This window comes from Oncorhynchus mykiss, chromosome 27 (assembly GCF_013265735.2).
Source record: "Oncorhynchus mykiss isolate Arlee chromosome 27, USDA_OmykA_1.1, whole genome shotgun sequence".
NCBI classification, from domain to species: domain Eukaryota; kingdom Metazoa; phylum Chordata; class Actinopteri; order Salmoniformes; family Salmonidae; genus Oncorhynchus; species Oncorhynchus mykiss.
Window position 1 is genome coordinate 40,600,902 of NC_048591.1, and position 70,799 is coordinate 40,671,700.

General features: G+C 43.2%; 4 protein-coding genes across 18 annotated transcripts; 2 read left to right on the forward strand and 2 right to left on the reverse strand.

The window, feature by feature from the left end:
- Window positions 1-571: 571 nt before the first annotated feature.
- Window positions 572-5,946, reverse strand: LOC110508039 (Fc receptor-like protein 2). Of its 9 annotated transcripts, none has more exons than XM_021588485.2 (8): window positions 5,825-5,946; window positions 4,974-5,009; window positions 3,394-3,678; window positions 2,878-3,204; window positions 2,493-2,783; window positions 2,121-2,372; window positions 1,817-1,930; window positions 572-1,416 (listed from the first exon to the last, which is right to left on the reverse strand). In XM_021588485.2, the coding sequence occupies exons 1-8, from the start codon at window positions 5,892-5,894 to the stop codon at window positions 1,349-1,351; spliced, it is 1,443 nt and encodes a 480-aa protein (XP_021444160.2). In that variant the 5' UTR covers window positions 5,895-5,946; the 3' UTR covers window positions 572-1,348. The 9 variants fall into 9 exon arrangements, with proteins under 9 accessions (XP_021444160.2, XP_021444159.2, XP_036821501.1 ...); XM_021588484.2 differs by having other exon boundaries at window positions 572-1,419; XM_036965606.1 differs by having other exon boundaries at window positions 572-1,419; window positions 4,897-5,009; window positions 5,825-5,945.
- Window positions 5,947-21,700: 15,754 nt separating this feature from the next.
- On the reverse strand, window positions 21,701-53,622 carry LOC110508038 (GMP synthase [glutamine-hydrolyzing]). 2 transcript variants are annotated; one of them, XR_005039972.1, is made up of 17 exons: window positions 52,565-53,622; window positions 50,754-50,929; window positions 49,930-50,044; window positions 49,642-49,739; window positions 44,756-44,859; window positions 44,258-44,451; window positions 43,815-43,980; window positions 43,310-43,461; window positions 42,822-42,995; window positions 34,254-34,359; window positions 31,861-31,976; window positions 31,558-31,683; window positions 24,375-24,490; window positions 24,150-24,280; window positions 23,121-23,293; window positions 22,861-23,027; window positions 21,701-22,761 (listed from the first exon to the last, which is right to left on the reverse strand). XR_005039972.1 is itself a non-coding variant. In XM_036964881.1 (16 exons), the coding sequence occupies exons 1-16, from the start codon at window positions 52,589-52,591 to the stop codon at window positions 22,926-22,928; spliced, it is 2,076 nt and encodes a 691-aa protein (XP_036820776.1). In that variant the 5' UTR covers window positions 52,592-53,621; the 3' UTR covers window positions 21,701-22,925. The 2 variants fall into 2 exon arrangements, 1 of the variants encoding a protein (XP_036820776.1); XM_036964881.1 differs by having other exon boundaries at window positions 21,701-23,027; window positions 52,565-53,621.
- A 6,722-nt stretch (window positions 53,623-60,344) lies between these two features.
- On the forward strand, window positions 60,345-69,178 carry LOC110508037 (acetyl-coenzyme A transporter 1). 5 transcript variants are annotated; one of them, XM_036965108.1, is made up of 10 exons: window positions 60,414-60,509; window positions 60,674-60,701; window positions 62,047-62,489; window positions 62,596-62,755; window positions 63,125-63,320; window positions 63,904-64,106; window positions 65,683-65,867; window positions 65,991-66,108; window positions 68,101-68,316; window positions 68,448-69,178. In XM_036965108.1, the coding sequence occupies exons 3-10, from the start codon at window positions 62,089-62,091 to the stop codon at window positions 68,613-68,615; spliced, it is 1,647 nt and encodes a 548-aa protein (XP_036821003.1). In that variant the 5' UTR covers window positions 60,414-60,509; window positions 60,674-60,701; window positions 62,047-62,088; the 3' UTR covers window positions 68,616-69,178. The 5 variants fall into 5 exon arrangements, with proteins under 5 accessions (XP_036821002.1, XP_036821005.1, XP_036821003.1 ...); XM_036965111.1 differs by having other exon boundaries at window positions 60,437-60,494; XM_036965107.1 differs by lacking the exon at window positions 60,674-60,701 and having other exon boundaries at window positions 60,345-60,494.
- Window positions 66,116-67,731, forward strand: LOC118944712. 2 transcript variants are annotated; one of them, XM_036965113.1, is made up of 3 exons: window positions 66,116-67,066; window positions 67,148-67,464; window positions 67,583-67,731. In XM_036965113.1, exons 1-3 carry the CDS (start codon window positions 66,279-66,281, stop codon window positions 67,633-67,635), a joined length of 1,158 nt encoding a protein of 385 aa, XP_036821008.1. In that variant the 5' UTR covers window positions 66,116-66,278; the 3' UTR covers window positions 67,636-67,731. The 2 variants fall into 2 exon arrangements, with proteins under 2 accessions (XP_036821008.1, XP_036821007.1); XM_036965112.1 differs by having other exon boundaries at window positions 67,148-67,387; window positions 67,469-67,731.
- Window positions 69,179-70,799: the final 1,621 nt, after the last annotated feature.

Consider the following 70,799-nt stretch of genomic DNA (forward strand, 5'->3'; position numbering starts at 1 on the left):
TTATTACACCACTGAGTATTTGGCTGTTTTGGATTCCAGAGCCAATTCACCTTGAGACAAGGTCCTCTGACTATGGAGTAACATTAGGCTCCTCTAGTCCATTATTGGGCTCGGCCAGGGGTACTCAAGTACTATTTCAGGTCCATTCAGGTCCAATCACTCCATCTCCTAGGTGGCAAAGGTCCAGATGGATATTGTAATTTATCGGCGTATTAACCAACCCCCCTCCCCGTAACCCACGCAACCCCAAACTGTTAACACAACCCTCTTTTGGTTAGTTTAGGAGTCTCATGTGAGTTAGGTTTAGTATCGGGCAATACTGACCTCTACTGCATAACTATTATAGTTGCAGAAAGATTCCAAGAAGGACTTTAACGTGTCAGTCTCTCGGTGGAACAAGGAGGAACCGTAACATAATCAATAATACTTATCAACATGAATCGTTGTTCACACACCAATGTGCAATAGACAGACTAAAACATTTCAGCCAACTGAACACTATACGATTTTACAATCTTATCAGTACCTAACAATAGCATAGTAGTTCCTCTCATGTGACAGTCAAGCAAAGTCAGACTGAAAATATATTTTATTGGCAAAAACATAAAATAAAGTATTTCTATTTAACATTAAATTCCACAGCTCCTGTCACTCTAAAACAAACGTACATTAAAACCAAGAAAAGTTGCCAATCCATTTAGACTGATATTTAAGACAAATAGATTTTACAACATTTTACAGTTTTGCAGGCCTATGTTATAGTATCATGGAAAGACCTACAGACTGAATATTTAGTAAAAGAAACCAATCAATTAAATTTAAAAATAAAAAATAAAAAAATGACTAAAAATAATAGAAAAGGTGTGGCTGAGGATGGCTTTGTGGCACATAACCAATCCAGTGTGAAAGTAACTTCCCCATAACTGTCCAATCATGTCCCATGTGTACTGAATGGGCCTCAAGCTAATCTCATCAAATTCACGAAAACGCATTTAAGATAAATGTAAAATAAATGTGGTTGTGGATGAATATACTTCTACCAGATGCATTTTATTTAGTTTTTGCCCATTAAAAAAATGACAAAAGTTGAAAAACTACAAGGGCGAGGGAGTACAGTAGTCTTCCTGGTTACCATCACAACGTATTCCCATGCTGCGTGGATACGAATGCTGGCACCTAGCCCTACTTTGTGTCTACTCTTCATCTCATATCTCTCTCGGTCATTGAAAATCAATCAAATACTGCATGTCCACATTCATTTATAAAAAATAAAATAAAATGTCTTACTCAAAGCTCGAACATACATATTGAACACTTGGGTCAGCCCCCCCCCCCCCTCCTCCATCTCTCATGGTAATTCAATACTGATGACTTGGTCAGTGGTGTTTCTGTCATTTCTCTTGTCTCTTGATCGAGCTGCTGAACACAGAAATAAAACATGAGGAATGAATGGTATGTACCCAGGTAACAGATATGAAGTAGTAGTCTAGTGGTTAAGAGCGTTGGGCCCAAAACAAATCCATGAGCCAATTTGATGAAGAATATGTCGATGTGCCTTTGAGCAAGGCACTTAACCCTAATTGCTCCTGTAAGTCTCTGGATAAGAGCGTCTGCTAAATGACTCAAATATCAATAATCCGTTCAACATAGTAACTAATACAAGTTTTAGACAATAATTAAAGCAGCCTGAGATGGAGTGTCTGTGGTCTGTACGCCGTGGGTACAGGGGTTACCTCTGTACGCCGTGGGTACAGGGGTTACCTCTGTACGCCGTGGGTACAGGGGTTACCTCTGTACGCCGTGTACTGGTTCTTACCTCGAGCCTTACAGCATTTCACCACCAGTGCAATGGTCACCAGCAGGAAGATAGAAACCACCAGTAAACTACACAGCAGAATGAGCAAAGAGATGGACCACACTGGGTCTGGAGCTAGAGAGCAAGAGAGCGATGGATGGATGGAGGAGACAGAGATGGAGCACGAGAGGATGGAGAGTGAGAGGGGTAAGAGGTGGAGAGGAATTGAGATCTACTGGTCATACAAACTGACACACTGTGTATACACACACACACACCCCTTAGAAATAACATACAAACACTAAAAGGTGCATTTATCTCTCACCTCTCACAGACACCCAGCTCCCATGTGATTCTCCCTGGTCTAGTTGTTTACACCGGTACCATCCTTCATCTGACTGTGTTGCTGCAGGGATGGTCATCTCTCCTGTTAGCTCAGTCTTAGTGAGGTAGCCATTGTCCATCCATTTATGAAACTCGGCACTGAGGTTGGATGGAGACCCCTGATATCTGCAGCGTAGAGTCACAGAATCTCCCTCAGTCACAGGAAGGGCAGGGCTTTCCAGGGCCACACCCTCTGTACAGCACCAATCACAGTACAGTACAGTTACAGTCTATCAGACTGAAGAAACAACTCGTCATCATATCATTTGTGGATGCTGGGTTATAATTCATCTTATTAAAGGGTTAGACTTACTAAGGGTCACTGTGATGTTGACGGCATTGCTGTACTCTCCCGACTCAGACTCACACCAGTACACGCCAGTGTCTGACCAGACATCTGTAGTTGTGAAGATGCACGTGGATCCTGTCACTGATCCCCAGTCAGTAGGACACTCCAATACTTTGGGTTCTTCCCATCGTAAGTACCTCTTCACTCTCCATCTATTAGAGTCCCCCTGCACAGCACAGCCCAGCGAGACAGACTCATTGTAAAAAAATTGAACTCTGTTGGGACTGACAGTCAGAGAGGCTGAAGGAGACTGACCTGAAACACACAGAAATACAGAGAGAGAGAGAGAGAGAGAGAGATGAGACTGAGGTCAGGGTGCAGACTGTGACACAGAGAAAGAGTGACTCACCTTCTACCCAGAGAAACTTGAGTTCACTGAAGTGTGTGTAATAGACTGGGTCTCCTCTCTCAGCTCTACACACATATCTCTCTCTGTGACTCAGACCAACCAGGCTGAGAGAGTAGGAGCCTCCAGCCCCACCGTCACTGTCCGGTAGCAGCTCTGGAAAGAAGTCCCTGTCTGGATAAGAGGGGAACCCTTCCCTGTAGGGTACAGCCTTGTACCAGGAGAACCTCCAGCCTGTATACGAATCTCCAACCTCACAGCTCAGCGTTACTGAGTCTCCAGCATTCGCCCACCATGAAGGAGACATGGTCAGGTGAGGAGAAACCATCCCTGAAGTGGAGGGGAGATCGTTTGTACCACAGTGATCTGTTGTTACAGTTTTAAAAAATATATTTTATACTTGAATAGTCACCAAACATTCATATTGAAGTCACTTATGAAGCCATTCTCATGTTCTAACACGACATGTAATATTACCTTACCACTTCTCTCTCTAACAACGCAGACATACACACTCACATGACACGGTGAGTGTGACGTTGTCACTGATGCTGGACTTCTGGGAGTTACTAATCCGTACTCCCATACAGCTGTAGACACCATTATGAGACGGTTCAACAGGACCGAGACTGTATTCATTCTGACTAGAGGAGTGAACGAGGCCGTTGAGACCTCTGTACCACCGGTGCTCCCAGTCAGTGACTCCGTCGTCCTGTATGTCACATCGGAGAGTGACGGTCTCTCCTTGGTATATCCCCGTCGGTGTCCGTTTAGGCTGCAGAGTTAAAACAGCTCTGGGCGGCTCTGGACAAACAGAGAAAATAAGCATCAATGTAACACATACAGTCTTACTTTACAACACACAAACCAGTTATGATCATTAATCAAACCATAAAAACTAACTGAACACATTGATGTGAGCTCACAAATAAAATGCACTTAAATGTTATAGTTAATTGTTTAATTGATCATGTTATGGTCAGAATGTATTCTGATAAAAAATACAATTCAATAGTATTTTAGATGTATTTTTAGTGACCATGTGTCTTCATGAGAGACAGAAAAAACTATGTCCAGAAGTAAATAGGAAATGCTACTGGTGTGTGTCTTCATGTTGTCTACTGGGGTGCGTCTTCATGTTGTCTACTGGGGAGTGTCTTCATGTTGTCTACTGGGGTGCGTCTTCATGTTGTCTACTGGAGAGTGTCTTCATGTTGTCTACTGGGGTGCGTCTTCATGTTGTCTACTGGGGTGCGTCTTCATGTTGTCTACTGGGGTGCGTCTTCATGTTGTCTACTGGGGTGCGTCTTCATCTTGTCTACTGGGGTGCGTCTTCATGTTGTCTACTGGGGTGCGTCTTCATGTTGTCTACTGGGGTGCGTCTTCATGTTGTCTACTGGGGTGCGTCTTCATGTTGTCTACTGGGGTGCGTCTTCATGTTGTCTACTGGGGTGCGTCTTCATGTTGTCTATTGGGGTGCGTCTTCATGTTGTCTACTGGGGTGCGTCTTCATGTTGTCTACTGGGGTGCGTCTTCATGTTGTCTACTGGGGAGCGTCTTCATGTTGTCTACTGGGATGCGTCTTCATGTTGTCTACTGGGATGCGTCTTCATGTTGTCTACTGGGATGCGTCTTCATGTTGTCTACTGGGGTGCGTCTTCATCTTGTCTACTGGGGTGCGTCTTCATCTTGTCTACTGGGGTGCGTCTTCATCTTGTCTACTGGGGTGCGTCTTCATCTTGTCTACTGGGGTGCGTCTTCATCTTGTCTACTGGGGTGCGTCTTCATCTTGTCTACTGGGGTGCGTCTTCATGTTGTCTACTGGGGTGCGTCTTCATGTTGTCTACTGGGGTGCGTCTTCATGTTGTCTACTGGGGAGCGTCTTCATGTTGTCTACTGGGGAGCGTCTTCATGTTGTCTACTGGGGTGCGTCTTCATGTTGTCTACTGGGGTGCGTCTTCATGTTGTCTACTGGGGTGTGTCTTCATGTTGTCTACTGGGGTGTGTCTTCATGTTGTCTACTGGTGTGTGTCTTCATGTTGTCTACTGGGGAGTGTCTTCATTTTGTCTACTGGTGTGGAGAGAAGAATGGGACTCACCTTGGCTTTGTTCATAGCAGGTGAGAGCACTCAGCACTAAAACACACACACAGAGAGAGAAAGAAAACCCATTACGTCACACTATCACATAACAACCTAACCGCAGCAATTAAAGGGGCAATCCGGGATTTGATAAACATCAAAAACATTTTAATTAACAACTCGGGGATGGAGAAATGTAACACCTCAAATTCCACAGACAAAGCCATGGCTGCAGGGACTGACCATCCATGAGATACAAATGATCTGCAGGTTTGATCTGACAATTAATCTTGATAGTTGTACAGTCGTCTCAAACAAAACGGAAGGACCTCGGCGTTACTCTGGACCCTGATCGCTCTTTTGACAAACATATCAAGACTGTTTCAAGGGCAGCTTGTTTTCCCATCTTCGTAACATTGACAAAATCTAACTTTTTTTCCCAATAATTTGATTGTTGACATTTACCCTGTTTACAAACAAACAATGGAGAAAAACAATATTATGGGCTCTGATTGGGTATAAAACAGTTGAACTAAGCTCATGAGGCCATTATCAGTTATAGCCTATTCTTCAAGAGTCATTGTCATTAATTTTAAATGTTCCAATCCCAGAGGACCCCTATGCACAAATGCTTGCGCCAATATTGATAATTCAACCCTAGCATCCTTTTTTTTTTGGTCCAAGGACAGAGTACAGCCATTGTAAGAGCCTGCCTGTCATGTAGGCTACATCTGAGTTAAGGATTGGTCTCTATATTACATTTAACTCACTTTTGTTAAAAAAAATAAAAACAGTTGTTGACACTGCAATTGATATTACATTGATTTAGATTTACTGGACGCACAAGCTTGCAAGCACACAGTACTCACAAAGAATTCCCCAGAGTGAGACGTGCTCCATGCTAACCTGCTTGACAGCGTAAGTGTTGTGAAAGGTCATGGCACTCTAACAGGACTCTCAATTGCTTCCAATTACACCAGACCACGCCCCTTCCCTCCACACCTGTTCCCACTCACTAATCAACTTTCCTTTCAGGTCCCTTTATAAGCAGTATGATCCTTCCTATACGTTAGTATAGTTTTGATTGGTGATGCCTTTGAGAGGCTACATCCTACCGGGAAGTAAGTGCCTACCATATGCTACCCATGTCCTCAGTTGGCCCCTCTTTATGCTTTGTTCTCCTTAATTTGTAGTTACTCACCTGGCACTACTTTCATGTCTGTAACTTTTACATGTTCCTAATGTTTCCCTTGTGTCTCCCTTCCAGACCACCACATCCTTGCGGTGTTGGCAAATAGTTCACCAAGATTACCAATTACTTCACTGGAAGAAGTTAAACTGACTTAGTTACTTTGAAAAAGTAGTTCTCTACATCCAAACTACTGTGTGTGTGTGTGTGTGTGTGGGGGGTGGGGTGGGGTGGGGGGGGGGGGTGTAAATCTGAAGTGTCATATCACAACTTGTGAGAACAGATTATTTTAGGGTGACATGTTAATGTCTACTTTAGTCTACTAAACATGTTTAATGTTTAGGTGTCCTAGTAGTTGGCTACATGGCAAAGTAATCAACTACTGGGGAAACAGTTCCTTGATTATGATTTCAGTTCAACTAAAAATCACTGACCATTTTAAGGTATTAGTTGCATTCCACTACTTCCCAACACTGTATCCTTGTTACCCTAACGTTCCTATTTGCCTTAATGTATTTTAACTTCAACTCTAACCTCCATCACGCCATTCCTACACTTCCCCATATGTCACATGTCTTAAATGCGTGCAGATTGAAAGTCTACTTACCTTTTTGATTCTAACGGTAGAACCTGGTTTGTGATAGAACAGTTTATGATGCGCACTTTTTTAAACATGGCAGATGTTTGAATTGAGACTCTTGAAATATAATTGGGTTAAAAGTTGTAATGTGGTGGTCATTGTTTGTCAGATAAATGTGTTTCTAAGATGTAACTTTTCTCCTGATTTGAAGCAAACTGTCCCTGTGTGATGATTTAGCTTAGCAAAACTGTCCCTGTGTGTTATGATTTAGCTTAGCAAAACTGTCCGTCCCTTTTAAGTTCCTATAGCTATTCAACCTGACATTTCTATGACGCAAATGTTAAATAACTTGTGTGTTTGACAGCTAGCTCTATTTTTATTAATTCTACATGTGTATGTGGGAGGTTGCTAAATTTATTGGCTCACTTTAACTTGTTTAGCATGTTTCTGCTAGCTTGCTACATTTGCTTTACTGGCTTCAAATCAGGAGACCAGTTTTATCTTAAGTGTCACATTTTGTCTCTGACTATTGTAACAACGATTGTTAAACATCTTTTTTTACAACTTGTAACTCAATGTTTATTTACAGGATTCTCAGTTTAAACTTTGCCTGTTGACCTGTTAGGAACTAATTGGGTGTTCTGCCCTACAACAAAAGCTTTACACAACCTGCATTGATGTTTGCTATTGCTGGAAATGATTACTAAAACCAATGTCTTCAGCATCTTTATTTTACTGTGCTATAACAATCATTACATTTTCTCTACATTATGACCTTTGTTTTCCCATTGGTCCTCTGGCTCTGAGTTGTAATACATTGTTCAGTGGCCATTAGTTGCAATCAGCAGCAGAAACCGTGTCCTCCACACCTGATTCGGTATAAAGCTGAGGGCGAAAGGAACCACTTATTCATACGTAGGGTGGATCATGATATATAAATTATAGTTTTAACTGTTGGTGTACGTGTTTTACTTTTGATTATATTCTGGGTTCTGCCAGGGTATGATAGTTGTACTAAGACTATAAGTCATTCTTCAAGACTCAATGGGTGTGTAAGTAAAATGAATGTTTTGACGGATGGCCCCTTTAAAATATGATTGGCTCAAATGGATGTTGTGACGGATTGCCCCTTTAAAATATGATTGGCTCAAATGGATGTTGTGACGGATTGCCCCTTTAAAATATGATTGGCTCAAATGGATGTTGTGACGGATGGCCCCTTTAAAATATGATTGGCTCAAATGGATGTTGTGACTGACGGCCCCTTTAAAATATGATTGGCTCAAAGTGTAGTCTAGATGGAAAAACTGGGACTAGTCCTGATTTATTAGGATCCTCCATTAGCCAATGACAGCTAGTCTTACTGGGGTCCGACACATGAAGAGAATTTACATTTTAAAAAAAAACATGTCTCTGTTACATGTCAGTACATACAAGTCACGGGGGGGGGAGGTTGTTTAAATAAAAAACAGCTTTGCTGTTCACTTGCACTAACCCAGGACTGAAGTCTGCTCAATTATGTTCTGGTTCCATATGTTGAAGACATGCTAGACACAAACAACCTTGAGGAGCTCCACCCTCTCTTGGCAAGTCTATGGGCAGAATGTCCCCTCAGATTTTTAGTTGTTGTTGCCCGCACAACACACTGCTATATTGGTCTGCTAATACAGGACTAGCAATACAAGTCTGTTGATACAGGACTAGTAATACAGGTCTGTTAATACAGGACTAGTAATACAGGTCTGTTAATACAGGACTAGGAATACAGGTATGTTAATACAGGACTAGGAATACAGGTATGTTAATACAGGACTAGGAATACAGGAATAGGAATACAGGTCTGTTAATACAGGACAAGGAATACAGGTCTGTTAATACAGGACAAGGAATACAGGTCTGTTAATACAGGACTAGGAATACAGGTCTTAATACAGGACTAGGAATACAGGTCTGTTAATACAGGACTAGGAATACAGGTCTAGTAATACAGGTCTGTTAATACAGGACTAGGAATACAGGTATGTTAATACAGGACTAGTAATACAGGTCTGTTAATACAGGACTAGGAATACAGGTCTGTTAATACAGGACTAGGAATACAGGTCTGTTAATACAGGACTAGGAATACAGGACTAGGAATACAGGACTAGGAATACAGGTCTGTTAATACAGGACTAGGAATACAGGTCTGTTAATACAGGACTAGGAATACAGGTCTGTTAATACAGGACTAGGAATACAGGTCTGTTAATACAGGTCTAGGAATACAGGTCTGTTAATACAGGACTAGGAATACAGGTCTGTTAATACAGGACTAGGAATACAGGTCTAGTAATACAGGACTAGGAATACAGGTCTAGTAATACAGGACTAGTAATACAGGTCTGTTAATACAGGACTAGGAATACAGGTCTGTTAATACAGGTCTGTTAATACAGGACTAGGAATACAGGTCTGTTAATACAGGACTAGGAATACAGGTCTGTTAATACAGGACTAGGAATACAGGTCTGTTAATACAGGACTAGGAATACAGGTCTGTTAATACAGGACTAGGAATACAGGTCTGTTAATACAGGACTAGGAATACAGGTCTGTTAATATAGGACTAGGAATACAGGTCTGTTAATATAGGACTAGGAATACAGGTCTGTTAATATAGGACTAGGAATACAGGTCTGTTAATATAGGACTAGGAATACAGGTCTGTTAATATAGGACTAGGAATACAGGTCTGTTAATATAGGACTAGGAATACAGGTCTGTTAATATAGGACTAGTAATACAGGTCTGTTAATATAGGACTAGGAATACAGGTCTGTTAATATAGGACTAGGAATACAGGTCTGTTAATATAGGACTAGGAATACAGGTCTGTTAATATAGGACTAGGAATACAGGTCTGTTAATATAGGACTAGGAATACAGGTCTGTTAATACAGGACTAAGAATACAGGTCTGTTAATACAGGACTAGGAATACAGGTCTGTTAATACAGGACTAAGAATACAGGTCTGTTAATACAGGACTAGGAATACAGGTCTGTTAATACAGGACTAGGAATACAGGTCTGTTAATACAGGACTAGGAATACGGGTCTGTTAATACAGGTCTGTTAATACAGGACTAGTAATACAGGTCTGTTAATACAGGTCTGTTAACACAGGACTAGTAATACAGGTCTGTTAATACAGGACTAGTAATACAGGTCTGTTAATACAGGACTAGTAATACAGGACTAGTAAAGGTCTGTTAATACAGGACTAGTAATACAGGCCTGTTAATACAGGTCTGTTAATACAGGACTAGTAATACAGGTCTGTTAATACAGGACTAGTAATACAGGACTAGTAAAGGTCTGTTAATACAGGACTAGTAAAGGTCTGTTAATACAGGACTAGGAATACAGGTCTGTTAATACAGGACTAGTAATACAGGACTAGTAATACAGGACTAGTAATACAGGACTAGTAATACAGGACTAGTAATACAGGACTAGTAAAGGTCTGTTAATACAGGACTAGTAATACAGGACTAGTAATACAGGGCTAGTAATACAGGACTAGTAATACAGGGCTAGTAATACAGGACTAGTAATACAGGACTAGTAATACAGGCCTGTTAATACAGGTCTGTTAATACAGGACTAGTAATACAGGTCTGTTAATACAGGACTAGTAATACAGGACTAGTAAAGGTCTGTTAATACAGGACTAGGAATACAGGTCTGTTAATACAGGACTAGTAATACAGGACTAGTAATACAGGACTAGTAATACAGGACTAGTAATACAGGACTAGTAAAGGTCTGTTAATACAGGACTAGTAATACAGGACTAGTAAAGGTCTGTTAATACAGGACTACTAATACAGGACTAGTAATACAGGACTAGTAATACAGGACTAGTAATACAGGACTAGTAATACAGGACTAGTAATACAGGACTAGTAAAGGTCCAGTGCACTACTTTTGCCATTTAATGAAAAATATGAACTTTCAGTAAAAAGGCAAAGAATGAATATTTATGTATATAAAGGTCTTAGTGTTTTCTTTTTAATACATTTGCAACAATGTCTAAACCTGTTTTTGCTTTGTCATTGTGTAACAAAAAAAAATCAAATGAATTTAATCTATTTTAGAATAAGGCAAACGTAACAAAATGTCAAGAGGTCTGAACTTTCAGAAGGCACAGAGAGATATATTATTTTTTCATTCCTGTGGGTATGATTTCTGATGCTATGTATTGGCCATTGAGAGACTGAAGTCATGGTTGGCCATATAGAGCCCCAGAGTATGAGTTATAATACCCATAAAACCTAGCAGCGAAATGGTTCCAATCGTTTTTTCCGCCATATATTTTTCCCATGGTGGATTTTTATAAACACTTAAAATAAGGGCTGTGTTTTGTGTAGGCTTACCCTGGCGTGACGTTTTGACGGTGTAAATCTCTCTGACCGCTAGGTTTTATGGGTATTATGACTCATACTGTGGTACTCTATTGGCTCTCCCCAGTAGGAGCAGTCCTCCATAGGAATAAATGGAATTCTACAGCGTTTCAAGGACAATTGCATGTATTTATGTATTTTTTGTTTTAATGGGGACAGTAACATTCATCTCAAAAGTATACTTCATTTTGTTTTACACATAATATACATTTACAAGTATGCCTTAAGGTGTCTGTAATAGAATAAACATGGCTAAAACTAATGTCGACATTGACATAAATGCAATATTTTGGTGGGGGAGTGACAAGATGGAGGCATGGTGGCTGCAACACAGCGTCCCATATGTCATCCTGTGTGCAGAAAATCATTGATTGCCACCTGATTGCCAACTGTAGCCTACACAGGGCTACAGACACAGGGAGGGAGGGAGACTGTCAGACAGACAGACAGACAGGAGAGGGAGGGAGACTGACAGACAGACAGACAGGAGAGGGAGGGAGACTGACAGACAGACAGACACAGACAGACAGGAGAGGGAGGGAGACTGACAGACAGACAGACACAGACAGACAGGGAGGGAGGGAGGCTGTCAGACAGACAGACAGACAGGGAGGGAGGGAGGCTGTCAGACAGACAGACAGGGAGGGAGGGAGGCTGTCAGACAGACAGACGGAGGGAGGGAGGCTGTCAGACAGACAGACAGACAGGGAGGGAGGCTGTCAGACAGACAGACAGACAGGGAGGGAGGCTGTCAGACAGACAGACAGACAGGGAGGGAGGCTGTCAGACAGACAGACAGGGAGGGAGGGAGGCTGTCAGACAGACAGACAGACAGGGAGGGAGGCTGTCAGACAGACAGACAGGGAGGGAGGCTGTCAGACAGACGCAGGGAGGGAGGGATGCTGTCAGACAGACGCAGGGAGGGAGGGAGACTGTCAGACAGACGCAGGGAGGGAGGGAGACTGTCAGACAGACAGGGAGGGAGGGAGACTGTCAGACAGACAGGGAGGGAGGGAGGGAGATTGTCAGACAGACAGGGAGGGAGGGAGGGAGATTGTCAGACAGACAGGGTACACACACATCCCTGTCTGTATCCTCAGTATCTCACACTGGATGCCTTGTTGATGGTCATCATGGCCTCTGGGGCTGCTGTGCTGTTGAACTGGCCAATTGTCAAGTAGGAGATCTTGCCGTCACCATTCACTTGCAAGTTAATGATGTCATAGTATCCGTTCTGGAAGAATAAAGATTCTTTGGTGTGGGAGATGTCAAACTACACGTTCCTCAGGTAGTACATCAACTAGAGGAGAAAGGAGAAGATGGACAATACTAAAACATACAGCAGTTACAACTGAGATGAGCACGCATACGCACACACACACACACACACACACACACACACACACACACACACACACACACACACGCACACCTGTCAGGGCTCAATGCTGGTGACATCAGCACAGCTGTTGTTGAAGGGCCCCTGGCAAGGCTCGGAGATCTCCTTGTTATGCATGGCATGGGCCACAGTAGACACAGCCTTTTACACACTGCTATGCATGATATCAGAATCACTATATCTACCTGTATGTGAGGTGTAGCTGGGTCATGTCAGAGTAGGTATCATCATATCTACCTGTATGTGAGGTGTAGCTGGGTCAGAGTAGGTATCATCATATCTACCTGTATGTGAGGTGTAGCTGGGTCACGTCAGAGTAGGTATCATCATATCTACCTGTATGTGAGGTGTAGCAGGGTGACGTCAGAGTAGGTATCATCATATCTACCTGTATGTGAGGTGTAGCAGGGTCACGTCAGATTAGGTATCATAAAGATTCTCCAGGGAAGTCTGTCCCAATACAGCCCTTCAGGTTCCCCTCTGACTGCCCTTGAAAGGGTTGTGTTGTCCCAATGCTGCCCTTGAAAGGGTTGTGTTGTCCCAATGCTACCCTGGAATTGGTTGTGTTGTCCCAATGCTACCCTGGAAAGGGTTGTGTTGTCCCAATGCTGCCCTTGAAAGGGTTGTGTTGTCCCAATGCTGCCCTTGAAAGGGTTGTGTTGTCCCAATGCTGCCCTTGAAAGGGTTGTGTTGTCCCAATGCTACCCTTGAAAGGGTTGTGTTGTCCCAATGCTGCCCTTGAAAGGGTTGTGTTGTCCCAATGCTACCCTGGAAAGGGTTGTGTTGTCCCAATGCTGCCCTTGAAAGGGTTGTGTTGTCCCAATGCTACCCTTGAAAGGGTTGTGTTGTCCCAATGCTGCCCTTGAAAGGGTTGTGTTGTCCCAATGCTGCCCTTGAAAGGGTTGTGTTGTCCCAATGCTGCCCTTGAAAGGGTTGTGTTGTCCCAATGCTGCCCTTGAAAGGGTTGTGTTGTCCCAATGCTGCCCTTGAAAGGGTTGTGTTGTCCCAATGCTACCCTTGAAAGGGTTGTGTTGTCCCAATGCTGCCCTTGAAAGGGTTGTGTTGTCCCAATGCTGCCCTTGAAAGGGTTGTGTTGTCCCAATGCTACCCTGGAAAGGGTTGTGTTGTCCCAATGCTACCCTGGAAAGGGTTGTGTTGTCCTAATATTGCCCTGGCCATTTCTTTCGCCAGCCTCAGAGCCTGGCCATAGTCCAGTGTGCAGTTGAAGGCCATTTCCCAGAATTCCTCAGTGAGCATATCATCGTAGGGTTTGTGTTTAGCAGGTGACGCTGGAGGCCGACCCAGCACTGAACTCACCTGGACACAGAAAACCCCACATCATCACACTAACAACACCCAACAAATCAGGGAACACTGCTTTGAATATAAAACGGTCACTCTGCTGACTAATTCTATGGTACCTGTGAACCCCAGGTTGAACCCTAACCCCTAGTTGACCCCTCACCCCAGGCTGGTTAAGTGCGGAGGTGACCCAGACCTCGCTGGCTATCCAGGTGCGGTTGGTGACATTGTGTTGGACCAGCTCCTGGATCACAGGGCGCAGGTCCACTTCAGAGGAGAACATCACAACGACTCCACAATACACTGGATGTCCTCTGGAGAGCTCACCTGCACAGGAGGTTCCAACATTTTATTAACCTGCTTATGGTACACGCAAACTGTTAACTTGCTTATGGTTCCCACCCAGGTCCTGCTGAAGTGCAGCACCAGGCAGGTCATTGACTGGTAGACGGCGTTAGGATTTGTCATCAAAGGGTGGGGAACTGAAACTTACTTTCCAACACAGAGCAGGACAACGAGGAACTCGCCTAGAGACAAGGACAGAGGGAAGAGAGCAAAGGAGAGGGGGAAGAGAGCAGAGGAGAGGGGGAGGAGAGAGAGCAGAGGAGAGGGGGAGGAGAGGGGGAGGAGAGAGAGCAGAGGAGAGGGGGAGGAGAGGGGGAGGAGAGAGAGCAGAGGAGAGGGGGAGGAGAGAGAGCAGAGGAGAGGGGGAGGAGAGAGAGCAAAGGAGAGGGGGAGGAGAGAGAGCAGAGGACAGAGAGAGGAAAAAGCCCACTAGATTAGGCCACACTGCACCTAGGTAGGTAGATATAGGAGCTGTAGTGGGGAGGGAGAGGAAAAAGCCCACTAGATTAGGCCACACTGCACGTAGGTAGGTAGATATAGGAGCTGTAGTGAAGAGGAGAGGAGAGGGGAGGGAAAGGAAAAAAGCCCACTAGATTAGGCCACACTGCACCTAGGTGGGTAGATATAGGAGCTGTAGTGAAGAGGATAGTACATGTATTAATGAGGATATGTAGATGATACCTGGTGGAAATAGTAGAGTCCCCATATGCGGAGTCTGGACAGGTCTAACCCCCCCAACCCCCACCAGAGCGCCCACAGCGTTAGTTGGGCACGGCCTTGTCCTCCACAGCCTTGGAGATGGTGACGCAGGAGTCATAGATGACATAGCCCAGGTCTGTATCAGGGAGGAGGTCTGTCTGCTTGTTGATCTCATCAATGGCGAAGAGCATCGTCAAACCTGGATGAGAAGTGATGATGATGTAAAATCCTGACATTACTTTTAAGTAATCTCGAGTAGTAACTGCAATGCATAACATTGCATTAAACTGCCACTTGAGGGCGACAAAGATCAAATCATCATCATCGCTTAGTTTATTGGCTAATATAAGAGGACAGGTCCAAGGCGCTGAAGGGATGGGTGATTGTTGAGTCACAGATTGGATGAGGGAGCAGGACCTTGACAGAAGGAGGCGACTCAGTAGAGAAGCAATTCTATAATGTTCTGTTTCTAAATTGTATTCAAATAATTTTTGAAAACACAATAGGGCTCATTTATTATAATAAAATTAAAGAAATCCCACATTGACAACTTCATTCTCTCCATTTCTCTAGTTTCACTGCCTTAAACTCCCGAGTAATAATTGCATCCCATGACATTAAATTTACTCACCCCTCGCATCCCAGGGATACCGGCACCAGGCAGGTGTTGGTATCTGCTGAGGCGATGCGGTGGTGAACGGGAAACATCCCTCCCACAACAACCGTTTTCTTCTCCATGTTCTTGTACCCGCTCAGGTTATACTTGGCCTTCCGTTTACAGTTGGACTCGCCGAGATGGACGCGTAAAAGTGGAGAAAAGCACAATCTACAGAGTAACCGTTTTTTTTTTCAATTGAATCCAGTAACATCATGATGTGAATGTGTGGTATAAAGTGTTCCCAGTGATAGACTCTGAAGGAACAGCATCCACAACAGGTACCGTTGCCAAATCTCAGGGGATGAAATGAGCCATGTCGCACAAAACAACCTCACAAAACAGCCTCCTCACAGAGACGTGAGATAAACAGGACCGTAAAGGTTTATAGATTATGGAAATGATTGACTATGGTAAATGAAATAAATGGACATAGTTATTATTTTTACTATACAAATTAAAACAAAATTAAGAATTGAGCAGAGTACAGGCTATATGTAGGGTTTTAATATATTTTGTGCGCATTGCATTACTTTAAAATAGCCTATAGGGTTTTGAATTTTAGAGCTTGTAATCAAAATTATAGTTTTAAATTAAGGAGACAATGGCAGTAGAATAGTAAATAACGTTGTGTGAAGTGCAATGCGCAATGAACTGGCAAATCAAAAATACATAGTAAATTAGTCAGAAGCAGTAAATTCCCTGGCATGTGAATGTCGGTGTGTATTCGTGTTAATGACATAGCACAAAGCGCCTCAAGGTTACGATTTAATTGGCAATAGCATGTGGCGACGCGGATGAGCGCTCATGGGACATTGGTCCATTGCTCAATAATCAACATCGGATACTGTAATTGTTTATTCCGAAGCATCCTCTGGGTCTTTCGCTGTTGTGAGTCTGAGCTTGTCGACACTTGTCTTTCAATCATCCGGGAGAGGAGAGAAACACCTGAACCCCCGCAGTGGAGACGCCCATGGGATAGGATCGCTGGCGGTGCTCGGTTTGCACAAACAGGTGGCTTCACGTGTTGACTCCTGACAGTAATTTAACCCAAATGTATAATTTATTGTAATGAAACGTACACCATTACAATCCATATTTCATGAAATAGGCTTACATAAACAGGGCATATTTTTTGTTCTGAAAATGTATCGTCATAACCAATAGTCTCCAACCTGGGTCCTAGAGAGCTGCATGGTGTGTCAGGCCTCTCTGTAAGTCTAGACTATCACATCTACTATCCTAACCAGCTGGCGAGTAGACTATAAGGATGTAGACTGAAGAGTCAATGGAAATTGAACTCTCATGACCTCTCCAACCCCAAGGCACTGTAAAAAGGTTCTACAGTCACTCGTGATGAGCAGTGGCATGTATGGATACCAAGGGAAGCAATGCTTCCTCCCCCCAAAAATGACCAACCCAAAAATAAACCCTGAAGAAGGTAGGTGATGCCGAAACGTTGGTGAATAGCCAGTAGATTGCTGGGAGTTTATGTTTGGAGTGTGTGACTCTTTGTTCTGGTGGTTTGCAACTCAAAAATAAAAACATAAAATAATTGATTTTGTCTCTGTGTTTCATAACTTTCCTTAAATTCACATTTATTTATTTAACTAGACAAGTCAGTTAAGAGCAAATTCTTATTTACAATGATGGCCTACACCGGCCAACGCTGGTCCAATTGTGCGCCGCTCTATGGGACTCCCAATCACAGCCGGATGTGATACAGTCTCACAGGAGAAAGCATCCGAGCGAGCGAAACAGCGCCCCTGTCTCTCTACGTCAATCAATCAAATGTATTTATAAAGCCCTTACATCAGCTGGTGTCATAAAGTGCTGTACAGAAACCCAGCCTAAAACCACAAACAGCAAGCAATGCAGGTGTAGGCCATCCATCTGATTCTGCCTGGTCCAAACGAGTATGACATTGTTGCCGCCTGTAGCATTTAATTCAAGGGAAGCCAGCGAGCATCTGGCCTCCCTTGACCAAAAAAAAAAGTAAACAACATTTGCCAAACAGAGTTGAGCTAAACTGCGCGAGCTCAACTGAACGGTCCTGGCGTACAAACAACAAAACATGTCAAGGGAAGTCCGCTTGGATTTGCCGTCACCCAATGAGTGCATACGTCATTGACAGAAAAACTTGATTTGTTGTGTTGTTGTCCTCTGGTGGCTAGCTAGCTAAAACTGTCCCTTTCCTAAATTAGCCATGGATGTAGGTAGGGATTTGGACTTGTGGTTTTACTTCATTCTCCGTACTGGCCAATGATTACAACGGCGTTTTTGATCCAATCATTAATTCATACCTTGTTGTGTCCCCGGCCTGAGAGGATGGAAGGTCAATATGTACGGTAGTTAGATATAGAAGGCTAATGTTAACTAGCTAACGTTGCCCATGAATGGAAGTTAGACTAGCGAGTAATCATTTTAGCCAAGTAGCCTGGGACAACAAAATATAAAAGCCTGTACTGTATGACAGAGTGAGAGACTATTTCATCAATATGAAAGAGAGGAGTTGTTTCTCTACAAGTAGAGTGAGTCAACATGTTTTTCTACTTGCACACACACATTTAGCTAACGTTGATTGGACTACATTTTTGGGGTATCTTTCGTCACTGTATGAGACTAATCAGAGGTTATTTGATGTTGAAATGGTGCTGAAATAGTGGAGGCAGCTCCTGTTTCCTTTCGACTTGTGGTAACTCTGTGGTTCTACATCAATAGTAGTTCAGTGGTCTGAAAATGTCGGAAACATGAACCTCCTTGACCACGCTGTAGGTCTGTTACTGTACATGCAATATGCTTTGTGGACTTCACTGGACAGAGGTTTTTCTCCAGTTTTCTACTAAAACAAAAAGGTGTTGTTTGAATTTAATCTTTCACTGTTTTATTTGAAAAAAACAAAACAGAAATAACACATTTACATAAGTATTCAGACCATTTACTCAGTACTTTGTTGAAGCACCTTTGGCAGCAATTATAGCCTGGAGCCATCTTGGTTATGATGCTACAAACTTGGCACACCTGTATTTGGGGAGTTCCTCCCATTCTTCTCTGCAGATCCTCTCAAGGTCTGTCAGGTTGGATGGGGAGCGTTGCTGCACAGCTATTTTCAGGTCTCGCCAGAGGATGTTCAAATCGGGTTCAAGTCCGGGATCTGGCTGGGCCACACCCAGTATGAGGTCCTGAGCACTCTGGAGCAGGTTTTCATCAAGGATCTCTCTGTACATTGCTCCGTCCATCTTTGCCTCGATCCCGACTAGTCTCCCAGTCCCTGCCGCTGTAAAACATCCCCACAGCATGATGCTGCCACCACCATGCTTCACCGTAGGGATGGTGCCAGGTTTCCTCCAGACGTGACGCTTTTCTTTCAGGCCAAAGAGTTCAATCTTGGTTTCATCAGACCAGATAATCTTGTTTCTCGCGGTCTGAGAGTCCTTTAGATGCCTTTTGTCAAACTCCAAGCGGGCGGTCATGTGCATTTTACCGAGGAGTGGCTTCTGTCTAGCCATTCTAGCATAAAGGCCTGATTGGTGGAGTGCTGCAAAGATGGTTGTCCTTCTGGAAGGTTCTCCCATCTTTACAGAGGAACTCTACAGCTCTGTCAGAGTGACGATTTGGGTTCCTGGTCACCTCCCTGACGAAGGCCCTTATCCCCCGATTGCTCAGTTTGGCCGTCTGGCCAGCTCTAGGAAGAGTCTTGGTGGTTCCAAACTTCTTCCATTTAAGAATGATGGAGGACAGTGTGTTCTTGGGGACCTTCAATGCTGCAGAAATGTTTTGGTACCCTTCCCCAGATCTGTACAATGACACAATCCTGTCTCAGAGCACTACGGACAATTCCTTCAACACCAAGGCTTGGTTTTTACTCTGATATGCACTGTCAACTGTGGGACATTATATAGACGGGTGTGTGCCTTTCCAAATCAATTGAATTTACCACAGGTGGACTCCAAATCAAATTGTAGAAACATCAAGGATGATCAATGGAAACAGAATGGACAGGAGCTCAATTTTGAATCTCATCGCAAAGGATCTGAATACTTATGTAAATAAGGTATCAGTTTATCTGTAATAAATTTGTACACATTTATAAAAAAATAAAAATGTTTTCACTTTGTCATTATGGGATATTGTGTGTAGACTGCTGACAATTTGTATTTATTTAAATCAATTTTAGAATAAGACTAACATAACAAAACAAGGAAAAAGTCAAGGGATCTGAATACTTTCCAAAGGCACTGTACAAAAGTATGTGGACACTCCAAATTAGTGGATTCGGCTATTTCAGCAACACCCATTGCTGACAGGTGTATAAAAATCGAGCACACAGCCATGCAATCTCCATAGCAAAATATTTGTAGTAGAATGTCCTGAGGATGAGCTCAGTGACCCAACGTAGTAACGTCATATGAAATTTATGCCCTGCAAGATCTGCCCTGGTCAACTCTTAAGTGCTGTTATTGTGATGTGGAAACCTCTAGGAGTAACAATGGCTCAGCTGTAAAGTGGTAGGCCACACAAGCTCACAGAACGGGACCACCGAGTGCTGAAGCGCGAAGCGTGTAAAAATTGTCTGACATCGGTTGCAACACCCACTACCGATTTCCAAACTGCCTCTGGAAGCAGCGTCAGCACAATAACTGTTTGTCGGAAGCTTCATGAAATGGGTTTCCATGGCCGAGCAGCCACACACAAGAGCACAATGCGCAATACCAAGAGTCAGCTGGAGTGCTGTAAAGCTCGCAGCCATTGGACTCTGGAGCAGTGGAACTGCGTTCTCTGGAGCAGTGGAAACACATTTCACCATCTGGCAGTCTGACGGACGGATCTGGTTTTGGCAGATGCCAGAAGAACGCTACCTACCTGAATGCATAGTGCCAACTGTAAAGTTTGGTGGAGGAAGAATAATGGTCAGGGCTGTTTTTCCATAGTTCAGGCTATGCCCTTTAGTTCCAGTGAAGGGAAATATTAACGCTACAGCCTACAATTACATTCTAGACGATTATGTGCTTCTAACTTTGTGGCAACAGGTTGGGGAAGGCCCTTTCCTGTTTCAGTATGAAAATGCCCCCGTGCACAAAGCGACAGTCATACAGAAATGGTTTGTTGAGATCGGCGTCGAAGAACTTGACTGGCCTGTAGAGCCCTGACCTCAACCCCATTGAAAACCTTTGGGATGAATTAGAACGCTGACTATGAGCCAGGCCTAATCGCCCAACATCAGTGCCCGACCTCACTAATGCTCTTGTGGCTGAATGGGCGCAAGTCCCCACAGCAATGTCCCAACATCTAGTGGAAAGCCTTCCCAGAAAGGGTGGGGGCTGTTATAGAAGCAAAAAGGGGGGGGGGGGGGGGCATCTCCATATTAATGCCCATGACTTTGGAATGAGATGTTCAACGAACAGGTGTCCACATACTTTTGGTCATATAGAGTAAATCTAGACATTTTGATTAGTTGGTAAAGAGTGTGAGAAGATTCAACTGAGACTTCTTTACTAAAGCTTGGTTTTCCATTATACACATTTCATAGTTGAAACTGCATGCAGGGACTTGGTTTGAGGCACGTTACCAAGGAAGAACGAGCTGTTTTAAACCAAACAAACAAAAAAAAAGAATATCAAACACAGAATTGCATAAATTAATCTTATTTCAATATTGCAGTAAAATCCAACTACAAAAATTAAACATCCATTAATTAAGCGATTTTTGTTTTCCAAGTAGACATATGCATCATAAAATAGACAATTAAAGGCAACACAAAGGGAGAGACGCTAACGACAAGTTGCAATTAAGACCGTTAAGGAACAGATTCATTTTGCATTGGGTATTCAGCTGTCATAACAAAATAATATTGAAGGTGAGGGGTACAAAGTCGAACACAGAGGCATGTAAAATCAGTATTATCACACAGTAAAACATTACCTACAGGCTGGACGTGGGGCAGACAGGGGTCCTAATTAAAAAGACATTCAGGTCCAGTAAAACAGTTAGTCCTGGTCTAACGTAGGACTCTCTCAGTAAATTAGTGTTGAAAACATTGAACTGAGAGCCAGATTACTGGCAATGCCTACTCAGGAGTCCTCTAGTCACGATGGCCACTGCCAGTTTTCAATTTGGCCCTATAAAAAAAAGGGGGGATGCTTTCGTGATTGGGTTTTAAAATCCATCAGCTGTAAGTACTAGAACTTCCCAAACGCGTTAGGAAAGCACCAAGGCTTTATGTGCAAAAGTTGCTCCTACACAACTGTAGGAGGTGCCACGTGCCAGCATGATCACGATAACGACAAAGGTGTTCACACAACAATTGTTGTTTTGACTATAGTAACATTTTAATTAATTCTCAGTCCTTTTGTCATCTTGTTTCTCTTAAATAGCATATATTGCAGCATGAAGTAACAGTTCTCACCAGGCAGGGGGCGTGTCAAACAAAGGGGAAGAGAAAATAAAAAAAAACAGGCACAGAAAAGGACACCCCGTCATTTTGGGGGCTTCCCAAACAGTTACCAATCTCTGGAAATCAACTAATATTTTCGTTTGGCCGCTGTTGGTAGTTTAACATCACATTTTTCATTTAAGTGGACCGTCAACAAAAACCAAAATCTAATTTCACCACAGCTTAATCTACATTTGGCAACAACAAAAAAAAGTTTAAAAAAAAAATAATAATAATAATGTGATATTGGTCACAGTTTCTCTGCTAAATGACTTTCAGACAGGCAGCCCCTGTCTGTCTCTTTGCACAGTATACAGTTGGAACGGAAATGGTTGAGTAAAAATCATCTTGGGACAAAAAGACTCATCGGCAGTGGAACATAAAAGCCAAAATGCAATGGAAGACTAAAGCCACGGGCAAGTTGCTGCTCTTCCTTTAACCTGTATGTCATACAAGTATGTTGTTGTTTTCTCTTTCTTCTGTCGTTGGTCTCACGCTGCAATCTGAGGCACGCCGTTTACACAATCCACTTCCTGAACTCTCACTCTCTTAACCTTTGAATTTCAACTGGCTGTTTCCAAAAACAGGAAGCAGCACTTATGCCAAAGAAGGAAAAAAAATAATGCATTGTCACGCATGAAGAAACTGATCCAAAAATAAGGATGAATAGTCATCATATCTATAATAACAATAATACAAACACACCTCCCAAAAACTGAGCGGGGGGGAGGGGGGGGCAGAGTAGCGGCTTCAGGTGTGTGCTGGTCACAGTACTGCCTGCTTTCCATGGGAATGTTCTAGAGAGGGGGGGGGGGTGATCTGAAAGGAGAGGTGAGATGGGGGGGGGGGATAGGTGTTAGGAGAGGGAAAGAAAAGAGGAGAAGAGGACGAGAGGAGCTCACATCTCCTCTCTCCATGAGCTCTACTCCCACTCTGTGGTGCCAGGAGGTTTGGAGGTCAGGTCAAACATCACCCGGGAGATGCCAGGGATCTTCTTGATCTCATTTACCATCTTCAGCACCACCTGGGGAGGCGAGAGAGAGAAGGGTTAGAGCTGGAGACTGTGGTTTATACTGAGAGTAATGTCTGATCCCCATCTCGTGGTGACTCGTAATACCTCCTCGGGGATGTGGTTTCCGGGCGTGGCAGGTATCCCGGTCATGAAGTCGCTGGTGATGAACGTTCTTACCACCACAGAGCGTCGGCAGGACGGCTGCCTCTGTGAGGAATCACGGTCAAAGTGCAGAGGGGTCAGGATGACAGGCATCTGACTGATCTTCCCAGAGTAACCTGGGAGAAAGAGGGTACAGAGGGGTCAGGATGACAGGGTTAGCAACGAGCACCTCATGAAGGGAAGTTGGTTCTACAGGGATGGGGGGTTGAAATTATTTCACTATTCAAATAGCATCATGATGCATCGGACATCTGAAACACGTTTTTGTTTAAACTTAAGGTTTAAACCCGAGTAATGCTGCACGAGGGAGAAAGGCTAACGCTCTGTTGCTGCATCTGTAGACAGTCTGGTGTGTGTGTTGGGAGCGACCAGACGGCGGGAGAGCGAGACGCCAACGCAACGCTAGCTAACATGTAGCAGCCAAAATGTTATTTATTATCCCATATAATAGCTAGCTAGGCTAATTAAGGCTGCACGCGGTGTTCTCTTCCCAACCCCATAAAACAGCAGCCTATCAAACCAAATCGTATTTTTCCACACGCGCCGCATCCAACCTGTCGGTAGCTCTTTGTAGCCTCCTTCTCATTTCGATAACTTTTTGTCATTTTATTTCATCTTGCGTTGCATTACTGAACCGTGCACATCATAAAAACTACCTTGAAAAAAAGTGAGTCGTTTCCAATACGTTAATAATTTGAAAGTGTCCTTGTATGTAACAAAGTCCCATTGATGTTTTAATTTAATTCTGAAAAAGCATTTGTGTCATAGGCCTGTAAATTTCTCTCTCGCCAAAATGAATACTGACACAAGTATTTCAATACTAACGTCTGTTTAAATATTGGAATAAACCGGTGCACATCCCTAGAGTTCTACACATTGTATTTCTATACTCTGTCCCCTGCTCTACACTGAATCCTATAATCATTTCTATCCGGCCCTTCTGCTCCCCTCCTGAAGCAGGAAACCACTTACCAGACTCTCTGAGGATGGAGTGGGCCACAAAGTCCGCCTGTCTGAGTGTGCTGAGAACGCCCGTGGTCAGGAAGGTGGGGGTGACGTCTGTGGGGGGCTCCTTCACGTGGGACCCAAATACATACACAACTCTGGAGAGAGGCAGAGGAGAGGAAAGACGGTCCATGTGGCATCCTGCTAGCAGTAACTGGTTCTACTTCTTCTACTGTGTACTGTGTGTGTTACCTGTTGATGGCGTGGCACATGCGAGGGATGAGTCTGGCCAGGAACATGAGGGATTCCCAGTGTGGAGCCTCTTTACTGGTGACCCCACACACATAGCTATAGGACCGACAGTCACCCTACACACACAGACAGAGAGAGAACAGGTTAGGAGCCTCTTTACTGGTGACCCCACACACATAGCTATAGGACCGACAGTCACCCTACACACACACACACACAGAGAGAGAGAGAGAACACACGCTAAAGCTTCCGCTATGATCACTTATATACGCTGTAGAGGTTCACTTGACCAACACTTCATTATTGTGATGATTAGTTAATCAAAAGTGATCTATCGCGTCCATCCTTCACATTTAGACTTCACTATGAGACTCTGGGGTTATTTGAGGTCTTTCTCTTCTCCCTCTGCTCCCAGCCAAACTCCACAGAGAACAATAAGCCCCTCTCTGTTAATACACTCCTGTCTCTCTCCTGGTCCACTTACCAACACACAGTCACACTTTCTGAGGTAAAAATAGCACTCCGTCTCTCCCGCCTCCCTTATCCAACACACATTCACTGTTTCTGAGATAAATATATCCCTCAGTGGCTTTCAGCAGGAAGGGTGGAGGAGACATCCACCACTGACTGGGCGGAGCCAGCTGTGTCATCATTCCATTACCATGCACTTGTCAACAGACTGAGATTGTTTAACCACAGCCTGAAGGACATTAACAGACAGAGCAGTAAAATCTCCAAAATACCCGTTGGCAGACATTGCCCCTTAACCATAGATCTAGGATCAGATTACCCCCTCCCCAACACTAACCTTAACCATTAGCTGGATAAACAAATATCAGCGATTATGGGAAGAGGTCTACCTACTCAGCCCTGGCAGTAGCAGTGCCATCCTGTTATAGTGAGAGAGGGAGATGGCTGCTGAGTGAAGGAATAACAGGGAGCATCTAACTAGTCCTGGCGTGGCTGCTGAGTGAAGGAATAACAGGGAGCGTCTAACTAGTCCTGACCTGGCTGCTGAGAATAACAGGGAGCGTCTAACTAGTCCTGACGTGGCTGCTGAGTGAGGGAATAACAGGGAGCGTCTAACTAGTCCTGGCGTGGCTGCTGAGTGAAGGAATAACAGGGAGCGTCTAACTAGTCCTGACCTGGCTGCTGGGTGAAGGAATAACAGGGAGCGTCTAACTAGTCCCGACCTGGCTGCTGGGAATAACAGGGAGCGTCTAACTAGTCCTGACGTGGCTGCTGGGAATAACAGGGAGCGTCTAACTAGTCCTGACCTGGCTGCTGGGAATAACAGGGAACGTCTAACTAGTCCCGACGTGGCTGCTGGGAATAACAGGGAACGTCTAACTAGTCCCGACGTGGCTGCTGGGAATAACAGGGAGCGTCTAACTAGTCCTGACCTGGCTGCTGGGAATAACAGGGAGCGTCTAACTAGTCCTGACGTGGCTGCTGGGAATAACAGGGAGCGTCTAACTAGTCCTGACGTGGCTGCTGAGTGAAGGAATAACAGGGAGCGTCTAACTAGTCCTGACGTGGCTGCTGAGTGAAGGAATAACAGGGAGCGTCTAACTAGTCCTGACGTGGCTGCTGAGTGAAGGAATAACAGGGAGCGTCTAACTAGTCCTGACCTGGCTGCTGAGAATAACAGGGAGCGTCTAACTAGTCCTGACCTGGCTGCTGAGAATAACAGGGAGCGTCTAACTAGTCCTGACCTGGCTGCTGAGTGAAGGAATAACAGGGAGCGTCTAACTAGTCCTTACCTGGCTTCTGGGAATAACAGGGAGCGTCTAACTAGTCCTGACGTGGCTGCTGAGTGAAGGAATAACAGGGAGCGTCTAACTAGTCCTGGCGTGGCTGCTGGGAATAACAGGGAGCGTCTAGTCCTGATGTCAGAGACCAAACCACAGGCTAACATTAGGCCCGAGCTCCACCACACACTGTCAGAAGAGAGAGGGACAGAAAAGGAAATAAAGACTGTACTGTGTTCTGTATTGTGTTGTCTGTTCTACTGTGTGTAGACACTATGGAGCTCTTAATGCAAACAAAGCTTGTATGAATTTGAGAAATAAACCAATGGAAAAACAGACCGAGACATGTAGACCACTGGGTCATAAAGGCTGTTGACCATATAGCCTAGGTAATGTAGTGGTAATGTAGTGGGGCAGACAGCCATATAGCCTAGGTAATGTAGTGGGGCAGACAGCCATATAGCCTAGGTAATGTAGTGGGGCAGACAGCCATAGAGCCTAGGTAATGTAGTGGGGCAGACAGAGCCATAGAGCCTAGGTAATGTAGTGGGGCAGACAGCCATATAGCCTAGGTAATGTAGTGGGGCAGACAGGGCCATATAGCCTAGGTAATGTAGTGGGGCAGACAGCCATAGAGCCTAGGTAATGTAGTGGGGCAGACAGAGCCATAGAGCCTAGGTAATGTAGTGGGGCAGACAGAGCCATATAGCCTAGGTAATGTAGTGGGGCAGACAGAGCCATATAGCCTAGGTAATGTAGTGGGGCAGACAGAGCCATATAGCCTAGGTAATGTAGTGGGGCAGACAGAGCCATATAGCCTAGGTAATGTAGTGGGGCAGACAGAGCCATATAGCCTAGGTAATGTAGTGGGGCAGACAGGGCCATATAGCCTAGGTAATGTAGTGGGGCAGACAGAGCCATATAGCCTAGGCAATGTAGTGGGGCAGACAGAGCCATATAGCCTAGGTAATGTAGTGGGGCAGACAGAGGCATATAGCCTAGGTAATGTAGTGGGGCAGACAGAGGCATATAGCCTAGGTAATGTAGTGGGGCAGACAGGGCCATATAGCCTCGGTAATGTAGTGGGGCAGACAGCCATATAGCCTAGGTAATGTAGTGGGGCAGACAGGGCCATATAGCCTAGGTAATGTAGTGGGGCAGACAGGGCCATATAGCCTAGGTAATGTAGTGGGGCAGATAGAGCCATATAGCCTAGGTAATGTAGTGGGGCAGACAGAGCCATATAGCCTAGGTAATGTAGTGGGGCAGACAGAGACATATTGCCCAGTGGGTAATGTAGTGAGGTACACATACATAGTGCCCAGTGGGTAATGTAGTGAGGTACACATACATAGTGCCCAGTGGGTAATGTAGTGAGGTACACATACATAGTGCCCCGTGGGTAATGTAGTGAGGTACACATACATAGTGCCCAGTGGGTAATGTAGTGAGGTACACATACATAGTGCCCAGTAGGTAATGTAGTGAGGTACACATACATAGTGCCCAGTGGGTAATGTAGTGAGGTACACATACATAGTGCCCAGTGGGTAATGTAGTGAGGCAGATATACATAGTGCCCATTGGGTAATGTAGTGAGGCAGACATACAGTGCCCAGTGGGTAATGTAGTGAGGTACACATACATAGTGCCCCGTGGGTAATGTAGTGAGGTACACATACATAGTGCCCAGTGGGTAATGTAGTGAGGTACACATACATAGTGCCCAGTAGGTAATGTAGTGAGGTACACATACATAGTGCCCAGTGGGTAATGTAGTGAGGTACACATACATAGTGCCCAGTGGGTAATGTAGTGAGGCAGATATACATAGTGCCCATTGGGTAATGTAGTGAGGCAGACATACAGTGCCCAGTGGGTAATGTAGTGAGGCAGACATACATAGTGCCCATTGGGTAATGTAGTGAGGCAGACATACAGTGCCTAGTGGGTAATGTAGTGAGGTACACATACATAGTGCCCATTGGGTAATGTAGTGAGGCAGACATACATAGTGCCCATTGGGTAATGTAGTGAGGCAGACATACATAGTGCCCAGTGGGTAATGTAGTGAGGCAGACATACATAGTGCCCAGTGGGTAATGTAGTGAGGCAGACACACATAGTGCCCATTGGGTAATGTAGTGAGGCAGACATACAGTGCCCAGTGGGTAGTGTAGTGAGGTACACATACATAGTGCCCAGTGGGTAATGTAGTGAGGCAGACATACATAGTGCCCAGTGGGTAATGTAGTGAGGCAGACATACATAGTGCCCAGTGGGTAATGTAGTGAGGCAGACATGCATAGTGCCCAGTGGGTAATGTAGTGAGGCAGACATACATAGTGCCCAGTGGGTAATGTAGTGAGGCAGACATACATAGTGCCCATTGGGTAATGTAGTGAGGCAGACATACATAGTGCCCATTGGGTAATGTAGTGAGGCAGATATACATAGTGCCCAGTGGGTAATGTAGTGAGGCAGACATACATAGTGCCCAGTGGGTAATGTAGTGAGGTACACATACATAGTGCCCAGTGGGTAATGTAGTGAGGCAGACATACATAGTGCCCATTGAGTAATGTAGTGAGGTACACATACATAGTGCCCATTGGGTAATGTAGTGAGGCAGACATACATAGTGCCCAGTGGGTAATGTAGTGAGGCAGACATACATAGTGCCCAGTGGGTAATGTAGTGAGGCAGACATACATAGTGCCCATTGGGTAATGTAGTGAGGCAGACATACATAGTGCCCATTGGGTAATGTAGTGAGGCAGACATACATAGTGCCCAGTGGGTAATGTAGTGAGGCAGACATACATAGTGCCCAGTGGGTAATGTAGTGAGGCAGACATACATAGTGCCCAGTGGGTAATGTAGTGAGGCAGACATACATAGTGCCCATTGGGTAATGTAGTGAGGCAGACATACATAGTGCCCAGTGGGTAATGTAGTGAGGCAGACATACATAGTGCCCAGTGGGTAATGTAGTGAGGCAGACATACATAGTGCCCATTGGGTAATGTAGTGAGGCAGACATACATAGTGCCCATTGGGTAATGTAGTGAGGCAGACATACATAGTGCCCAGTGGGTAATGTAGTGAGGCAGACATACATAGTGCCCAGTGGGTAATGTAGTGAGGCAGACATACATAGTGCCCAGTGGGTAATGTAGTGAGGCAGACATACATAGTGCCCAGTGGGTAATGTAGTGAGGCAGACATACATAGTGCCCAGTGGGTAATGTAGTGAGACAGACATACATAGTGCCCATTGGGTAATGTAGTGAGGCAGACATACATAGTGCCCAGTGGGTAATGTAGTGAGACAGACATACATAGTGCCCAGTGGGTAATGTAGTGAGGCAGATATACATAGTGCCCAGTGGGTAATGTAGTGAGACAGACATACATAGTGCCCAGTGGGTAATGTAGTAGAATTCTTCCGCTGCTCTGTTTGCTAAATACTTCAGTCCGAGACTCAAAATGAGCGGTGTTGTACCAAACAAAGTCATCCGTGATTGGATAATCTCTAACCAAATCAGAGTATGCAAGCCAAAAACAATGTTTTAAATGCTGCTTTACCCATGTGTGTTCTGGCTTTGGTCCAACCCCTCTGTGTCTGGGACCAATCAGTACGGTCAGAATGTGTTTCCGTTCTAGAAATCATCAGGGAGGTACTCGGGTCCAGATGCATTGCTGAGAAGAAACTAACGTCTGTGGGCGTGGCATAGCATTTGGACGGAGCAAGGAGTTTGGGTAACCAGACATGTTGACCACAGAGCCCAGTTTATTGGGGGGGAGAGAGAAAGAGAAGAGAGCGAGAGAGGTGTGTATGTGTGTGAAGAGGCCTATTTCAGCAGTACCAGAGGGAGCATTTTGGTCAGCTAGTGCCCTGACTCATACTCTCTTCATCAAGGGAGAAACAGAGGGATGGTCAGGGAGATGCTCTCAGAAAAGGGGAGATATGACTAAAGAGACTCCAGCATCAGAGGTGCTGAGCGATGAGCTGAAATTTCAGATTAGTTTACGTTTTTAAATATTAGAATTAAATAAAAATAAGTCTACATGTAACTGGTGTGAAATGGCTAGCTAGTTAGCTGTGCACACTAGTAGCATTTAAAATCGGTGACGTCACTCGCTCAGAGACCTTGAAGTAGTGGTTTCCCTGAAAGACACTAATGGTTGGCATCCACTGAAAGCTGCACAGCAACAACAACTGAGACCCAAAAGACACCCACCATGAGACCCACTAAATTTACCCAAGAAGAGGTAAACAAAAGAAAAACCCACACCAAACTTAAAAGACAGGAAGCAAACCAAAAAGTTGAGCAAAAACAAAAACAGGGGAAGATTGTTTGTTTAGAAATCAAAAATCAAATAGGGAACGACAACTAAAGGTGTTATATATATATCACCTGGGCCAGCACAGGTGAAACACCTTCCCACTAACGAGATGGACAAGCCAGCAAAGGTGTAACACATACTGACTAACGAGGTGACACCAATCGGTGCGCCCCGCGTGCTAACGAGCTATTCGCAGTGGCGACCCGTCATTCAGAGTCCCACCTGTTTAGCAAAATGAAATAAAATAATAATCATTGAGTTATTAAAGCTGCATATAAAACAGGTGTTTCAGCCTAGCTCAGTGCTTTCTGTGGTTGTGGGGCAGCCAGAGGAAAATACAGAGCGTAGGGGTTGGTAATGTTCTCTAGTTGGGTGTGTGGAACTAATGAACTTCTCCTCTGCAGCAGAGGTAACTCTGGGTGTTCCATTCCAGTGGCGGTCCTCATGAGAGCCAGTTTCATCATAGCTCCTGATGGTTTTTGTGACGGCACTTGAACAAACTTTCAAAGTTCTTGACATTTTCTGGATTGACTGACGTTCATGTCTTAAAGTAATGACTGTTGTTTCTCTTTGCTTATTTGAGCTGTTCTTGTCAGAATATGGACTTGGTCTTTTACCAAATAGGGCTATCTTCTGTATACCACCCCTATCTTGTCACAACACAACTGATTGGCTCAAACGCATTAAGAAGGAAGGAAATTCCACAAATTAACAAGGCACACCTGTTAATTGAAAAGCATTCCAGGTGACAACATCATGAAGCTGGTTGAGAGAATGCCAGAGTGTGCAAAGCTGTCATCAAGGGAAAGGGTGGCTACTTTGAAGAATCTCAAATATAAAATATATTTTGATTTGTTCAACACTTTCTTGGTTACTACATGATTCCATGTGTTTTTTCATAGTTTTGATGTCTTCACTATTATTCTACAATGTAGAAAATAGTACAAATAAAGAAAAACCCTTGAATGAGTAGGTGTGTCCAAAACTGACTGTTACTGTATGTATGTAAGTCAGAGGTCACATTCCGACAGGCACCTCATGTCAAGCAGTGCCTAGAGTGAATATACTGTAAGAAGTGTTACCTGGACTCCCACAGTCTTGATTGGCAGCAGGAAGGCATTGAGTGAATGTAGACTTGTGATCTGCAGGAGTTTCTCCTCCTCCTCGTCTGATATACACGACTTCACTCTCTGCAGCAACGTGTGGGGCTGGAGGGGCAGAGTAAGTTACGATTATTATTATTAGCTAGTCTGACATGCTAGAGTAAGTTATCAGCATGTTGGCGTATAAAGAAGGAGTTGGGATCTTTTGCAGAGCTCCATGTCCAAAACTCTGTTATTAGCACCGTGTTCCTGTCATAGACTAGTGACGCTCTGCTCTCTGACCTTTTTGACCATGGCAGAGAAGTCTGTGATGATCTTGAGGATGTTGTTGGTCTCAGCAAAGTCCTTACAGATGTAGGGCTCATCTGCACAGATCACTCTGATGGCCAGGCCAGGACCTACAGGAGAGGGTTTACAATACAGATCACTCTGATGGCCAGGGCAGGACCTACAGGAGAAGATGGGTTAACAATACAGATCACTGATGGCCAGGACCTACAGGAGAGGGTTAACAATACAGATCACTGATGGCCAGGACCGACAGGAGAAGATGGGGTTTACAATACAGATCACTGATGGCCAGGCCAGGACCCACAGGAGAAGATGGGGTTAACAATACAGATCACTGATGGCCAGGCCAGGACCTACAGGAGAAGATGGGGTTAACAATACAGATCACTCTGATGGCCAGGACCTACAGGAGAAGATGGGGTTAAAAATACAGATCACTGATGGCCAGGCCAGGACCTACAGGAGAAGATGGGGTTAACAATACAGATCACTCTGATGGCCAGGCCAGGACCTACAGGAGAAGATGGGGTTAACATTAAAGCCATAGACATTCTGCAAAACATTCTGCCATGTTCGTTCTAAATGTTCCATGACTATATACAGTTGAAGTGGGAAGTTTACATACACCTTAGCCAAATACATTTAAACTCAGTTTTTCACAATTCCTGACATTTAATCAGAGTAAAAATTCCCTGCCTTAGGTCAGTTAGGATCACCACTTTATTTTAAGAATGTGAAATGTCAGAATAATAGTAGAGAATGATTTATTTCAGCTTTTATTTCTTTCATCACATTCCCAGTGGGTCAGAAGTTAACATACATCCAATTAGTATTTGGTAGCATTGCCTTTAAATTGTTTAACTTGGGTCAAACATTTTGGGTAGCCTTCTACAAGCTTCCCACAATAAGTTGGGGGAATTTTGGCCCATTCCTCCTGACAGAGTAACGGAGTCAGGTTTGTAGGCCTCCTTGCTCGCACACGCCTTTTCAGTTCTACCCACACATTGTCTATAGGATTGAGGTCAGGGCTTTGTAATGGCCAATTCCAATACCTTGACTTTGTTGTCCTTAAGCCATTTTGCCACAATTTTGGAAGTATGCTTGGGGTCATTGTCCATTTGGAAGACCCATTTGCGACCAAGCTTTAACTTCCTGACTGATGTCTTGAGATGTTGCTTCAATATATCCATAATTTTCCTACCTCATGATGCTATCTATTTTGTGAAGTACACCAGTCTCTCCTGCAGCAAAGCACCCCCACAACATGACGCTGCCACCCCCGTGCTACACAGTTGGGATGGTGTTCCTCGGCTTGCAAGCATCCCCCTTTTTCCTCCAAACATAACAATGGTCATTATTGCCAAACAGTTCTATTTTTGTTTCATCAGAGCAGAGAACATTTGTCCAAAAAGTACGATCTTTGTCCCCATGTGCAGTTGCAAACAGTAGTCTGGCTTTTTTATGGAGGTTCTGGAGCAGCGGCTTCTGCCTTGCTGAGCAGCCTTTCAGGTTATAAGACTCGTTTTACTGTGGATATAGATACTTTTGTACCCGTTTCCTCCAACATCTTCACAAGGTCCTTTGCTGTTGTTCTGGGATTGATTTGCGTTCATCTCTAGGAGACAGAATGTGTCTCCTTCCTGAGCGGTGTGACGGCTACGTGGTCCCATGGTGTTTATACTTGCGTACAATTGTTTGTACAGATGAATGTGGTACCTTCAGGCATTTGGAAATTGCTCCCAAGGATGAAACAGACTTGTGGAGGTCTACAATTTTTTTTCTGAGGTCTTGGCTGATTTCTTCTGATTTTCCCATGATGTCAAGCAAAGGGGCACTGAGTTTGAAGGTAGGCCTTGAAATACATCCACAGGTACACCTCCAATTGACTCAAATTATGTCCATTAGCCTATCAGAAGCTCCTAAAGCCATAACATCATTTTCTGGAATTTTCCAAGCTGTTTAAAGGCACAGTCAACTAAGTGTATGTAAACTTCTGACCAACTGGAATTGTGATGCAGTGAATTATAAGTGAAATAATCTGTCTGTAAGCATTTGTTGGAAAAATGACTTGTGTCATGCACAAAGTAGATGTCCTAACCGACTTGTCAAAACTATAGTTTGTTAACAAGAACTTTGGGGAGTGGTTGAAAAACTAGTTTTAATGACTCCACCCTAAGTGTATGTAAACTTCTGACTTCAACTGTATATAACATTCTATTGTGTGTTGGTCCTAAATGTTCCATGACTATCTATATATATATATATATATATATATATATATATATATATATATATATATAGAACATTCTATTGTGTGTTGGTTCTAAATGGTCCATGACTAATATATATAAGGTTCTGCCCTGTGTGTACGGTGGGGTACTAACCAGGGAAAGGATGTCGACAGACGATGTCCTCTGGCAGTCCCAGTTCTCTGCCCAGTGCCCGAACCTCATCCTTATGGAAGTCCTTCAGCGGCTCAATGACTTTTCCCTGGAGGGAGTGAGAGAGGAGACAGCTCAGACCAGAGTTGTGGACTCAAGTCGCATGACTTGGACTCGAGTCACAAATTTCATGATTTGACAGAAAATAATAATAACTTCAGAATTGACTTGGACTTGAGACGGATGACTTGAAATTATTTGGCCAAGATTTGTAATGTTTTGTCATTCATTTTGTGGCACAGAGTCGAAGTGAATAACTCTCCACGCAGCCAGAGACTGTATCGGACTTTAAAAAAAGAAACAAAAAAAGATTGCCTAATGAAATGCACTCTTCCCCTCTGATTGGACCAGCAAACTGTCAATCAACACAGGACGGGTGAGTTAGCATAGTGAGTTTTGGGGGAATTGTATTTTAATAGGCTACATACATTTAATAGGCTACATTTGTATTTATACCTTGGCATATTCGATCTGGTCACTAACACAGGCCTACGGCATTACACCAAATTCTTGTTTCAAAATGATCACATTTTTGCTTCAGAACCAAAAAGTAGTGCATCTTGACTGTTTACCAGTCATTAGCATTGGTTTTCCTATTTCAGATAGGCCTAGTTTGCGTGGGTTATAATTCTATACCTCAGTGGTGGTACTGTCTGAAGATAGTTGTGATGTTGCACTACCTTTATTTCTGATGAAGATATAATTAATTAACTTTATTTTTTACGATATTTGAAATTGACTGCTAACGAATTCCTTTCAGTTCAAACTGCAGGTGGAAAACTATTTCTGTATCTTGCGGTTTTGAAAATGCATCACCACACTGTGTGTGTGTGTGTGTGTGTGTGTGTGTGTGTGTGTGTGTGTGTGTGTGGGGGGGGGGGACGCAAGCTTTGAACCACTCCTTTTTGTGGGTCGTGGGTCAAAACCACTGATCTACCGAACAGATAGCTGATTTGTTATCGGATCAGGTGCAGTGCAAACGTTACATTGCAGGGAGAGAGAGAGGATTGACGTAAATATTGTTTGGTGATAAGAATATGAACCGTTTACTTTGCAAGCTCACCAGCAATGGGGTATCAAGCAACAGTTAACTAGCATAGGTCTGCTGGTATTTTTGTATGTCAAAATTGCTTGAAATTGGCTTATTATGCTTGCATTTGGAATTTGTTGTCTGTAACGTGTGGGTGAATAAGGGAATCTGACAACGTTACTGTCGATGTGCAATGTTTACTTGATCCCTCTGCATTTAATACATGATACATCTTGTGTCACGCTCAATGCAGTCCCCACACACTCCACTTGTAGTCCATTAGTTCCTGGTGAAACACCCACCCAACTAGATTGTCATTAATTAATTATTATATGATCAAAATATGTTGTAGACAAAACAATGAAAAAGGTCTGTCTGGTAACCTCAATAAATAAGCAGATTTGTTGTTGAACAAGTCATTGCCTGTATAGATTTGTTGTTGTTGAACAAGTCATTGCCTGTATAGATTTGTTGTTGTTGAACAAGTCATTGCCTGTATAGATTTGTTGTTGAACAAGTCATTGCCTGTATAGATTTGTTGTTGAACAAGTCAGTGCCTGTATAGATTTGTTGTTGAACAAGTCAGTGCCTGTATAGATTTGTTGAACAAGTCGTTGTCTGTATAGATTTGTTGTTGTTGAACAAGTCAGTGCCTGTATAGATTTGTTGAACAAGTCGTTGTCTGTATAGATTTGTTGAACAAGTCAGTGCCTGTATAGATTTGTTGTTGTTGAACAAGTCATTGCCTGTATAGATTTGTTGAACAAGTCGTTGCCTGTATAGATTTGATGTTGTTGAACAAGTCATTGCCTGTATAGATTTGTTGAACAATTCGTTGCCTGTATAGATTTGATGTTGTTGAACAAGTCAGTGCCTGTATAGATTTGTTGTTGAACAAGTCAGTGCCTGTATAGATTTGTTGAACAAGTCGTTGTCTGTATAGATTTGTTGTTGTTGAACAAGTCATTGCCTGTATAGATTGTTGTTGAACAAGTCAGTGCCTGTATAGATTGTTGTTGTTGAACAAGTCATTGCCTGTATAGATGTTGTTGTTGAACAAGTCGTTGCCTGTATAGATTTGTTGTTGTTGAACAAGTCGTTGCCTGTATAGATGTTGTTGTTGTTGTTGTTGAACAAGTCATTGCCTGTATAGATGTTGTTGTTGTTGAACAAGTCGTTGCCTGTATAGATTTGTTGTTGTTGAACAAGTCGTTGCCTGTATAGATGTTGTTGTTGTTGTTGAACAAGTCGTTGCCTGTATAGATGTTGTTGTTGAACAAGTCAGTGCCTGTATAGATTTGTTGTTGTTGAACAAGTCATTGCCTGTATAGATTTGTTTTGTTGAACAAGTCGTTGCCTGTATAGATTTGTTGTTGTTGAACAAGTCATTGCCTGTATAGATTTGTTGAACAAGTCGTTGCCTGTATAGATTTGATGTTGTTGAACAAGTCATTGCCTGTATAGATTTGTTGAACAAGTCGTTGCCTGTATAGATTTGTTGAACAAGTCGTTGCCTGTATAGATTTGTTGAACAAGTCAGTGCCTGTATAGATTTGTTGAACAAGTCAGTGCCTGTATAGATTTGTTGTTGTTGAACAAGTCATTGCCTGTATAGATTTGCTGAACAAGTCGTTGCCTGTATAGATTTGATGTTGTTGAACAAGTCATTGCCTGTATAGATTTGTTGAACAAGTCGTTGCCTGTATAGATTTGTTGAACAAGTCGTTGCCTGTATAGATTTGATGTTGTTGAACAAGTCATTGCCTGTATAGATTTGTTGAACAAGTCGTTGCCTGTATAGATTTGATGTTGTTGAACAAGTCATTGCCTGTATAGATTTATTGAACAAGTCGTTGCCTGTATAGATTTGATGTTCTTGAACAAGTCATTGCCTGTATAGATTTGTTGAACAAGTCGTTGCCTGTATAGATTTGTTGAACAAGTCATTGCCTGTATAGATTTGTTGAACAAGTCATTGCCTGTATAGATTTGTTGAACAAGTCATTGCCTGTATAGATTTGTTGAACAAGTCGTTGCCTGTATAGATTTGTTGAACAAGTCATTGCCTGTATAGATTTGTTGAACAAGTCATTGCCTGTATAGATTTGTTGTTGTTGAACAAGTCGTTGCCTGTATAGATTTGTTGTTGAACAAGTCAGTGCCTGTATAGATTTGTTGTTGAACAAGTCAGTGCCTGTATAGATTTGTTGAACAAGTCAGTGCCTGTATAGATTTGTTGTTGTTGAACAAGTCATTGCCTGTATAGATTTGCTGAACAAGTCGTTGCCTGTATAGATTTGATGTTGTTGAACAAGTCATTGCCTGTATAGATTTGTTGAACAAGTCGTTGCCTGTATAGATTTGTTGAACAAGTCGTTGCCTGTATAGATTTGATGTTGTTGAACAAGTCATTGCCTGTATAGATTTGTTGAACAAGTCGTTGCCTGTATAGATTTGATGTTGTTGAACAAGTCATTGCCTGTATAGATTTATTGAACAAGTCGTTGCCTGTATAGATTTGATGTTCTTGAACAAGTCATTGCCTGTATAGATTTGTTGAACAAGTCGTTGCCTGTATAGATTTGTTGAACAAGTCATTGCCTGTATAGATTTGTTGAACAAGTCATTGCCTGTATAGATTTGTTGAACAAGTCATTGCCTGTATAGATTTGTTGAACAAGTCGTTGCCTGTATAGATTTGTTGAACAAGTCATTGCCTGTATAGATTTGTTGAACAAGTCATTGCCTGTATAGATTTGTTGTTGTTGAACAAGTCGTTGCCTGTATAGATTTGTTGTTGAACAAGTCAGTGCCTGTATAGATTTGTTGTTGAACAAGTCAGTGCCTGTATAGATTTGTTGAACAAGTCGTTGTCTGTATAGATTTGTTGTTGTTGAACAAGTCATTGCCTGTATAGATTGTTGTTGAACAAGTCAGTGCCTGTATAGATTGTTGTTGTTGAACAAGTCATTGCCTGTATAGATGTTGTTGTTGAACAAGTCGTTGCCTGTATAGATGTTGTTGTTGTTGTTGTTGAACAAGTCATTGCCTGTATAGATGTTGTTGTTGTTGAACAAGTCGTTGCCTGTATAGATTTGTTGTTGTTGAACAAGTCGTTGCCTGTATAGATGTTGTTGTTGTTGTTGAACAAGTCGTTGCCTGTATAGATGTTGTTGAACAAGTCAGTGCCTGTATAGATTTGTTGTTGTTGAACAAGTCAGTGCCTGTATAGATTTGTTATTGTTGAACAAGTCGTTGCCTGTATAGATTTGTTGTTGTTGAACAAGTCATTGCCTGTATAGATTTGTTGAACAAGTCAGTGCCTGTATAGATTTGTTGTTGTTGAACAAGTCATTGCCTGTATAGATTTGTTGAACAAGTCGTTGCCTGTATAGATTTGTTGAACAAGTCGTTGCCTGTATAGATTTGTTGAACAAGTCAGTGCCTGTATAGATTTGTTGTTGTTGAACAAGTCATTGCCTGTATAGATTTGATGTTGTTGAACAAGTCATTGCCTGTATAGATTTGTTGAACAAGTCGTTGCCTGTATAGATTTGATGTTGTTGAACAAGTCATTGCCTGTATAGATTTGTTGAACAAGTCGTTGCCTGTATAGATTTGTTGAACAAGTCGTTGCCTGTATAGATTTGATGTTGTTGAACAAGTCATTGCCTGTATAGATTTGTTGAACAAGTCGTTGCCTGTATAGATTTGTTGAACAAGTCATTGCCTGTATAGATTTGTTGAACAAGTCGTTGCCTGTATAGATTTGTTGAACAAGTCGTTGCCTGTATAGATTTGTTGAACAAGTCATTGCCTGTATAGATTTTTGTCGTTGAACAAGTCATTGCCTGTATAGATTTGTTGAACAAGTCGTTGCCTGTATAGATTTGTTGAACAAGTCGTTGCCTGTATAGATTTGTTGAACAAGTCATTGCCTGTATAGATTTGTTGAACAAGTCGTTGCCTGTATAGATTTGATGTTCTTGAACAAGTCATTGCCTGTATAGATTTGTTGAACAAGTCGTTGCCTGTATAGATTTGTTGTTGTTGAACAAGTCAGTGCCTGTATAGATTTGTTATTGTTGAACAAGTTGTTGCCTGTATAGATTTGTTGAACAAGTCAGTGCCTGTATAGATTTGTTGTTGAACAAGTCGTTGCCTGTATAGATGTTGTTGTTGTTGTTGTTGAACAAGTCGTTGCCTGTATAGATGTTGTTGTTGAACAAGTCAGTGCCTGTATAGATTTGTTGTTGTTGTATAGATGTGTTGTTGTTGAACAAGTCGTTGCCTGTATAGATGTTGTTGTTGAACAAGTCAGTGCCTGTATAGATTTGTTGTTGTTGTATAGATGTGTTGTTGTTGAACAAGTCAGTGCCTGTATAGATTTGTTGTTGAACAAGTCATTGCCTGTATAGATTTGTTGAACAAGTCGTTGTCTGTATAGATTTGTTGTTGTTGAACAAGTCATTGCCTGTATAGATTGTTGTTGAACAAGTCAGTGCCTGTATAGATTGTTGTTGTTGAACAAGTCATTGCCTGTATAGATTGTTGTTGAACAAGTCAGTGCCTGTATAGATTTGATGTTCTTGAACAAGTCATTGCCTGTATAGATTTGTTGAACAAGTCATTGCCTGTATAGATTTTTGTCGTTGAACAAGTCATTGCCTGTATAGATTTGTTGAACAAGTCGTTGCCTGTATAGATTTGTTGAACAAGTCGTTGCCTGTATAGATTTGTTGAACAAGTCATTGCCTGTATAGATTTGTTGAACAAGTCGTTGCCTGTATAGATTTGATGTTCTTGAACAAGTCATTGCCTGTATAGATTTGTTGAACAAGTCGTTGCCTGTATAGATTTGTTGTTGTTGAACAAGTCAGTGCCTGTATAGATTTGTTATTGTTGAACAAGTTGTTGCCTGTATAGATTTGTTGAACAAGTCAGTGCCTGTATAGATTTGTTGTTGAACAAGTCGTTGCCTGTATAGATGTTGTTGTTGTTGTTGTTGAACAAGTCGTTGCCTGTATAGATGTTGTTGTTGAACAAGTCAGTGCCTGTATAGATTTGTTGTTGTTGTATAGATGTGTTGTTGTTGAACAAGTCGTTGCCTGTATAGATGTTGTTGTTGAACAAGTCAGTGCCTGTATAGATTTGTTGTTGTTGTATAGATGTGTTGTTGTTGAACAAGTCAGTGCCTGTATAGATTTGTTGTTGAACAAGTCATTGCCTGTATAGATTTGTTGAACAAGTCGTTGTCTGTATAGATTTGTTGTTGTTGAACAAGTCATTGCCTGTATAGATTGTTGTTGAACAAGTCAGTGCCTGTATAGATTGTTGTTGTTGAACAAGTCATTGCCTGTATAGATTGTTGTTGAACAAGTCAGTGCCTGTATAGATTTGATGTTCTTGAACAAGTCATTGCCTGTATAGATTTGTTGAACAAGTCGTTGCCTGTATAGATTTGTTGTTGTTGAACAAGTCAGTGCCTGTATAGATTTGTTATTGTTGAACAAGTTGTTGCCTGTATAGATTTGTTGAACAAGTCAGTGCCTGTATAGATTTGTTGTTGAACAAGTCGTTGCCTGTATAGATGTTGTTGTTGTTGTTGTTGAACAAGTCGTTGCCTGTATAGATGTTGTTGTTGAACAAGTCAGTGCCTGTATAGATTTGTTGTTGTTGTATAGATGTGTTGTTGTTGAACAAGTCGTTGCCTGTATAGATGTTGTTGTTGAACAAGTCAGTGCCTGTATAGATTTGTTGTTGTTGTATAGATGTGTTGTTGTTGAACAAGTCAGTGCCTGTATAGATTTGTTGTTGAACAAGTCATTGCCTGTATAGATTTGTTGAACAAGTCGTTGTCTGTATAGATTTGTTGTTGTTGAACAAGTCATTGCCTGTATAGATTGTTGTTGAACAAGTCAGTGCCTGTATAGATTGTTGTTGTTGAACAAGTCATTGCCTGTATAGATTGTTGTTGAACAAGTCAGTGCCTGTATAGATTTGATGTTCTTGAACAAGTCATTGCCTGTATAGATTTGTTGAACAAGTCATTGCCTGTATAGATTTTTGTCGTTGAACAAGTCATTGCCTGTATAGATTTGTTGAACAAGTCGTTGCCTGTATAGATTTGTTGAACAAGTCGTTGCCTGTATAGATTTGTTGAACAAGTCATTGCCTGTATAGATTTGTTGAACAAGTCGTTGCCTGTATAGATTTGATGTTCTTGAACAAGTCATTGCCTGTATAGATTTGTTGAACAAGTCGTTGCCTGTATAGATTTGTTGTTGTTGAACAAGTCAGTGCCTGTATAGATTTGTTATTGTTGAACAAGTTGTTGCCTGTATAGATTTGTTGAACAAGTCAGTGCCTGTATAGATTTGTTGTTGAACAAGTCGTTGCCTGTATAGATGTTGTTGTTGTTGTTGTTGAACAAGTCGTTGCCTGTATAGATGTTGTTGTTGAACAAGTCAGTGCCTGTATAGATTTGTTGTTGTTGTATAGATGTGTTGTTGTTGAACAAGTCGTTGCCTGTATAGATGTTGTTGTTGAACAAGTCAGTGCCTGTATAGATTTGTTGTTGTTGTATAGATGTGTTGTTGTTGAACAAGTCAGTGCCTGTATAGATTTGTTGTTGAACAAGTCATTGCCTGTATAGATTTGTTGAACAAGTCGTTGTCTGTATAGATTTGTTGTTGTTGAACAAGTCATTGCCTGTATAGATTGTTGTTGAACAAGTCAGTGCCTGTATAGATTGTTGTTGTTGAACAAGTCATTGCCTGTATAGATTGTTGTTGAACAAGTCAGTGCCTGTATAGATTTGATGTTCTTGAACAAGTCATTGCCTGTATAGATTTGTTGAACAAGTCGTTGCCTGTATAGATTTGTTGTTGTTGAACAAGTCAGTGCCTGTATAGATTTGTTATTGTTGAACAAGTTGTTGCCTGTATAGATTTGTTGAACAAGTCAGTGCCTGTATAGATTTGTTGTTGAACAAGTCGTTGCCTGTATAGATGTTGTTGTTGTTGTTGTTGAACAAGTCGTTGCCTGTATAGATGTTGTTGTTGAACAAGTCAGTGCCTGTATAGATTTGTTGTTGTTGTATAGATGTGTTGTTGTTGAACAAGTCGTTGCCTGTATAGATGTTGTTGTTGAACAAGTCAGTGCCTGTATAGATTTGTTGTTGTTGTATAGATGTGTTGTTGTTGAACAAGTCAGTGCCTGTATAGATTTGTTGTTGAACAAGTCATTGCCTGTATAGATTTGTTGTTGTTGAACAAGTCGTTGCCTGTATAGATTTTTGTCGTTGAACAAGTCTGTATAGATTTTTTTTTACATGACTTGACCTGTTCAACTTGGGACTCGACTTGAGACTTGGACCTTGTGACTTGAATAATAGTGATTTGGTACCACCTCCGGCTCAGACAGCTCTGATACATGCTTTCAAGGTTGTGTTTGAAGTTTATTTCAGTGTGTGTGTGTACCTCGTCTCTCAGCTTGCGGATGAGTTCTGTGTCGTTGTGGTGTGTTTTGATGACCTCTGCCTTGCCGCTGGCGAGGTGAGAAGCACTCTCTATGAGGTCTGGCCTCAGGGTGCCCTGGGCTAGGAACACCTCCTCCGGCTTCAGGTTCATCTCCCCGATCACCTCATTGGCCACCTACAGACGCCAATCACACACACAGGAAGTCAATTCAATAGTCTTTTTTTTTTTTAGACAGACAGAGACTCACAGACAGACTCTCAGAAAGACAGACAGACAACAGACAAGGACTAAGATAAAGTTTAGGACAGGTTATGATTCCATGTGGAAACTTTTTGAAAATGAACAGATTGATGGGACCAGCTCCGTTGCTAACTAGCATAGCTGGTCCATTGTTCCAAAGAGTTATAGGATATTAGAATTCTCTCGTCTTAACCCTTGTCATCTTTAACCTAGATGACAAACAGGCATGACACACTCATAGACAGTACCTTGACGAAGGTGTCTCCAATGATCTTCCTCTTCTCCTCAGGGTTGGTCGTCATGTTGAGGGTCTTGCTGATGCGTTTCCGTGGCGTCCGGTCCTCGTCGGATATGGGCAGGGTCGTTGTGCCATTATAGAAGGTGTGTGCTGCGTTCACCACTGGAGAGAGAGAGAATTATAGTTTAGTTAGTGATATCTTTTTAATATACACAGCCGGGCACATGTATGCTACATTTGAGTCCATTCTGGACAGGTGTAGCACACCAGCATAGCTTTACCTATCACTTTTAAGGTTGACCCCCAGCTTGGCTTGACCTCTCACCTTTTGAGGATGATGCCCAGCTTGGCTTGACCTCTCACCTTTTGAGGATGATGCCCAGCTTGGCTTGACCTCTCACCTTTTGAGGATGATGCCCAGCTTGGCTTGACCTCTCACCTTTTGAGGATGATGCCCAGCTTGGCTTGACCTCTCACCTTTTGAGGATGATGCCCAACTTGGCTTGACCTCTCACCTTTGAGGTTGATGCCCAGTTTGGTGAGGGCCTCCTCAACGCTCTGGCTCTCCCTCTTCCTCATAAAGCCATTGTCGATGTGCACCGCGATGACCTGCTCCTGGTTCAGAGCTTTGTTCAGCAGTGCCGTACACACCGTGGAGTCCACCCCACCACTCAGCAGAACCTGGGAACAACATTGGACCAGACATGTCAATCAACACAACGCCAGGACTAGAAAAACATTCTTTCATCTCCATCCCCCCTCCCACTCCCTTTTTTTCTCTCTCTCTGGAGGGACAACCTACTTTCTGGGAGCAGAGGAAGTCGATCACATTGTTTCAGCAGAGTGTTTAATAGCTCAGATTAACTTACTGTGCCCTCCCAATGTCTCTATGTTCTATACTATGGGGCCCATGTTGTACACCCACATTCTGCATCTAACCATACTATAGATTCCTCACCAGTACTTTGGACTTTCCAACTTTCTCCTGAATCTCTGTGATGCAGGACTGCTGGCGGTTCTGGACAGTGAAGTTGGAGGTGCAGCCGGCGATCTCAAACAGGAAGTTACGTAATATCTCTGTTCCCCGCTCCGTCAGGTCCACTTCCGGGTGAAACTGCGTCCCATACAGCTTCTTCTGCTCGTTGGCAATACCTGTCAGAGAACAACAGGGGGGGGGGGCAGTGGTGAGATGTGGGTGATCAAAGACGAGGCGAATGAAGGGATGGAAGAAGGGGATGGGGAGGGAAGAAGGGGATGGAGAGGGAAGAAGGGGATGGAGAGGGAAGAAGGGGATGGAGAGGGAAGAAGGGGATGAGAGGGAAGAAGAGAATGGAATGCCAACGGTCTTCAGGATCACATTGTGTAATTGACTGAACGTAGGGAAGTATGGCAGTAGACTAAATTAGTCTAAAATATAATTTCTTCCAGGCCCAGGACCCTTTCCCAGAATGCTTACCCGCAATGATGCTCCCTGACTGGGCCACCACCTTGAAGTCATCGGCCACCTTGTCCACACTGTCCCCATGAGTCAACAGCACCAGCTCCTCCTTCTTAAGGCCCCTGACAACATCAAGTCACACACAGGGTCAAAGGTCAGACAGGAAGTACATTCACACACACAGGCATAATGAAACCTAAAATAACTCCACCCATATCTGGAACCAGAGGGAACAAAGCAGCAGCCACATTGTGCTCGTGTCTAACTGTGTGTGTCTGAATAACGACTCGCTCGCCGGCCGCTATTCTCTGGACTGTGCGATCGGTGGTGGCAATTTTCCTTTTTCTTCACCATAGTAAGAGGAAAATTCTTTGAGGGAGGAAAGGGTACAGCTGTGACATGGCTATCTCGTTTTACGACCAAGTCAGCTATATCTAAACAGCGAATAATCGTTAGCAAGCTAGCCACCGTGCTAGCTTGCTTTTGTGGTTTTACTTCGACAAGAAAAGTGTTATCCCAGGAGAGACAGCTAAAAGCTGAAGATTCTGGATGCTCCAGTAGACCCTAAAGGCCGTCGAGATGATACAGAAACCCTTGGACCTAGACTTGGAGCGTCGGTACCCACTCGACTACAGCCTCGCCGATGTTAATGGGGGCCTGGTCGGCCCGCCTTTTCCTATAGTCCACGATCAGCCCCTTTGTCTTGCTCACATTGAGGGAGTTGCCTACCCTTACCACCTGGGGGCAGCCCATCAGGAAGTCCAGGTGGATGTTGACCTGTTTTAAAGGTATTACTCACATAGGCTACGGAGAGCGTTATCACAGTCGTCCGGAACAGCTGGTGCTCTCATGCATGCTTCGGTGTTTCTTGCCTTGAAGAGGGCATAAAAGGCATTTAGCTAGTCTGGTAGGCTCGCGTCACTGGGCTGCTCGCTGGCTGGGTCTTCTTTTGTAATCTGTAATAGCTTGCAAGCCCTGCTACATCCGACGAGGGTCAGAGCTGGTGAAGTAGGATTCAATCTTAGTCCTGTATTGACGCTTTGCCTATTTAATGGTTGGTCTGAGGGCATAACAGGATTTCTTATAAGCGTCTGGATTAGTTTCCCACTCCTTGAAAGCGGCAGCTCTAGCCTTTAGCTTGGTGCGGATGTTGCCTGTAATCCACGGCTTCCGGTTGGGATATGTACGCACGGTCACTGTGGAGACAACTTCATCGATGCACTTATTGATGAAGCTGGTGACTGAGGTGGTATACTCAATGCCATTGGATGAATCCTGGAACATATTCCAGTCTGTGCTAGCAAAACAGTCCTGTATGTAGCGTAGCATCAGTGTCATCTGACTACTTCCGTATTGAGCGAGTCACTGGTACATCATGCTTTAGTTTTTGTTTGTAAGCAGGAGTATAGAAATACGGTCAGATTTGCCAAATGAAGGGAGTGAGGGAGAGCTTTGTATGCGTCTCTGTGTGTGGAATAAAGGTGGTCAAGAGTTTTTGCCCTCTGGATGCACATGTGACATGCTGGTAGAAATGAGGTTAAACTGATTTAAGTTTGCCTGCATTAACTTTTTATGGATGCAGGGGCAGTATTGAGTAGCTTGGATGAAAAGGTGCCCATTGTAAACGGCCAGCTCCTCAGTCTCAGTTGCTAATATATGCATATTATTTTTAGTATTGGATAGCAAACACTCTAAAGTTTCCAAAACTGTCAAAATATTGTCTGTGAGTATAACAGAACTGATATTGCAGGTGAAACCCAGAGGAAAAACAAAACAGGAAGTGGCTTCTATTTTGAAAACTCCATGTTCCATAGCCTCCCTTTGCTGGATTTAAAGGGATATGAACCAGATTCCTTTTCCTATCGCTTCCTCAAGGTGTCAGTCTTCAGACATAGTTTCAGGTTTTTATTTTGAAAAATGAGCCAGAACAATAACATCGCGTCAAGTGGTCACAGGAGTTTTGCTCGCGCAACAGAATTTGGACAGCTATTGTTTTTCCCTCTCCTACTGTGAAAGACATTTGCGGTTGATATATTATCTATTATATATTTTAAAAACAACCTGAGGATTGATTATAAAAACGTTTGACATGTTTCTGTGGACATTATGGAAACTATTTGGAATTTTCGTCTGCGTTGTCGTGACCCCTCTCTCCTGTGGATTTCTGAACATAGCGTAACAGAGTTATTTTGGATATAAAAATTATCTTTACGGAACAAAAGGAACATTTGTTGTGTAACTGGGAGTCTCGTGAGAGAAAACATCTGAAGATCAAAGGTAAACTATTAATTTGATTGCTTTTCTGATTTTCGTGACCAGGCCTACTGATGCTAAGTGTACTTAATGTTTTGTCGTGCGATCGATAAACACACAAAAACGCTTGGATTGCTTTCGCTGTAAAGCATCATTTCAAAATCTGAGACGACAGGTGGAGTAACAAAAGGCTAAACTGTGTTTTCCTATATTGCACTTGTGATTTCATGAATATAAATATTTGTAGTAATATTTATTGAATGTAGCGCTATGCTATTCAGCGGTTGTTGATGACACTTATCCCGATAGGGGGATTGCAGCCATAACAAGTTAAAGTCCCCGGCCACTTGGAGCGCCACTTCTGGATCAGCATTTTCTTGTTTGCTTATGGCCTTATACAGCTCGTTCTTAAGTTGGGGTGCGACCCACGAGGGCAAAACAGTGAGTGGGGACCCCATCTCCATCTTATACACATAAACAGCCTGGAACTCCTTGGGGTGTCCCTAGCATTAAAGTCTACTCTCCCATTTCTGGAGGGTCGTCATGTTCCTAGTCATAACAGACAATACCACTGTTGTGGCTTACATAAACAGACAAGGGGGACTGCGATCCCTTCACTTACACACACTGATACACTGACTGAATATGTGGAGCAGTTTGCATCTCCAGTCACTGAGACCTACTCATGTACCGGGAGTAGTGAATCTTGGGGCAGATTTACTCTCCATATGAGGAGTGGAAGCTCCACCCAGAGGTAGCCAATCAGGTTTGGATGCACTACGGCACCCCAGCAGTGGAGCTTTATGCATCGATGGAGAATAAACACTGTTCCTGAGGGATCGAGACGCACCGATAGGATTGGACGCATTAGCGCACGAGTGGCCACACATCCTCCTGTATGAATTCCCCCGACTGGCCCCGATTTCCCTCACCCTAGCCAGGGTAGGTCTCTCATACTAATAGCGCTGCATTGGCCAGAGAAACACTGGCTAACAGAGATCAGTCAACTACTATGTGGTCAACCGCTGCCCCTCCCTCTGTGTCGGGACCTACTGTGCCAGGCGTGCGGGGCGATGTTCCATCCTCACCCAGAACGGTTCGCCCTCTGGGCTTCCCCCAAAATGTAATTTAGACTATTGAGAGTGCTGGAGCCTTATCCACCAGCTCCCTTTATGATTGTAAACAACACGTGTTTGAGGAATGGTGCAACAAGTCACAGACGGTGTCATTCCAGTGCTTTGTCTCTATAATCATGTCATTTCTGCAGGAATTATTATTAGACAAAGGCTTTTTCTATCATTAAGGTATCAGGCAGATATTTTGGCTTGTCATGTGGGTTTTGGGAGCACGACACTTTTACGACGGGTGCCTGTCGTTTGTGTCCAGTGTCCAAACAGCGTTCCCCGTCGTGGGACAGTCGTTTTGGATGCTCTATGCCAACAGCATTTTGAGCCGCTGGATCAGGTGGATGTGAAGATGCTTTTAATTAAAGACAGCTCTATTACAAGCACTGTCCCTCTGCCAAGCGTGTAAGTGACATTCACGCACTCGCAGTACACTCGTCATGTGCAGCTGGCACCCAGTAACGATAGTATCATTGTGGCCTAACCCCTTGCCTTTATCCCGAAGGTTATTAATCCAACTTTGATGCGTCTTCCCCTCGAGCAGATAGATTTTTTTTTAGCCCCCCACTGTTTTCCTCTCCGGGTGCATATGTTGTGCCCAGCACTCTACGTATATACATGGACAGGACTAAGGGGTTTAGAAAATGTCATTAGATGTTCATTTCCTGGCTGAAACCTTACAACGGTGAAGCGCTCACAAAACAGCACCTATCCCACTGGATAGTGGGGGCCATTGCTTTGGCCTACACAAGTAAGGGTGTCCTGCTGGCCTATGGCTCATTTCACTAGAGAAATGGCTACATCCCGGGCTTTATTTAAGGGCATATCTATCCAAGATATTTGTTTATCAGCGAGTTGGGCTTTGCCACGTACATTTGCAAAGTTTTATGGGCTTGATGTCACTGCACCGACCCTGGCGCATACTGTTTAACGTGTAGGATCTTCTCTGGGGCAGGGCTCATTGTGTGGTGTATTGCACAGGGCAGTCGGTCGTCAGGATAAGCTTGTCCGGCAATACGGGAGTCAGATTATCCCACAAGGGAAATACCGAAACTGATACTCGAAAGAGAACGTTAGGTTACGACCGTAACCCCGGTTCTCTGATAGCACGAGTGAGGTATTTCACCAGACCACCAACCTTGCACGAGCAACGAAGAGGCGTGGCTTATTTTTTGAATGACTCAAGAGACGCTGCGTCAGAGCTTTTTAATAGGGTAGGAGGGATGCCCCCCCCCCCCGACATCCAGCCTATCACAGCTGGCGTAGTGTAATCAAGGTGTTTGACTAATACACTGGGGGCGTATCTCATAAGCGAAATACCCGAAACGAATACTTGAAAGAGAACTGAAGTATGTGACGGTTGGAATGTTGATCCAGTTCACATCAAACACATGGCTCTGGAACAAACCAATCAAAAAACACCTGTTTTTGCTCTTCTAACCATTAACCTATTTTCTCAGAGTGGTTACGGTGAAACCACTCTTTCTATCTGCCTACACCGAAGAATCTTGAGTTCTTCCAACCCACCTGAAGAGAGAACAGGTGTTGTCCAGTCCGATGTTGAACACTCCATCCTCTCTCACACTCTTCCTGTGCACTGTTCCTCCAAAAACCTTATTCATCATCTGTGGAGAGGACAATTGATCATTAGCCTCTTATATCTGCATTTTGTACTGATTGAAAGACCTCCTTTCATTTGTATGTGACGTGTACATAAGAACGTGATTCTTAGTGGGTTTTATCCAATTGATCGGTCTTATGCTGAGGTTTTCTGGGGGGATGTTTCTTGCGTGTGTATTTCTCAGGGCCCCCTACCTGCATTCCATAGCAGATACCCAGGACAGGCTTTCCAATGGTGAATATGGCAGGGTCAAACCAGGGGGCATCCTCAGCATACACAGAATTAGGACCACCAGAGATGATGATCGCCCTGGAGACAGAGAAAAGGGGGAGGAAAATAAAAAATAAAAAAGGTAGAAGGAAGGAGGATATATATTCAAAGGCAAAAGACAAACAATCAATGTCATCATACACAACAACAGAGTAGTCATTTCATACTAATAGTATAGACATGGACAGAGTATACAGCCGTTTGAAAACCCCACCGCTCTCTAGTGTGCCCATAGTTTAGACATTCTCTATTGTCTGTTCATACTGAAGCATTCCAAAAAGGTGTGTGTGTGTGTGTGCGCATCTATTCTGTAGGGGTGGAGAGACGATTTCGCAAACTGTAATGGAAAAATAGTTTCCCCTAAAAAAGCCCTCCCTGCAGAGTTGGGGACCTCTCCTAAGCAGTAGAATACAGTGTAAACACACTTCCTCCTAGGTCAGATAATACAGTAATATACAGTAACATTTCATATATTTACAAAGACCTGCTTAGTCTAGACACTGGTTTGTGTTCCTTTTGTATAGGGCTCCAGGCTCGCTCACAGGTTGTCCTGACCCCTATGTTCCTCCACAGACGATGGACAGATACAGAAGAGATCTTGGGAATTATCAGTGTCATTGTTCTGACAGGTTCTCTGTCTCACACCTACAGTAGATATGTATGTTCTTGTTTATTTCAAAATGTTTGGTCCAGGTTCATTGACTTGTAAATGCCACCCAGGTGCAAGTGTGATGTCAGTCAGTCTCACCTGAAGCCTTGTTCTCTGATGGCGAAGGCTGGCGTCTCTAGTGGGAGGATCTCTGAGCGGACAAACAGCTCTCTGACCCGCCTGTCAATCACCTTGCCGTACTGAGCCCCGGCATCCAGGATGACAACTGCCCCCTCACATGAACCATTCTGAGGCTCAACGCTGCTGATGTCCAGCTGGGGGAGAAAGAACACACATCCACACACACTGTCCTGACCACGTACGAACACTCAATCAGGATAACCACATAGGCCTACGTGTGGAATAGCCTTCAACCATGTTGTTTTTAATGAAGATACAATAGTCTATATTCCAAACACAATGGTTGAACCAACGGGTGTTCAAAACACGTTGCAAAACGTTAAATTAATTCATAGACAGACAAAACCCATTTGCGATGGTGAATGGCCCCACTTTGCTAACCTCACTGTGAGGAACGGGATTCATTAAGGCCAGAACACAATTTGAGACATGTGAACACAATTTGAGACATGTGAGTCTCAGTACTGAGAAGAGGACACGCAGAATCACGAGTCACACAGAAGCTAGGGGCCTGAGCATGGTCCAGTAGGGACCAGCTTTAGTAAACTGTTCAGTCAAGTAGGGGCTTTAACCTGCCTTTTGAGATTTCTAGTGACCAGATAGACGCTTCAAGACATGATTCACAGGCCAGTGGACGTTACTCTAGGATAGATATCATAACAAATTGTTTTGCAGTTAAATCTATAGCCCGCCCCTTATGCATGACTTATGTAGACAGCCATTGATTCATTGATATGGCAGTCAAGTGTTATCAAGAGAGATAGTGATTTTAAGACCGTCACTATGGTTACAAGCTTAATATTCCTATCAAAACTACATTTCTCATTCAAAACATTGGGGCATTAGATATGGGAGGGAAAAATCAAATGCACTGCTCTAGTAGTAAATTGTGAAGTTGAGTAGCGTGTCCCCACGTGGTTTCTGACACTCCGCACTTCCGTCAATGAAAAACAACAGGCTTTCGCTCGTGTATCAAGTACTGCAAGTGACACCATTAAAGCCCTAAAACTGCGAACCACACATTGCATATAAAACCGCGTCGATATTGGATGTGGAGTTGTTATACTGGGCCTGCTTTCCTGGAGAAAAGTCAAATGGAGTACTTATGGATATAAAAAACAATACGATGGTTGGCCTATGCTGCAGCTGGCACAACTGTGTGGTGGGTGGACAGACTGGAGACCGGGCGCTAGCTGGCTAGTCATAGTTAGCTAGCCACCAACCCGATTGTTTCTGTTAAATAACCAAAAAACAATATGCATGCTCGTAACACAATCTCGCACTGTTGCTACGAAGTTGAAATATACAAAGTCCACGATCATCTGTAACTACACTGCTAGCTATTATGCTAGGGAGCTAACAATATCGGGCTATTGCTAACGTTAGTTGGCTAACTACAGTAGTCGATATCCAGCTGTGCGGCTGCAGCTAGCTAAGCTACATTTACACGCGGCTTCTGCTAGCAATGTCTACACCATGAAAGATGCAATAGTGGCATAAAAGTTAAATTCACTATCTGCCGGAGGTTTATAAAAGCCTCAAAAACATACATTTAAAAGACGAGGCAACAGGCATGAAGACAGGCATCTCCGACGGGGGTGCACGCACGCCGCAAGTTTGCTGAAAACACGACATAGGCCGTAGCTAACCGGGGACTCCCAGCGCCCACGTCCCGCAGCCGACAACCACCGACAGACAGCCGATACACATTGAACGAGAAACGGGATATGTTGCTTCCTTCGCGGCACATAGGCCGTTGTTGGACTGACCTTGGTATCTCCGTTGCACAGAGCCATGGATGAGTGTAGCAGAATGAACTCTCCTCCTCGGTCTTCCAGATAGCACGCAACAGAGAGAGAGAGACTAGTGGTTGCTCGCTGAGTTGTTGCGCTGACGAAAATGTGTGCTAACTAGCGCTTCCGTAGCTACAATACTCACTGGCTGGATGGCTTTCTATGACCGTGCACTGTCCGACCACTTCGCTCAAAGACTGTCGCTGTCCCCTCCCCTCTTGAAGAGTAGGGAGAACTAGTGACTGTCTGCGTGGGAATAAGGGCTTCTAGGGAGGAGTTACTCCTGGATAATTCAGTGGAAAAGTTATATTATGGAAAAGCTGCTGCAGTTTACAAGGGGAATAATTCGCCCTATGTCTAATTATCTATATCACGTGAATAATGTAAATAGTATGTAATTGCTAGCGGACTAAACACCATTCCATGGGGAAAGACGTATCTGGGGATAATTTTGGATCCCTCTGTCTGTGAAGTGTAACAGGAGCTATGAGGGGAAATCCAGACAACGGTATGTCTGGATCATGGGTTCAGCTTCGACTAGAGGAACAGAGTGTTTGTACATTCACTGTGTGTGGTACACTGCACGTAATAGACACATATGAAGAGGAGTCTTCTGACGTTCTGAAAGGGACTGTTAAATTCTCTGCTGTTGGGGTAGATGGAAAATGAACGTGTGAACTTTACTGAATTTATTGTCCCCATGGGGAAATGTTGTTGCAGTGCCAGGTATACCTTTAAAGTGGTGTTTAAATTCAAAACAACCCCGACAATACAACTGTCATAATAGTTTACATACCAATAAAAAGAGACTAGCCTGCTGGCCTTACTGGGTCGATAGGAACATCAGCCCGAGCTATTTAGGAGGGATATCACACCTGGCACAAATTATTGTCTAGTTGTGTTTTTCCTGCTATGGCTGCCCCATACCTGTGCCCAGAGGGGAGTAGTTCAACGTCTGGGTACTGGGGGTGGGGACTTGGTCTAAAATTATTTTGTGAGCCTTGTGACCTTAAAGATCTCATCCAGGCCTGTCTGTTTGACTACAAGTACCTTGCTTGCTGTGGTGATAATCCCTCTCAGCATATTTCTCTGGCTGACAGTGGCATTGCCAAACCAACATATAATACAAAAAGTTAAAATACTCTCAATGAAAGATTTGTAAAACAGAGTCAGTATAATACAATTAACATTAAAAGATCCCAGCTTGTTCAGAAAGTACAGTCTCTGTTGGCTCTTTTTTGTAGATCAGGTCTGTACATTTACTCCACTGAAGCTTATTGTCCAATAGGACACCCAGGTATTTGTATTCCTCTACAATCTCTATGTGCTGACCTTTGATAGATGTTGCAGAGGTAGGTGTTGTACACTTCCTGAAGTCAATGCACATCTCTTTGGTCTTGTTGGTACTGAGGAGCAAGTGTGATTCATCACACCACTCTACAAAGTCATTTAGGACCGGGCCATGATGTTCCTCATCATCATGCAACAGCCTGATGAGGGCAGTGTCTTCTGCAAAGTTAAGGTGTTTGTCAGGATGGGAACTAGTACAACTATTAGTGTACAAGAGTGGGGACTAAAACACATCCCCGAGGAGAGCCTGTGTTGGTGGAGCGTATGTCCCACACGTGGGGACCCACCTTGATCCGCTGTCACAAAACCAGCCCTCCATCTAAGGAGAAGTCCCGAATGAGTCTCTGTACCAGAATGTAAGGCTGGATTGTGTTGAAGGCAGAAGAAAAAGTCAACAAACAAAACCCTGACATTGACAAAACCCTGAACCTTTGTTCAAGCTCTGTGTTGTGTACGCTCAGTTAAGTTACACCTGAGGAGGGCAGAGGAGAGGAATCTCACAGCAACGAGACAGAGTGCCACTACTGGAACAAAAGGATGCAACTGTTGTGCTGCAGGGTCCTGTTTCACCCTTTCAGTTTCGTACGGAACAAGCTGGTTTGTTCATGTGGGATTATTAGCATTATTTTAATGATGAATCAAATTTGTAAAATAATAAAGAAAGCCGCTGGATATATCATTTGACTCGTGGTTGGATGGTTGCAGTTATCAGGGAGGTTTCTCTAACAGCATCTCTCCCCATGTATCAAATGCTGAGAGAGTGAAATGAGGGGAGAAATGATCCGTTCTAAATGGCAAATTGTCAGAAAAATACTGTAGAAATGAGTAGCACTAGATCAGGCCAAGACGGGGGAAATTATAAGATAAATAAAATGGTTATTATCATGTAGTTACTGTATATAGCCTCACTACTGTATATAGCCTCTCTACTGTATATAGCCTCTCTACTGTATATAGCCTCACTACTGTATAAAGCCTCACTACTGTATATAGCCTCTACTGTATATAGCCTCACTACTGTATAAAGCCTCACTACTGTATATAGCCTCTACTGTATATAGCCTCACTACTGTATATAGCCTCTCTACTGTATATAGCCTCACTAATGTATATAGCCTCGCTACTGTATATAGCCTCACTACTGTATATAGCCTCGCTACTGTATATAGCCTCACTTATGTATATAGCCTCACTACTGTATATAGCCTCTCTACTGTATATAGCCTCACTACTGTATATAGCCTCACTAATGTATATAGCCTCTCTACTGTATATAGCCTCACTACTGTATATAGACTCTCTACTGTATATAGCCTCACTACTGTATATAGCCTCTCTACTGTATATAGCCTCTCTACTGTATATAGCCTCACTACTGTATATAGACTCTCTACTGTATATAGCCTCACTACTGTATATAGCCTCTCTACTGTATATAGACTCTCTACTGTATATAGCCTCACTACTGTATATAGCCTCTCTACTGTATATAGACTCTCTACTGTATATAGCCTCTCTACTGTATATAGACTCTCTACTGTATATAGCCTCTCTACTGTATATAGCCTCTCTACTGTATATAGACTCTCTACTGTATATAGCCTCTCTACTGTATATAGCCTCACTACTGTATATAGCCTCTCTACTGTATATAGACTCTCTACTGTATATAGCCTCTCTACTGTATATAGCCTCACTACTGTATATAGCCTCACTACTGTATATAGCCTCACTACTGTATATAGCCTCTACTGTATATAGCCTCTCTACTGTTATTATTCACTGTCTTTTTACTGCTGTTTTTTTTTATTTCTTTACTTATCTATTGTTCACCTAATACCTATGTTTTACTTAAAGATTGCACTGTTGTTTAGGGCCTGTAAGTAAGCATTTCACTTATTTGGCTGTTGTATTCGGCACACGTGACAAATAAACTTTGATTTGATTTGATATAGTGGACTGTCAATTCAAGTTTGAGGCCTAGCAATCCACCCCAAACCTTCATCCCCCTTTCTATCTGAAACAGTGACTTCTTGTGTATGGGGTTAGCTAACGCAGTGTCACATGCTTTATCCTAGTTTGCCTGTCTGCCTGGTCTGGTCACATGACATTAAGCAGTTTCACATGGTTCTCATAGCTGTGGCATATAGGAGCGTGTGGTCATTCATTATCTTAGACACAGAATGGAGACTCACCCTGGTTGACACGATGGATGCTTTATGTGGTATTTACTTATATTACTATGAAGAGGGGCCCCTCACAACATAGCTCTTGTTTTAGGTCGGGTGAGTTGGTAGGAGCAGAGTGATATGGGCCACAGGACTAACAGTTACCCCTCAAAGGTCTGTTTAAGAAAACATAGGGTGCCTCCCATCTGAACACCTCACCATGACACTCACTCTTAGCATGAAAATACAAGTAACAGATCCATTCACAAACTGACAAATGATATCAGATTTAGAAAATGTCCTGCATTAATTAAACTGCAGCCTGTATGAAATAAAACTGTTTTCAAACTATCAGTGGAAGGCAGAGGTTTGTTCTGAGGAATTTGCTATTAATGTACCATAGGATATAGGCTCCATATTGTGAGAGAAATCAGCATAAAGGAAAAGCTCTTCAGCAGCCTTACACAATCTCTCATTCTATTCCTTTACCGACACTGCCCTGTCCCACAATCCTTCCCTCTCTATGAGAAAGTGATGCATAAATGTACAATGGTAAACGGGCCAAAAATACTGCTGTGGATAATATTTTACTTGGTTAATTATCACAGTACGAGAGAGACAGGGAGAAAACCTATCTGGGGGTTAAATGATCCCAGTGTCAATGGATGTCAGGTTTCTCTTGAAACTGTATTTGTACCAAATGACCACTAGAGGATGAACGTCAGTCAATTTTGAAAAGTGCTGTTCCCCCTTAGAAAAACAAGACTTATCTTAAATGTAACATTTCTAAGAAAATTGGGGAAAACAGTGTCAAGATTCATTTTAGTGGAAATGTCAAGCAGTAGGCCAATGACTATTACCGCAAACCAGCTGAGTAAACAAGTAAGTACATTTTCCAATGTATTTTTTAAATAATAATCTACTTCTGTACATTATTGTGTGTGGAAGTACATCATTTTTATCCTTTCAGTGTGCCTACTAGTAACTTATAATGTGAGATCAATGGGACATGGAGATGTGATGAAATCCTTGGTGAGATATTACCATGTGTCTCACAGGACATGGGCTCAAAAGACAATGGCAGGTTTATTAGAGACTGAAAATATTTTACATGGGTCCCCAGATCCTCAACAATTTCTACAGCTGCACCATCGAGAACATCCTGACCGGTTGCATCACTGCCTGGTATGGCAACTGTTCGGAATCTGACCGTAAGGCACTACAGAGGGTAGTGCGAACGGCCCAGTACGTCACTGGGGCCAAGCTTCCTGCCATCCAGGACTTATATGATAGGCAGTGTCAGAGGAAGGCCCAAAACATTGTCACCCAAGTCATAGACTGTTCTCTCTGCTACCGCACGGCAAGCGGTACCGGAGCACCAAATTTAGGTCCAAAAGGCTCCTTAACAGCTTCTACCCCCAAGCCATAAGACTGCTGAACAATTAATCAAATGGCCACCTGGATTATTTGCATTGACCCCCCCTGTTTATTATCTATGCATAGTCAGTTTACCCCTACCTACATGTACAAATTACCTCAACTAACCTGTACCTTCGCACATTGACTCGGCACTGGTACCCACATTATTGTTATTTTAACTGCATTGTTGGTTAAGGGCTTGTATTCATCATTTCATGGTTAGGTCTACTACACCTGTTGTATTCATAATTTCACTGTTAGGTCTACTACACCTGTTGTATTCATCATTTCACTGTTAGGTCTACTACACCTGTTGAATTCATCATTTCACTGTTAGGTCTACTACACCTGTTGTATTCATCATTTCACTGTTAGGTCTACTACACCTGTTGTATTCATCATTTCACTGTTAGGTCTACTACACCTGTTGTATTCATCATTTCATGGTTAGGTCTACTACACCTGTTGTATTCAGCATTTCACTGTAAGGTCTACTACACCTGTTGTATTCATCATTTCACTGTTAGGTCTACTACACCTGCTGTATTCATCATTTCATGGTTAGGTCTACTACACCTGTTGTATTCATCATTTCATGGTTAGGTCTACTACACCTGTTGTATTCATCATTTCACTGTGAGGTCTACTACACCTGTTGTATTCAGCATTTCACTGTTAGGTCTACTACACCTGTTGTATTCATCATTTCACTGTTAGGTCTACTACACCTGTTGTATTCAGCATTTCACTGTAAGGTCTACTACACCTGTTGTATTCAGCATTTCACTGTAAGGTCTACTACACCTGTTGTATTCAGCATTTCACTGTAAGGTCTACTACACCTGTTGTATTCAGCATTTCACTGTAAGGTCTACTACACCTGTTGTATTCATCATTTCACTGTAAGGTCTACTACACCTGTTGTATTCATCATTTCATGGTTAGGTCTACTACACCTGTTGTATTCATCATTTCATGGTTAGGTCCACTACACTTGTTGTATTCATCATTTCATGGTTAGGTCTACTACACCTGTTGTATTCATCATTTCATGGTTAGGTCTACTACACCTGTTGTATTCATCATTTCATGGTTAGGTCTACTACACCTGTTGTATTCGGTGCATGTGACAGATAACATTTGATTGTATCACATTAAGTAACAGGCATAAACGTAGGATCCAGAGTGTTATCACTTTTTTTATTTATTTTATTTTTCTGTTATTTTACTTAAATCCACGGCCCTCTAATTATTAGTCACAATCTACAACTATAATCTATAACTCTTAGATATAATATGTAACACAAAAGTTAAAAGAGACTAGCTATTAGATTCAATATATACAAGTGCCCTCCTTAATTATTGGGACAGGGAAGCATTTTTTTCTTCTTTTAGCGCTAATCTCCAAATATATGAGGTTAAAGTGCAGACTGTCAGCTTTAATTTGAGGGTATATTCATCCACACCGGGTGAACCATTTAGAAATTACAGCACTTTTTGGAAGTAGTCCCACATTTTATGGGAGCAAAAAGTATTGGGACAAACTTATTGAAGTATTAAAATCCTAGGTATGCTAGGTATTTAGTCCCATATTCATAGCACGCAATGCATTTTTTTATTTATTTTTTATTTTATTTATTTCACCTTTATTTAACCAGGTAGGAAAGTTGAGAACAAGTTCTCATTTACAATTGCGACCTGGCCAAGATAAAGCAAAGCAGTTCGACACATACAACGACACAGAGTTACACATGGAGTAAAACAAACATACAGTCAATAATACAGTATAAACAAGTCTATATACGATGTGAGCAAATGAGGTGAGATTAGGGAGGTAAAGGCAAAAAGGCCATGGTGGCAAAGTAGATACAATATAGCAAGTAAATCACTGGAATGGTAGATTTGCAATGGGAGAATGTGCAAAGTAGAAATAAAAATAATGGGGGTGCAAAGGAGCAAAATAAATAAATAAATTAAATACAGTAGGGAAAGAGGTAGTTGTTTGGGCTAAATTATAGGTGGGCATACATCAAGCTTGTGACTACACATTCTTTGGAGACATTTTCTGTGTTTTTTTTTGGTTTTGTTTTAGATTATTTTGTGCCCAAAAGAAATTAATGGTAAATAATGTATTGTGTAATTTTGTAGTGACTTTTATTTTAAATAAGGATATAATATGTTTCTAAACACAGCTACCATGATTATGGATAGTCCTGAATTAATTGTGAATAATGATGGGTGAGAAAGTTACAGATGCACCAATATCATATCACCAAGACATGCTAACCTCTCATCATTACAACAACGGGAGTTTAGCATTTTTGGGGACTACCTGCGTCTCATAACACTTGTGTGTAAACGGAAGTCAGACGCCACAAACTATTTTCACTAAAACCGGTTAAAACAGTGCACAGTAAGTGTGTATTTTGCATTTGTGAAATGATTTTGATGTGATATGAAAGTACAGGGATATATGTTTCCTGAACCATAACACAAATGATAATCTATTCATGTTTAGATGGGAGTATTTGGCTGTTCTGGCTTCCATAGTCAATTCGCCTTTAAACGTTATTCTACCTTTATTTCAACAAGGAACACAGACTGGGACCAATGTCTCTTTTACAGCTGGGCCCTGCGTATACATGTTTACACATACAGTTTAGGTAAAATGATTAAGAGACTACACAAGACAAACAAAACGATCACAGAAAAAACAAAAATATACAGTAGCAGATTGTTACATTTACACATAGGTTATTCCCCTAACAGCGTTTGGCTCATTATTGAGCTGAGCGACAAAAGGCAATACTGAACCACACGAAAGGCATAAGAATATGTACGCAGATCTAAGCGGAACTTTTATTAACATCATTTTGACACGTCAGCTGAAGCACACGGACACATGTCGACGTTACGCACGTAGCTACACTTCCTCGCCCTCTGAAAAAACGATCTACCGATGTAACCAGGTGAAGGCCAAATAGGTAGCTATGTCTGTGTTTTTGACCGTATTAAATGCAATTCATACATAGTTCAAGGCAACGTTCGCAGTCGAATCAACTACAATCCATTTTTTGAATGATAGTCGACACATTCATTCATTAATCATTCATTGTATGGTTTGGCATGTGGTGTCGCATGACAACAGTCAACACAAGGTCGCATGACAACACAAGGTAACGTCAAATATTTTTTTATAACGTTATGATAACATGCTTAGCTTGCCAACTATCTTGTTATCTCTCATTCATTGTCTAATGTTTGATCTTCAATGACCATTTTAACCAATATTTATTGAATTCACATGGCCTTTTTGTTGTGTGTATTAGCTATAAAAGAAATTCCAGGAAATATTTTCAATGTGTCATGGCGCTACGTTGTTTTGGTTCCCACCCACATCATGAGCCTGCTTGGGCTTCGTCAGCGGGAGAACGATGATTATTCTATCATGTATGCCTTCTCTCTCCCATGGATTAAGACTTCTAACTAGCAACCTTCTCTCTCCAATTGGTCTGGATTAAGATTTCTAACTAGCAACCTCCTCTTGCCCATGGATTAAGACTTCTAACTAGCAACCTTCTCTTGCCCATGGATTAAGATTTATAACTAGCAACCTTCTCTTGCCCATGGATTAAGATGTATAACTAGCAACCTTCTCTTGCCCATGGATTAAGACTTCTAACTAGCAACCTTCTCTTGCCCATGGATTAAGACTTCTAACTAGCAACCTCCTCTCTCCAATTGGTCTGGATTAAGACTTCTAACTAGCAACCTTCTCTCTCTCTCCAATTGGTCTGGATTAAGACTTCTAACTAGCAACCTTCTCTCTCTCTCCAATTGGTCTGGATTAAGACTTCTAACTAGCAACCTTCTCTCTCTCTCCAATTGGTCTGGATTAAGACTTCTAACTAGCAACCTTCTCTCTCCAATTGGTCTGGATTAAGACTTCTAACTAGCAACCTTCTCTCTCCAATTGGTCTGGATTAAGACTTCTAACTAGCAACTTTCTCTCTCCAATTGGTGTAGATTAAGACTTCTAGCTGGCAACCTCCTCTCTCCAATTGGTCTGGATTAAGACTTCTAGTTTGCAACCTTGTTTAGGCAGAAGCTGAGCATTGCTGTACTAGCTGGATATGCTAATTAGGGTCTCATCCAGACAAGGAATTCACTTGTTTGTAGTTGTACATTGCTTTGACAAAGGAAACCAACCTCAGACAAGTGTTGGCAATGAATATTGAGACCTAGAGCCCTCAAACTCAACTCGGGACCTTAAAGCCAGTGCCACTGCATTTTAATTGTTCCCCTCTAATCAGGGACTGATTTAGACCTGGGACACCAAATGTGAGCAATTCATTATCAGGTTGAGCAGAAAACCAGCAGGTTCCTGACCTCGTAGAGTAAGAGTTGAGTACCCTTGGCCAAGACGTAACCCATCTAAAAACACAAACTGAGGGATAGAACAAAGCAGATATTTTTCCTAATAGAAAATGACTAACCCCTGCCTGCATCCTTCCTCTCCAGGTTTCCAGAGGGCACAGCTGGTTTGATGCCCGCGGCTCCACAATGGAGCTATCTGACTCAGTCACACATAAGAACGGGCGGCAGAGGAAGCCTGCTGTCCCCCAGGGGGACATGAGTGACGGAAATAGGGTTCGCAACACCACCCCTGACCTGGAGGAGGAGGGGGAAGCGTTGCTTCGAGGATCCGACACGGAGAACAACGGACAACCCAGTGTGCAGCCTGGGATCAGAGGGGAGCTGGGGAACGTATCTCTGCTGCTCTTCCTTTATGTCCTCCAGGGTATCCCTCTGGGCCTGGCCGGGAGCATCCCTCTCATCCTGCAGAGTAAGAACGTAAGCTACAAGGACCAGGCCTTCTTCAGCTTTGTCTTCTGGCCCTTCAGTCTCAAGCTGCTGTGGGCCCCTCTGGTTGACGCGCTCTACCTGACCTGGTTCGGACGCCGGTAAGACACTGATTTATAAGACTGAAATGTTTACGTTGTTTTATATTGTGTCTGATGGGTTGACTGCTGCAATCAAATGTGTCAAAGCCTCATCTCTCCTTCTCAGGAAGTCATGGCTGGTGCCCACCCAGTACCTGCTGGGTCTCTTCATGCTGTACCTGTCGGTTACCGTGGATACGCTGCTGAAAAGTGATGAGGGGCAGGGCCCTGATGTGATAACCCTGACGGCGGTGTTCTTCATGCTGGCCTTTCTGGCAGCCACCCAGGTAACTCACACACACTCACACACTCCAAGTTATTGTGATACATAACTCTGTTATACTCCCTGATCCCAGGACATAGCAGTGGATGGCTGGGCTCTGACCATGCTGTCTAGGGAGAACGTGGGCTACGCCTCCACCTGTAACTCTGTTATATTCCCATCCCTGATCCCAGGACATAGCAGTGGATGGCTGGGCTCTGACCATGCTGTCTAGGGAGAACGTGGGCTACGCCTCCACCTGTAACTCTGTTATATTCCCATCCCTGATCCCAGGACATAGCAGTGGATGGCTGGGCTCTGACCATGCTGTCTAGGGAGAACGTGGGCTACGCCTCCACCTGTAACTCTGTTATATTCCCATCCCTGATCCCAGGACATAGCAGTGGATGGCTGGGCTCTGACTATGCTGTCTAGGGAGAACGTGGGCTACGCCTCCACCTGTAACTCTGTGGGACAGACTGCTGGCTACTTCCTAGGCAACGTGCTCTTCCTGGCTCTGGAGTCAGCTGACTTCTGCAACAAATACCTGAGAGCAGAGCCTAAAGAGACTGGCATCGTGACACTGTCAGGTACAGAATGAGGGAGGGGGAGACAAAGATGAGAAGGCTGAGATCAATGTCATCTGTGAAGCAGGAGGAATAACGTTAATCCAGATATTTAGTTTAATCTTGCTACGGTCGACTGTTATTAAAAACAATTACAGACATGCAGAGCTTTATGAACCCTTCCTTGCTGAAGAGGGAATGTCCGTTGGCCAGGTTTTCCATTCGATCATCTTGCCCTGAGTAAACAATAGGTGCTAAAGACGATGGTATCAGAATTGTAGGACATTTTTTGTTTCCTTGTAATCTCTTGATAAGCATAGTTACGTATAACGCGTAGCAGCCATGTGCATTTCCTTGCATTTTAGAACATCGATACACTGGCCATTTTGAGGCCAAGCAACTTTTATTATCTGGGGATATTTGATCAATGCACAGATATTGGTGATTTTTGAGCTGAAGTGAGAGAAAATAAACTCTGGTTTTGGAGTGAACTTTTGGCTGATGATTTTCTGTATGGTTTTGCCAGTCAACAGACATGCTATAGAAGATGGGTGTTGTAACCGCTCTGTAACATTGTCGTTGTCGGTGATTGGCTCCCTTGGCGCAGACTTCCTGTTTTTCTGGGGTGTGGTGTTCCTGGTATCGACCACGCTGGTGGCCATTATGAAGAAGGAGAACGCCAGGGGACAGCACGGGAGGAAGAAGGTCCGGGAGGAGACGCAGAGCGTCATGGAAACATACAAACTGCTGCTCTCCATCATCAAGATGCCTGCCGTGTTCACTTTCTGTAGCCTGCTGCTCACTGCTAAGGTACCTGACAGTCTATACATATCACCCAGTACAGCTCACTGCTAAGGTATCCGACAGTCTATACATATCACCCAGTACAGCTCACTGCTAAGGTACCTACGATACAGCTGCACCTTACCTGACATGTCACCCAGTACAGCTTACTGCACCTTACCTGACATGTCACCCAGTACAGCTTACTGCACCTTACCTGACATGTCTATACATATCACCCAGTACAGCTTACTGCTAAGGTACCTACGATACAGCTGCACCTTACCTGACATGTCACCCAGTACAGCTTACTGCACCTTACCTGACATGTCACCCAGTACAGCTTACTGCTAAGGTACCTACGATACAGCTGCACCTTACCTGACATGTCACCCAGTACAGCTCACTGCTAAGGTACCTACGATACAGCTGCACCTTATCTGACATGTCACCCAGTACAGCTTACTGCACCTTACCTGACATGTCACCCAGTACAGCTCACTGCTAAGGTACCTACGATACAGCTGCACCTTATCTGACATGTCACCCAGTACAGCTTACTGCACCTTACCTGACATGTCACCCAGTACAGCTTACTGCACCTTACCTGACATGTCACCCAGTACAGCTTACTGCACCTTACCTGACATGTCACCCAGTACAGCTTACCGCACCTTACCTGACATGTCACCCAGTACAGCTTACCACACCTTACCTGACATGTCACCCAGTACAGCTTACCACACCTTACCTGACATGTCACCCAGTACAGCTTACTGCACCTTACCTGACATGTCACCCAGTACAGCTTACCACACCTTACCTGACATGTCACCCAGTACAACTTACTGCACCTTACCTGACATGTCACCCAGTACAGCTTACTGCACCTTACCTGACATGTCACCCAGTACAGCTTACTGCACCTTACCTGACATGTCACCCAGTACAGCTTATCTATACTTATCACCCAGTACAGCTTACTGCACCTTACCTGACATGTCACCCAGTACAGATTAATGCACCTTACCTGACATGTCACCCAGTACAGCTTATCTATACTTATCACCCAGTACAGCTTACTGCACCTTACCTGACATGTCACCCAGTACAACTTACTGCACCTTACCTGACATGTCACCCAGTACAGCTTACTGCACCTTACCTGACATGTCACCCAGTACAGCTTACTGCACCTTACCTGACATGTCACCCAGTACAGCTTACTGCACCTTACCTGACATGTCACCCAGTACAGCTTACTGCACCTTACCTGACATGTCACCCAGTACAGCTTACTGCACCTTACCTGACATGTCACCCAGTACAGCTTACTGCACCTTACCTGACATGTCACCCAGTACAGCTTATCTATACTTATCACCCAGTACAGTTTACTGGGGCTGTAACTTACCTGACATGTCTATAAGTCAGGTTAAGCAGGCCAGAATGTGGTCACCCTGTTTAGCCTGTCTCTTATTTCTGAGGTGCCTACACTGTAAACAACCTGCCTGGACAACAAGCCTAATTGACCTGCAGTATCTAACCCAGTCACTGTAAAGGTACCCGTGGGACTCAGCAGTCTGTCTCTGTCTGTCTCCAGATGGGTTTCTCTGCAGCAGACGCCGTGACCGGTCTGAAACTGGTAGAGGCAGGTGTTCCTAAAGAGCAGCTGGCATTACTGGCAGTCCCCATGGTTCCACTGCAGGTACTACTACCTCTCATCATCAGTAAATACACCGCGGGACCACGACCACTAGACGTTTTCTACAAGGCCTTTCCCTTCAGGTATTCTCTCTCTCTCTCTCTCTCTCTCTCTCTGTCTCTGTCTCTGTCTCTGTCTCTCTGTCTCTGTCTCTCTGTCTCTGTCTCTCTCTCACACACCCTGTACATTTGTGTTTTCCTGTGTAGGTTGTTGATAGGTCTGGGGTATGCTGTGTTGGTGTGGTGGACTCCCAGTTTAAAGCAGGAAGGGGGATTCCCTCTCTACTACTACACTATAGTCCTGTTCAGCTACGCACTGCATCAGGTAACACTGTTCACACTATCTATCCATCTCTGTTGTCTCTACTACACTATGGTCCTGTTCAGCTACACACTGTTCACACTATCTATCCATCTCTGTTGTCTCTACTACACTATGGTCCTGTTCAGCTACGCACTGTTCACACTATCTATCTCTGTTGTCTCTACTACACTATGGTCCTGTTCAGCTACACACTGTTCACACTATCTATCTATCTCTGTTGTCTCTACTACACTATGGTCCTGTTCAGCTACACACTGTTCACACTATCTATCTATCTCTGTTGTCTCTACTACACTATGGTCCTGTTCAGCTACGCACTGCATCAGGTAACACTGTTCACACTATCTATCCATCTCTGTTGTCTCTACTACACTATGGTCCTGTTCAGCTACACACTGTTCACACTATCTATCCATCTCTGTTGTCTCTACTACACTATGGTCCTGTTCAGCTACACACTGTTCACACTATCTATCTATCTCTGTTGTCTCTACTACACTATGGTCCTGTTCAGCTACACACTTCACACTATCTATCTCTGTTGTCTCTACTACACTATGGTCCTGTTCAGCTACGCACTGTTCACACTATCTATCTCTGTTGTCTCTACTACACTATGGTCCTGTTCAGCTACACACTGTTCACACTATCTATCCATCTCTGTTGTCTCTACTACACTATGGTCCTGTTCAGCTACACACTGTTCACACTATCTATCCATCTCTGTTGTCTCTACTACACTATGGTCCTGTTCAGCTACACACTTCACACTATCTATCCATCTCTGTTGTCTCTACTACACTATGGTCCTGTTCAGCTACGCACTGCATCAGGTAACACTGTTCACACTATCTATCCATCTCTGTTGTCTCTACTACACTATGGTCCTGTTCAGCTACACACTGTTCACACTATCTATCTCTGTTGTCTCTACTACACTATGGTCCTGTTCAGCTACATACTGTTCACACTATCTATCCATCTCTGTTGTCTCTCAACTACACTATAGTCCTGTTCAGCTACGCACTGCATCAGCTACACACTGTTCACACTATCTATCTCTGTTGTCTCTACTACACTATGGTCCTGTTCAGCTACACACTGTTCACACTATCTATCTCTGTTGTCTCTACTACACTATGGTCCTGTTCAGCTACACACTGTTCACACTATCTATCCATCTCTGTTGTCTCTACTACACTATGGTCCTGTTCAGCTACACACTGTTCACACTATCTATCTCTGTTGTCTCTACTACACTATGGTCCTGTTCAGCTACATACTGTTCACACTATCTATCCATCTCTGTTGTCTCTCAACTACACTATAGTCCTGTTCAGCTACGCACTGCATCAGGTACACACTGTTCACACTATCTATCTCTGTTGTCTCTACTACACTATGGTCCTGTTCAGCTACACACTGTTCACACTATCTATCTCTGTTGTCTCTACTACACTATGGTCCTGTTCAGCTACACACTGTTCACGCTATCTATCCATCTCTGTTGTCTCTACTACACTATAGTCCTATTCAGCTACACACACTCTCTCTCTCCTCTTTCTCTCTCTCTCTCTCCTCTTTCTCTCTCTTTTATTTATATATCTTCCCACTGAGCCTAACCTCCTGCCAAACAAATACATAAAATGATATATATTATATATATATAAATAAAAAAGAGATAGAAAGAGGAGAGAGAGAGAGAGAGAAATATATATATATCATTTTATTTATTTGTTTGGCAGGAGGTTAGGCTCAGTTTCCACCTCGTTTTGTGGACAGTGTGCGATGAAACTGGTCTTCTCTTGAGAGCCAGCTCTGCTTTCAGAAAGCCTTTCTCAATAGCAAGGTTATGCTCACTGAGTCTGTACGTAGTCAAAGCTCTTTGTCTGTCTGTGTGATATTCTGCAGTATACATCCACTTGATCCAGCTTGGGACACTATACACATACACTTTCTCAAACTCCTGCCTTTCCCCCTCCTTACCCACAGGTGGCGCTGTACAGCATGTATGTGGCCTGTATGGCTTTCCATGCTAAAGTGAGTGACCCAGTGATTGGTGGGACTTACATGACCCTGCTGAACACTGTCACCAACCTGGGGGGAAACTGGCCCTCCACCCTGGCATTGTGGATGGTCGACCCACTCACCTCTAAGGAGTGCCAGGGAGCTGCTGGGCAGAAATGTGGCTCCCCAGAGGAGACAGGGGTAAGTGGGAGAGAATTACCTGACAATATTCCCATTGTACTGTCATAGTACATTAAATAGCTATGATGTGAATTCTGTGGAAACACTCCTCTTAACCGTATCTGTCTTTTTCTCTCTCTTCCCTCCTACAGCTGTGTGTTAAGGAGGGCGGTGTGTGTGTGACGTCATTGGATGGTTACTATGTGGAGTCGGTGGTGTGTGCGTTGATAGGACTAACGTGGTGGGTGTGGCTAGGGAACAGGATGAGAAGGCTACAGGACCAGAGCCCTGCAGCGTGGAGGTGCAGGATCGGCCAATGACAACGTTCACCCAGCTCCTGACCCCAGCAAGGCCAATCGCCAGACAGCTACAGTCTGATATACACGCTTCTGTCAGCTCAGCCTTTGACCCTGGCCTGAACATCACTTCCTCTCTCTCTCATTTCTGTTTTTCTGTCTTCCTCCGACTCTCTTTATTTCTCTCCTTTCTCTGTCCATCTCTCTCTCCTTCTCTGATGACTCTTCTCAGTATCCCTCTTTTTTTTCCCTCTCCCCCTTCTTCACACCCTTTGCTCAGTGTATATATTATCCTTTGCTCAGTGTATATATTATCCTTCAGCAGTCTGTCTATGCGTTAACTGTAATTGTGGTCCGGCCACCACAAGACTATGGACCATAACGGTCAATAACCACATACTCTCTTGGAGAGTCAAGAGTTACATTTCTCCTTGCAACGTCCTCACCATGGCTTCTGTGGGTGCCGCTTCAACTATGTCCCATTGGAAACAAAAGAAGGAACTATTCTTCTTGCTAGGAATATTTACAGTAGACATAGCTGCTCCTTCTCAATCCACATTGTCTGCTACTTAAACTATTTCACTTTCTCACTGTTTATTTGTGCCTTGCTCTGTTCTTCAAAGACTCTGATTTTAAAGTTGGTCAGATATTTTTTTTTAAAGGCATTCATCAACGAATGGTCATAAAAAGCAAACCACACATATATGGATGGTTAAATATGAACTTTGAGATGTGCAGCCAAGACCTAGTTGATAAATAGATCATGTTTCTGTGTGGAACATGGGAGTCAGAAATCACATTTCTATTCTTGATGTTAATCTATTGTCCCTTCGAAAGAAATGCCTAAATTATAACTACTGTTTTAATATACACTGAGTGTACAAAACGTTAGGAACACCTTCCTATTGAGTTACTATGTTAAACGTTCCTAATGTTGAGTCCTTTTGCCATGTTGACTCCAATGCTTCCCACAGTTGTCAAGTTGGCTGGATGTCCTTTGGGTGTTGGACCATTCTTGATGGGAAACTGTGGAGCGTGAAACTCACTGGTGTGACTGGCACCTACTACCATATCCTGTTCAAAGGCACTTAAATATTTTTTTCTTGACAATTCACCCTCTGAATGGCACAAACACAATTCATGTCTCAATTGTCTCCGGGCTTGAAAATCCTTCTTTAACCCGTCTCCTCCTCCTTCATCTACACTGATTGAAGTGGATCTAACAGGTGACATCAATAAGGGATCAAAAGCTTTCACCCGGTCAGTCTGTCTTAATGTTTTGTATACTCAGCGTATGTCTCTAACTTTTTGAATACAACAGTATTTTCTCTATACCAGCAATGACAGGTCAGAGGTTGTGTGAAAGGGAGAAGGCAGTAAACAGTCATGTCCGGATCTGGAGATCACCTGTATCGGTTCTGTTTGGTTTATATCATAGAACATTTTAATGTTTCTGGAGATCACCTGTATCGGTTCTGTTTGGTTTATATCATAGAACATTTTAATGTTTCTGGAGATCACCTGTATCGGTTCTGTTTGGTTTATATCATAGAACATTTTAATGTTTCTGGAGATCACCTGTATCGGTTCTGTTTGGTTTATATCATAGAACATTTTAATGTTTCTGGAGATCACCTGTATCGGTTCTGTTTGGTTTATATCATAGAACATTTTAATGTTTCTGGAGATCACCTGTATCGGTTCTGTTTGGTTTATATCATAGAACATTTTAATGTTTCTGGAGATCACCTGTATCGGTTCTGTTTGGTTTATATCATAGAACATTTTAATGTTTCTGGAGATCACCTGTATCGGTTCTGTTTGGTTTATATCATAGAACATTTTAATGTTTCTGGAGATCACCTGTATCGGTTCTGTTTGGTTTATATCATAGAACATTTTAATGTTTTTCTGTTTGTAAATTCTCAAGAGTTATTTTTATTTATTTTGGGGCTCTATTCTACATCAGGCTGAACAAAATAATTTGCATTGACCACTGATACATCAGATTCTGTGTTTCTCCTTTAATGTCTGCCCCTAACCACCTGTCCACATTCAGATGGGGCTCCGCTCCTAAAGGTGAAAATCAGGCTTGGGGTATAATGAGATGATCCTAGATCAGGTTGTTCTCCTTTTGTGTGTGTGTGTGTGTGTGTGTGTGTGTGTGGGTGGGGGGTTTGGGGGGGGGAGACAAAGAGCACGTTGAGT

What these genes read in the sequence shown, in the direction of transcription:
- LOC110508039 (XM_021588484.2), bottom strand. Translation starts at nt 5,894, where the DNA reads ATGACCTTTCACAACACTTACGCTGTCAAGCAGGTTAGCATGGAGCAC. An exon ending in GAGCTGGGTGTCTGTGAGAG is followed by an intron (nt 1,931 to 2,120) that starts GTGAGAGATAAA and finishes CTTGCTCTCTAG; the next exon opens with CTCCAGACCCAGTGTGGTCC. An exon ending in GAAATGCTGTAAGGCTCGAG is followed by an intron (nt 1,420 to 1,816) that starts GTAAGAACCAGT and finishes TTCTGTGTTCAG; the next exon opens with CAGCTCGATCAAGAGACAAG.
- LOC110508038 (XM_036964881.1), bottom strand. Translation starts at nt 52,591, where the DNA reads ATGGCTCTGTGCAACGGAGATACCAAG. An exon ending in TTGGAAAGTCCAAAGTACTG is followed by an intron (nt 43,981 to 44,257) that starts GTGAGGAATCTA and finishes TGTTGTTCCCAG; the next exon opens with GTTCTGCTGAGTGGTGGGGT. An exon ending in ATGTGCCACGCCATCAACAG is followed by an intron (nt 24,281 to 24,374) that starts GTAACACACACA and finishes GCCTCTCTCCAG; the next exon opens with AGTTGTGTATGTATTTGGGT.
- LOC110508037 (XM_036965107.1), top strand. Translation starts at nt 60,360, where the DNA reads ATGTACGCAGATCTAAGCGGAACTTTTATTAACATCATTTTGACACGT. An exon ending in GCCTGCTGCTCACTGCTAAG is followed by an intron (nt 64,107 to 65,682) that starts GTACCTGACAGT and finishes GTCTGTCTCCAG; the next exon opens with ATGGGTTTCTCTGCAGCAGA. An exon ending in TACAAGGCCTTTCCCTTCAG is followed by an intron (nt 65,868 to 65,990) that starts GTATTCTCTCTC and finishes TTTCCTGTGTAG; the next exon opens with GTTGTTGATAGGTCTGGGGT.
- LOC118944712 (XM_036965112.1), top strand. Translation starts at nt 66,279, where the DNA reads ATGGTCCTGTTCAGCTACACACTGTTCACACTATCTATCTATCTCTGT. An exon ending in CTATGGTCCTGTTCAGCTAC is followed by an intron (nt 67,067 to 67,147) that starts ATACTGTTCACA and finishes TGCATCAGCTAC; the next exon opens with ACACTGTTCACACTATCTAT. An exon ending in CTATGGTCCTGTTCAGCTAC is followed by an intron (nt 67,388 to 67,468) that starts ATACTGTTCACA and finishes TGCATCAGGTAC; the next exon opens with ACACTGTTCACACTATCTAT.